The sequence below is a fragment of the Triturus cristatus genome, chromosome 11, assembly GCF_964204655.1.
Source record: "Triturus cristatus chromosome 11, aTriCri1.1, whole genome shotgun sequence".
In the NCBI taxonomy this organism is placed as follows: Eukaryota; Metazoa; Chordata; class Amphibia; order Caudata; family Salamandridae; genus Triturus; species Triturus cristatus.
This window is the reverse complement of record NC_140594.1, coordinates 498579607-498651695: the sequence shown is the minus strand read 5'-3', so window position 1 is coordinate 498651695 and position 72089 is coordinate 498579607.

The following is a 72089-nucleotide window of genomic DNA, read 5'->3' as shown; positions in this document are numbered from 1 at the left end:
AGCCCAAACACCAGAACATTTACTCTGGAACGTCACACACAAATGACCCAACAGAAAACATTGGACAGGTGTGGGACTCGCAGGGTCCTGATTTCTTTACACACCTCACATTTGTAGTTCTTTGGTTCCTATTCTTAACGAATACAAGTACCAGAATGCAATAGGAAAAAAACACCTGCGCTACCTATGGGACAAGTTATCTGGTTGAAGTTAGCACCTGTTCTGAAATTCTAAAGAGAGATTAAAAAAGCTACCCAATCGTTTTGAGATCGGAGCGGGAGGGGCTGGGCGAGCGAAGGGGGTAGAAGTTGACAGCCTGAGACACTGTCACCCCCATCAGTCTCTTCACAAGGCACGGGGCACGACCCCTGCAGAGTAATACGATAAAGATTTGTATTTCCTGTGGTTGGGGGTGGTTGAAGTGAGGGCGGGGCCTCACAGCGGCATTCTGTTTGTTCACAAACATGCTTCTTGCCTCTAATGAAAATTATCACCACAGTGTTATTAGGGGCTAGAGAGATCCGAAGCTCCTCCTGCAAATGTGTGAGGGCATGCTGTGTGAGAGGCATTCCAAGGGGTGTAATTATTCCTCCCCCACCCCGCGACGGGGGAAGTGAAGGGGGGCTGGTTGAGCCAGGACCTCGCAGCTTGTAATTACAATGCACGGGGGCAGCGGCCCGGGCCCTGGTGTCATAATTGCAGAAACAGCAGCGCTGTAATTACCGTTCTGTAAGTGCCTGCCCGTACTTTGGTGCATTTCTAGCCTTCCCTCCTTCCTCCCCTTTTAAATGGAGCGCATTTTCATGCCGGCGGCCCATGTGTGAAGGCGAGACAGCTAAAGCCATTTCTGTACCAGATCTAACAAGGCAAGTCGCTGTGATGGTTAACACACAGACTGCGCACTCCCTAAAGAAGGCATTGACGCAAATCTAATAACAACAAGCAGGAAGGGGGTGGCAAATGGTGTGCACTTTCGCGGCCTCTTTGATGTCCTCAGTGGCCGCGCGGCTGACTGAGGACATCAAAGCGGCCGCGAAAGTGATCAGGCAGTGCTTTTCAGGCTGCCAAATGGTGCGCGCGCCCGGCGCACATGCACTGTATTTGGAGGCCTGAAAAGCACTAGTTTGCACTTCCAGATCCCCCTTTTACAAAAGCTCTCGCGAGAGCAGCGCTAAAGCGCTGGCTAAGGCGAGACCTAAAAAGGGAGAGGAACAATCACAATTAATAGAAAAAGCAAATAAATATTGCAAAAACGAGGGAAACAATGGATGTTTACAGGATTGAAAAAGAACGCGAGAGAAAGCATGAGAGGAAAATGGAGAAAGAAAAAGTTTGGCTTTTTAATAATAAAACATATTCAACTTTTTAGCTATGCTATAGGGACAGAAGCAGCAATGATCTTCCATATTTGCATGTCGATGTGCCTTCCTGTGATATCTCATATGACTGACTCCCTATTGAACTAAGAGCTGATGCCACTCGTACAACAAACATTATGTAAAATATGATAAGGTTTGATCAAAATTAATTGACGTGTATTTCTTTAACAAGTGGAAGCTTTGGCATTATGACATAACATTATAGAGATGCACTGAGAAGTACTCTGTAAACGTGATACTTTATAAACATGGCTAGAGAACCATTCCTGCCCCTGCCTCCACACTGGTGACAGTGCCATTAGTGAACTAAGAGGCAAAACAGTTGTCATGTGAACCCTGTATGCGCCCCAGATCATTATTGAGCAACATTATAGTCCATTAAATCAAACACAGTAGGTTTTTGTAGAGCTGGTATTCTGAACTCATGATTTTGAAAGTACTTTAATATGTAATCACGAAGAAAATGGAGTTTAAGTGTAATAAAATATATACTTAAGATGACACGATTTGTCTAGGATTTTTGGTTTCACTCTGTAATAAGCATCCACTAAATGAGTATGTATTTCTCTTCTTTTATGTTAAGGTTTTGTTTTTACCTCTCTGCATTTTTCTGCAGTTTTTATATAGCGCAACCCGACCTGAAGGCATTTGAGGACTTTACATCAGCATCAGTTAAATTACAAAAGGTCATGTATTTTTGGCATGGGTAGGTTAAGTGATTTTCCCAGAATCACAGAATGGTGAACCAATGTTAAACCTAGTTACCCAGATCCAAATTCGACAGCTCTAGCCATAATGCCACATCCTGAGCTGAGCAGAGGACAGCAGGCAGAACCATATGAAAACGCAGCTTGTTATGGGTTCAAAGTTCCAACAGGACCCTGAGCTGAGCCAGAGCCAGGCTTCAGGCTTGAGCCTTCCTCGAGCGTTCTGTGACTTACCCACGTCTAATTCAACCTGCAACAAATTGCTTTGTGGCACTTGTAGGCTTTTCTTTTAACCAGTGCTGGATGTGGAAAAAAATTACTAAAAGATTCAATAAATTGGAGCTGACATTGTAGCAGATGATAGGCTGGAGGAGCCCTGCCACCTTTCCCATTTCCCCAGTCCAGGCTTTTTCTTTGAATTCTGGGACTTGTTGTCTTTTTCATTTCATTATAAAACTGGACTACAAATCTGATAATTCAAAGAAAAACTTGGGCTGGAGCCGCACATTATGCAAGGATCTGGGAAACTTGGCAGAAATGATTGAGTCAATAGGGCAAAGATAAGAGGAATAGGGATTGATTTTCAACACTCATATATTTCTTTGTAAAATCAGATCCAAAGAAATTGACATATTCCAGAAAATGTGTACTTGAGTACTTTTTTAGTGACAAGCAGTCAACATTTTAAATTACCTCACAATAAGGCACTTGTTGTGGAAATCACTGTTTAAGTAGATTCCCAGGTATAACATTGGTGAGATAACTTTGAAGGTTAATGACTTTGTGAACAGATCTTTGTACAATCTAGTTACAGGTTTCATTGATCATAAAATAGCATCAACTGCTCACTAGGACTTGCTCCAACACACAATGTGTTTACATCTTGATAAGTATGTTGCATTGTACACGGAATTGTGAACCAAACGCATATTGTGTATTCATTGTATTTTTTATGTTAAATAATAAAATAATTTAAAAGGAATAGCATTACAGGTTAATATGCCTGTTTCAAAGCCCAGCATGTAACATGCAAATATGTATTCTTGTGTGGCAGATTTTGTATTTTACGTAGACAACTCAGTGGGTTACTACTTTTTTTAATGAGCCTTGTAATAGTAAGTGTATTTTAATAAAGACTCAAACAGATGCATCTGACATTCTTATAAAGCATACATTTGTATTGTTTGGAAACAACAAACATTTACTCCAAATGGTAGGTGGGTCAACCATCTACCATCAAACATCTACCCTAGTTTATCTCTTTTGTACTTATGAAGAGACAAGCTCTGTTAAACCTGTAAGCCGTCAGGTAGTGTTCTCCCAAACATTTTGCCTTCCTCCTCCATTTTTGCTGATCTCGTTTTTACCGGCCTTAGTAATCTGCACAGTTTACTAGTGCTAATCAGTGCCAAAGTGCTTATGCTCACTCCTTAAAACAAGGTCATATTGGCTTATCCCCAATTAGCATATTTAATTTACTTATAAATCCATAGTAAAGTAGTACTGCCTGTGTCCAGGGTCTGTAAATTAAATGCTACTAGTAGGCCTGCAGCAGTGACTGTGTCACCCACATATATAGCCCTTTGAACATGTCTAAGGCCTGGCATCACAGCCTGTGTGTGCTGATTTAAACTGACATTTTGATCTGTCAAAATAAATCTTTTTTCCAGGCCCAAACCTGATTTTTAAATAAATATAAGACTAGGGTGGGCCCTGGACAGCCCAGAGAGCAGAGTGTAGTGTATATAAAAAAAAAATATGGACATTTATTTTTAGGTTTTACATTTCCTGGTAGTGAAAAACTCTCAAATTCATTTTTCACTACTGCAAGGCATACATCTCCCACAGGATAAAATTGGAGTTACTTTTTAAACTTAATAAGCTGTAATTTCCAAATGGGAGCAGGTAACAAGTTCTTGTTTGGTGTCTTTGGAACTGTAATGAAAAATCCTAACTTATGATAAAGTCAGATTTTAAGTTACAAATTTGAAAAGAGCAACTTTTAGAAAGCTGTTAGGTAACTGGGCAACCCAATCTACCCTTATGGGCTTGGGCAATACAGTAATAAAGGTAGAAATGCCTACAAGGGATTTGTTTGAATAACAAGTAATTTGAAATAATTATTTTCTTATATCTATGGAGAGTAATTTCATAAAACTCAGAAACAATTTCTTTTACATCGATTATGATAAAAAGATTTTTTCTTTTCTCTAATGGCAAATTAATTGCGACAACCAGGTGATCAAATGTAAAAAATATATATATTTCAAATAACATACAATAAAGAAATCAGTTGTTAAAGAGCAATATATAGGGTTACAGAAAAAACAACAAATAACTGAAACAAACATTGACTACCGAAGAACATACAAGGTTGGATATAAGACACTATCTTAGTTATCAATGTATATATCCATCTTCCACCAAAAGAACAATGAGTCTGTTCTAAACATAGCATCCAGCACTCAAATGTTAGTTAATTTAGCAATCACTGTGTAGAAGAATGGACTATTCATTGACGTTTCGGTCTTCATTGTGTCACATCATTGAGACCATCTTCAGGAAAAACATAACTTTTATGTAATTTCTTGACCCTAGACAAAGAAACATCTGAGATTCTCAGATGAAGTATCTCCAATATCAGGAGCGAGCAATAAAATGGGCTCAGTTGGTCACGGGAGACATCCATTACAACACGGGCATTGCATCGCAATGCCTTTACATCACGGTCATTACAACGCAAGTCGTTACAACGACTTGCGCTGGATGGTGCTCTAACCTAACGAATAGTATGATTTACTATTCCAACACCTTCCCTACTTTATGTAGACTGGAGTTGGAATAGTAAATCATACTATTCCTAAGTCCAGCACCCTCCAGCGCAAGTCGTTGTAACGACTTGCATTGTAACGAACGCAATGTAAAGTACCGCTTTGTGAATGTATACAATGTAACCTCATACATTCGTTGGTCACTGATAACGAGCAAAGAAAATTAATTTCTTGCTTGACTATGCCGTGGCGTCTGTCCTACGGTCACGTCGAACGTTCAGACTGAATTCGAACATCGATGTTCCCTAGACATTTCCTTGTCTAGGGTCAAGAAATTACATTAAAGTTACGTTTGTCCTGAAGATGGTCTTGATGATGTGACACAATGAAGACCAAAACTTTAAGTTGCTGCATGAAAGAAAACACCTGGACGACCTCGCTAAAGTGCCTCATGACTTAAATACACACCACTTGCAGGTGTGATCTACTGAGGGTGGTTGGCAGCACTTTCAGCTGGCCAGTTGCACAACTAAATGTTTTTTTAATGGACATGCTGTAATGGCTTGTTTTGGTGCCCGCGCTGGACTAGAGCCAGTTGCTCTAGTATGTACTCTATCATGTGCCTGGCAGGCTTTGAAGCGCGACACTTTTTTTGTAGCTTTATAAGCCACAAAAATAGGCTAACTTTAATCTAAAGTTAAAAATGGGTAGTAACATTGCAAAAATGAATATTCAAAGGTGTGTTAAAAGAGAATAAATAAAAACATACCGAATAAAGTAGCTGACAGACACTACCAAGGGGAAATGCACTTTGCTAATGTTAGACTATGGTGAGGATACAAACATAGCTGCCTGTCCCACAGAATCTGCAAAACACACGCTCACACAATCTGTGAATAACACACACACACAATCATACACACACAGAATCAGCAAGGGCCCATCCACCTCCACTTACCTGCTCAGTGAGGAGGGGGTGATGAAATGATGGCTGGTAACAGCAGTGCGAAAGTATCAAAGAAGCCCGTGCACACCAAATGTCCTCCATTTTATCAATGTATCATCCTTTTGTATTCAATCATGTTTAATCCTTTGGTAACAGCAGTGACCATCATGCTCTAATCATTGTAGGCCAGGCAGCCGGGTGCCAGTGTCTACAATTCTGATTGGCCTGCTGTGCTTGCTCCCCATAATGCTGCCACTGCCAGGCTCATGCAGTACAGCAATTAGAGTGCTGGCAGTTTTTATAAAGTGGCAGTGCAGAGCAGCATGTGCACACCGAATTCTGACAGTGACTGCAGTTTATGGTGGGCCCAGGCCATGAGCACATAAAGGCAGTATTATGGCCAGCTTCCTGGGTGCAGCACAAGTCAGTGTCAAGGCATCTTTGCATTAAGCTGTAAGGTGTGTGTCAAATTCAGTGAAGAAATGTATAAAGAATAATACACAGACTTCTACTGGGTTACAGGGTTCAATAACACAATATTGATGCATAGAATATTGATACACAAAATTATTGGAAATAAAAAATTGTTACTAAAAAAATAGGGTCTGATTTAGATCTTGGTGAACCAGGTCCCGCTGTCGCTTTTCCAGCCGTCTTTCCACCCGCTTCCTTGACCGCCAACTCTGCTGAGACTCCTGCTCTCGCCTTGATGGCGGGAGAGCCAGAGGTGGGTCTTTGAATCAGTCTGGCCAAGGTTCCCGCCAGTGTAAAAACATCTAAAAACATGGTATATGTAAAATTATGCTATAAAAATTAAAAATGCTCTATAAGTCCACTAAAAAGTCAATATATGATCAGGCTGACTGAGCACACCAAAAGCCGTGGTGCTCAGTGAAGACAGGAGAGGGAAGAAAAAAACAAAGCAATGTTTAGCATTCTAATTTGGTTATTTTGGAAAAAAGGCTGAATTCCTCCCATCACTCGGAGAGCCAAATGTTTATGTGTCCTGTGTGGGAGATGCAAAATTACTGTCGCTTGCATTACCAGAAGACGGTCCTTGTAACACCTATTGTATCAGGTCAGTGGAGCAAAGGTGGTCATCTTCAGTTCCCACAGCAGCCGCTGAGGAAACACTCAAAACCTGTGTGCTTTTTGTAGAGCTGCTGTCCGTTCTGACAGGAGCTGAAGCATCCTGTTAAGGTCTCTAAGAATGCCGTCATCAACATGGGAATATGCTGAGGACACTCTAATACGTGGGCCTTGGTCCAGTAGTACGTCTATGTCCGACGGCGCAACCGATGGATGAGTCAGACATATGTCCAACATGCATTCGTATCCGCAGAATAGGCAGTGGAGCACAGGCAAGATGCAGTCAACCCAGACTGGTCTGAACAATAGGACCCAATGCTCACTTAGCTCCGGAAGTCATGGTGTGCCCAGATGGAGTACCATGAATTCACGGCAACGTTGCACCAGGAGTGCCTTTTACATCTCTTGGGGAACTGGGCCGTCCTATGCGTAGCAGGAAAATAAAAACTGGGATACCCACTACAAGTAGGAGGGCCAGTGGAAGCCCTCCAAAAATGCTTCCCAATACAGAGTGTATAAATGCCCGAATAACTCTAAGGATTGTCTGAAAGGTGCTCAATAGTCCAGAATCTATGCTCTTAAATAGGTGCACAATCCCCCTCATATCAGACATGTTAAAGATACGCTGTACTATTTCCCCGAAATGGAGCGGGAAGTTCGTTCCAACTAGTGCCAGTATCTCAGCTGAAGACCTTGCAACCTAAAGATCAAAAGTCTCTCGGGCTGAGGTTAAGGTCACTCTGCTCAGAGAATCAAAATGTAAAAAGGAAACATTCAACGAAGGCCATAGCATTGCCTCCCTAACAGTGTGGGTCGGTGGAAACATTACTTGCATACAACAATTAACCCTGGAACTTACTGTGACTGGATATGCAGTGCCTGGTACCATCCTACAACAGCCTTGATCATTCAAAATCAAGTAGCTCTAATTCAAAAGCTATTCAAACACCTGATGAATCACGGAAGCCAGGGAACCCTTCAAGTGACACGATAAATTTGCAACCGAAGCAATATAGGCTCCGTAAAGCAAAATGTATTTACAAACCAAAGAACCACTTAAGGCTCTTTGGCAGTCTAAACCGCTGAGAAAAACATAATTTTCCCCATTCCTGAATCTAAATCTGTACAGTAGTTCCCAGTACTCACATATGTATCCGTCTCCCAACGCTTCATATCTGCCTACCTAGTGATATTGTATGTAAAACAGTAAGGTCCCACTGGTACGCGACCAAGAAAGCAAAAATCAAACAATAAATGAATCACAATGCTGAATGTAACAGTCACATTGAATTTTATGCATCATAAGGTCATTAACAGTGTATTAACCAGATGTCATATGTCAACATTGTATTAACCAAAGGAACTCATCCAATTGACTTCACATTGGTTGCTCCAAATAGAGTGAAGAGAAAAATATATATATGGTAGTGCTCATGTGCGGAGTGATCAGAAAGGAAAAATAAGGAAGAAATTTTGTAACTGTGACATTTGAAAGATCAAATAGCCCGTCTGAGGGATTTACAGAATTTCTATTTTCCTCATTCAAAACAGGTGTGGGGTCTCAATAGGACCAACGCCCCTCAGAGATATTGACAATCCATCCAGGCTGGGTTGTTTAACATTGTTGACGTTTCGACCTGAATTTCGCTTGAGGTAAATTGAATCCTAGCATGCGGGTCTTCATCAGGACAGTAAAAAGCGATATGTAGGGCAGCCAAACAACGATGCAGGAGCATCGTGTGTAGGGGGAGGTGTAGCAGCAATGTACAGACTCCCCTCAGGATCATTAGTTAGTGTACTGGAATCTTTAGCGCCTCAATGTCAAAATGTAGATGTTCCGTGACATGTAATGCAGTCAATGGGCCAAAAGTTGAGGGTAATCACCATCAGTTTAGGCCACTTCGTGGATAAAATAAAATCAACTGCAAGCGGCTACTTCCTAATCTGGAAACAAATTCCTAAGCAGATACCTTCTTGACAAACAAATCGTGCCGAGAGCTCTTATGCCGGTCTCTGCGAAGTGTCAATGCAAGCATGGCAGCTGGGGAACCATTCAAGTGACACGATAAGTTTGCAACCGAAACATTACAGGCTCCGTAAAGTGAAATATCTTTACATACTAAAGATCCACTTAAGGTTCTTTCGCAGTCTAGACTACAGAGAAAAACTTCAGTGTCCTCATTCCTGCATCTACATCTGTACGGGAGTTCCCGGTACTCACATATGTATCCGTCTCCCAATGCTTCATATCTGCCTACCAGGTGATATTGGAAACAGTACTGAAATTGGAATGTCGTGACTGGCAATGTAATAAATCAATGGATTAAACATTCTGTGGAAGGTGACTCAGCCATGGTGAAAGGTAATTCGTCTAATTTTTCAATGTGCAACATAGCATATTTTGCATCTTTTTGTGCCATCATTGTCTGTCTTTCTGTTATATAGTATGCAAAAAAAAGAGTCATACTGTTGGTATACCACCAGGGGACATGACCAGAAGGCAATGAGTGTAGCGTCCAGTTTAGTAATAGAATGGATCACAATTGTGATTATCCATGTTGTAAAAAAGAAAAATCCTGTTTTTTTATATCAATTGCAAAAGACACAATGTTGCCCAGTGAATAAATCCTGGATGACAGTGTGGTCATTTCATTGCCGACCACTGCCAAAGCCCTTTCTAGGTTAACCCTTTCAATCTCACTCAATCTCTCAGCAGCCTCCTGTTGAAATATTTTCCATACTTCATTGTAAATAGAGTATAAGAAGCACTTCAGACGTGGCTTCTGGGGACCTAACAAAAAATCCCTAAGATCCATGTCATATGAGAGACAGGATAAGTGTTGTTTCAACTGGGACAGTGTTGAGGTTCTTAGCCACACTAGGCATAACATGGCAACACTGTAGGATGTCACCACATCCATGTGTTCTGTTTGTACGTGGCGATGGTCAGCACTATGGACATTAAACCCTTCGGTGGTACCCCTGAATCTTGAACGACACCTATTTGTGTCGATAGACCAAACCAACCATCCCTTCCAATTGGGGACTGATGAATTGTACAAACCCTTATGTAGCATGGCTTCAAATGTATCCTCACTGTATTGTGTGTAATTTTGCCAACCCTCAAAGTGTGTAAGCGAGGAAATCTGAGGTGTGTTCAAGTCCTTGATCTTGACTGAACCAAGACAGGAAGTCTGCTGCACTGTATCGCTCAGAAAATCTATCTGATGTGTCATGCTCTAAATAAGGCCTCAGTTCCCTGAACTTGCCAATCTTTAGTCCCTCAGACAGATTTTGTGTCTATAGTGTCATTCCAAAAGTCAAAACCCTGTACAGACAGTTGGGAAATAAAGTAAGCAAAATATATCAGTTTGGTGTTAGTGAGCATATTTTTCTTTGCAGGCGTAGGTGCAACCTTATAATAAAAGGAGGTCGGATCTGAATTGTTAAACCTAGATAAATAAGCAAACGTTTGTGCAAACGTCTGTGAACTACTTTTTGGTAGTTTTGGACAATGCTCCCATTGATGGTAAGACAAAACATTAAGTGAGATACTTACTTTATGCAAAAAATGATGACCATGGTGTTGATAACAAAACATGGTGTCAAAATTAGATGTATCATCATACAATTCATCATTTGAAATGCAGCAAGTTGTTCTAAATCAGACAGCATAGTATTTACAGTTTCATAGTCCTAATCATCAGAGAAACCACTGGAGGTGATGAAATCACTTATAGAAATTTTAAACAAGTGTGGTATTTTAAAAAGTTCAGTAGGACCATAAACATCCTATGAAACTCTGTCCCAAACTATTCTTTCAGGAACTAGAACTGCTCTAATGTTCACGAAGGACAGGTCTCTCGGTTCACGGTGAGATGACGCATGCAGATTTAGGACCAGGTTCACATGTTGTACTGCAGAGTATTCTGTGAGGAAATGTCCATTCAGGAGCAGGAAAAGATAGTCACTGCACCTATCCAGAGGACTAGGATCAGTAGACCAATTACAATCCAGAGCTGTAGCCAAGGAAAATCAAGGTAAGTCTTTTTCAGCCAAAGATAGAAATCACAAATTCTTTGTTTGTGGGACACAGGCGGTGGCAGTAACCTGGGTTCACTTGGATCCAAAGAGAAAGTATCAAAATCTATGAAGTAGCCAGACGCAGTTCGATCTATCTTTGGTAGCTCAGCAGGTTTTGTAGAGCTGGTAGATGCCTCCTGAATTGAGATCTGTGTGTCATTTCTAGTATTTTATTGTTCAATTTCAACAGGCACAAGTTAAATTCCATTGTTGGTAACTCCTTAACTTCATAGAGTAGAATCTTCAAAGGTTATTAATCTTTCAGTCTGAACTTCCTGTATGGTGGTAAGAGGAGATCGGTGACTACCCAGGAGCCCACGTGGCCTGCTATTGAGTATCGACCACATAGTGTGGTTTGATCAGATCAATTTAGATGAATCTCTTTTCTTTTTTGCCAAAAGGGGCAAAAGAAGTACTGTTATTGTTCCTTCGACAGCCAGGACAGGTGTAAGATGGCCCAAATTCTTTTTTGTCCACAATCTTTTTTTCTGACCAGGTCCCCAATCCTCGGGACCTAGGCAGGTCTTGCTGGAGCAGCTTTCAGTTCCCCAGTGGTGGTGCGTTTTAGTTGGATGTTGCTTTGTAATGACCGGAATTTGTTGAGTTCCTATAAAACAGCCAAATGATCATTAATGTCAAATGTTTTTTTATCCGCCACTGTGCTGTCACAGTCGAGGTCAGTTACTCACATACTAATCCCGAACAGGACTTTGTATGGAGTATGGCCTCCCAGGGAACATCTTGGCATGTTATTAAGTTCCCTCTGGACCCCATATAGGTGAATGACCCAGCTGCCATCCGAGCCTAATACCCTTCCTGTTAAGGATTGCCTAAAGTCCCGGTTATTCCTCTCCACAATCAAATTTCCCTCTGGATGATACAGAGAGGAGTACTACAACACCACACCCAAACTTCCCATGGCTTCTTTGTAAGCTCATGAGCTAAACGCAGGGAAATGGTCGGAACGTAAGGTGCCAATTGTGTATGTCCCTATGAAGACTCGCAAATCCTATATAACAATTTCGGGCGTCAGCCGAGCGCTGGGGCCAATCCTACAGGAATCTAGACCATGAATCCACTGTCACCAGGATGTACCTGTAAACCCCATCAGATTGTAAGTGGCCACAGTGGTACAAAAACACACATGCGAGTGGTATGTCTGATATCAGTAGTGGTATTCGTGGTGGACATGCTAGGCTGGAACCTTTCATCTGCTAACAGATGTATCACTTAAGGACAAAACCCTTGGTCTGTTTAGTAAGACCTGGCCACCAATAACTCTGCTGCAGTAATGAAATAGTTGCAGCGCTACCTGCTTGTGCTGAACCCAGACCCTCATGTGCAGCTAAAATTAATCCCCAATCTGCGATCCATGCTTGGTATTACTCTATCTGCCACTCCTGGAATTGGAGCATACGGAATGTTTTGCGCATCTAACTTGTAGGAGTACTTGAGTGGAAATCCTTTTGGCAAGGCCGAGCTGTTTTTGCATGTAGAGTTCACACTTATCATTATCTGTCCGTCTATTCTCGTGCTAGAACGAGTAATCACAGCAAAGGCAGCAGTTCTCACTGTTGCCTATGGCGGCTTCATCAGCCAATTAATTCCCTTCAACATGCATGCCAACATGCCGATGACTCAATGTGTGAATTACATGGGCCTGTGGCAAGCATTCTTTCTGCTCTGCCACTTATTTCACCAGCAACTTGTGCTCTTTTGTGCATCATTTGGAATCTCTAAACCCATTCTGTCCCCAGTACTGAAGATATTCATTGTACGACTGGACACAGTAAAACGAATTGCACACAATGAGTGTTGGAAATTCCCGATCTGTATTTTTTAGTGCCAGTATTAGGCTTTTCAGTTCTGCCAGCTGTGCCGTGCAATCACCTAGAGACTGCGTCTGTGTATTGCTAGGACAGAACTTGCCCCCCGCATACTTCATTTCACAATCGCACATGCTGCGCTGTATTGCTGTTTACTTCCTACGGCAGGCTGGGCAGATCCATCAGTGTAAGTGATATATTCATACTGATCTAGAGGCATTATTTGATTCAGGAGAGGATATTCTTGTTCGTACTTCAGGAATGCTTGTGTTTGTAATGTAGAATCAAATTGCAATGAGAGAATTAGCCCATTATTTCCATTGTGGATGCAGTGCTTTTACGTTTGGAATGCGTGCTCTGGTAACAACCTCTAAGGTTGGTACTGGGGTCACGACAATTATGCGGTTCCTGTGAGCTAGTGCTCTTTCTCTCACTACAGCAGTTTGTACAGCTATCGGCATTTTTTCTGTGGATGCAAAACGCATGTCAGCATTTGTATACAAATGTCATTTGTATGCAATGGGTACAGTTTCACCTTCATTGAAAGTGAGGTGAGTGTACCCAGATTGACCAGTGACAACACGGATCACCAAATTCGTAGGGCCCGATTCACAGAACAAACTTAAGACTAAATCCTAAACTTAGTACCAATCTGGTATTCACAGAATGCACCTAGTACTTCTGGTATTCACAGAATGAATTTACTACTTTTGCTATTCACAAAATGAACTTAGGACTTTTGCTATTCACAGAATCCATTTACGACCACTAAACTTACGTCCGCACTCGGGCCGGAATTTCCGCACCCGGAGCGGAATTTCCGGGCCCGGAGCGGAAAGTCCGCATACGGGCCGGAAAGTCCGCTTACGAGCCGGAAAGTCCGGCTACGGGTGGAAAGTCCGGCTCCGGGCCGGAAGTTCCGATTACGGGCCGGAAAATCCGGTTTGGTGGCCATTGATCATGTGAGCCAAGGGTGAACCTGTCCAAGTCCCTACCATCCCCCACCATCCATCAGCTGACACACTCCAGCCAATCCTAGCTCGGCAGCACGTATAACTGCAGAGCAGACACACACAAACCCTTTCAACATGTCACTGAATGTGTTTGTTGCACTGCCCCTTGCCATGCAGCAAAACCACTTGAGGAGGAGGAGGAGGAGGATAGCTAGAGCAGAGAGGATCTTCAGACAGAGGATCAACTTATTTGTAATGTCCAGTCAAGATATAAGGGCCAGGTACCGTTTCCCTCCAGAAATCATCTTGGATATGGTATGTGAGTGGGAGCAGGAACTTGACTCCGTGACCTGCTGCTCACATGCAATACCAGCATACCTAAAGATACTATCAGCGCTCCATTTCTTCGCCACTGGCTCATTCCAAAGGGTCTCCAGTGACCATGTGGGCATATCCCAGGCGAGCCAGTCGCGGTGCCTGCATCAGGTACTGCGATGCATCACTGCAAGATCCCACCACCACATACATATGCCACCGACACTGGCCCTGAGACAAAGGGCAGCATGAGATTTCTTTCGCATTGCACAATTTCCACGTGTGCTGGGTGCAATTGACTGTACCCATGTGGCCCTTCAGCCACCCCGCCACATTGCACACATCTTCTGCAACAGACACCAATGGCATTCCATCAACGTGCAAGCTGTCTGTGATGCCAGAGGGAGGTTCATTGATGTGCATGCGGTGTTCCCCGGCAGTACCCATGACAGCTTCATATTCCGCATGTCACCTCTTGCCCGGCGGATGGCTGCGGAAGAATTTGGCAACATGTGGCTACTGGGTAAGTACCAAGCGTTAGAAAGGAGGAATATGTGTTTTTGAAATGTCTGAATGCCCCCCAAAATTAACCATTGTACTATAAGAATCATAAAGCTAGATACAGGGCCCACCTGACAATGCATGTAATACAGTATAGATCATGTCCTGTGCAAGTCAAAGAGGGAAATCTAACCAACTGCCCTTTCCCCTCTACTCAGGTGACGCTGGGTATGCACTCACCCCACATCTCCTCACCCCTTACAGGCGTGCAGACACTGTACCACAGCGTAGGTACAATAGGGCACACATACGGACTCGAGCCATCATAGAGCGCACTTTTGGTCTGTTGAAGTCGCGATTCAGATGTCTCGACCGTACAGGGGGGGTGCTGCAGTACTCCCCAGAAGTAGTGTGCAAGATCATTTTATCCTGTTGTGTCTTGCACAACATTGCCTAACGCATGGCTTACAGATACCGCTGGAACCTCGGCTACCTATGAATCTGGGAAACCGGGCCATGGCACATAACCGAGGTCAGGGCATGCAAGTCCGTGAGCAGCTTGTTGCCACGTTTTTCACATGAGCAACCTGTAGTGGAATGGACTAAATGTGGATTGCTGTCTGTTGCCAATGATGAAACTTGGATATACACGACTGTGTCAATAAATTCCTTCCTGAGGCAACTTTGCAAGCCACACTAACTGCATGTTAATCACAGCTCTTGACAGTAGTCAAAAGGTTGAGCCTGCATCAGCACATGTGCCCATGTCAGCGATCAGTGTATTGGATGTCCCGAAAGAATCTATAGCCGCAGATGCAAGATGATACATGTACTGAGAGACACAGCCGGACCTCATGAGGATGGGTCTCTTAATCAGAAAAGGCCATAACCATAGCATTGTCCGCCCTGTGCCATCAACAGATGTGACTCCCCCACAAATGATGCGCCCACAACGTGAGTGATGCAATGGGTCAATCAGACACCATGGGGCGGATTAATGTGGGTCTTGCGGCCCTTTCACGCTGCCGTTGCGTCACTTTTGTGACGCAGCGGCGGTGCAAAGCCAGCGCCATGCTGCGGGGTATGTACTATATGACGCATCTGGGAGATGCGTCACTTTGTAAAGGCCTGCGCCACATGTAGGCGTTCTGGCGCAGGGGGGGGGCTTCCGGCGCAGGAACGCCTCATAAAAGTGGCTGGCTGAAATCTACAATATTTCACTCAGTCACTTTTAAGGCCATGCTGCATCAAAACCCTGAGCCTGCTTGAAGCAGGCGTAAGGATTGACGCAGCATCATAGGGATAGGGCACCCCCGAGCCTTGCTGGAGCTGCGTTGTGCATGCGACGCAACTCCAGCAATGCGCCGCCTTTCCAACGGGGGATGCGTCACGCATCTGCACATCCGAGCAGCACGGTGCACCGAATTGTCAATGCGGCGCATCTGTGTTGGCGCACGGGTGGGCAGATGCATCGCAACTCTTCTGACGCATCTCTGCTGATTAGCAGAAATGCGCCAGAAGCCGTAAATCTGCCCCATGTGTCTGTGATATATCCACACTTCTCAAACACAATGTTCCGGAACATATCACACAACTCTGCAAATGAGCACCTAATATGGACTACATGTACCATAATGCAAAGCATGAGAAACTGAAACAGAAACTGCAGAAATGTCTTGAAATGGTCTCTTCACCCTCTTGTCACATTTAAATAATTCTCACATGCACTGTCTTTTCTTTTTTATCCACAACAGAACAGCAGGATGGCAGTAGATGTGATTCCAGATTGTGGATGGATCTGGATGAATACAAAATGGCAGGCAACTATTTCCTGTGATGTATTTGCTGCCTCCCACTCCCTGTCAAACATTTCCTGTATGGAATTATATGTTCCGGGTCATTTTCGGAATTTGCGGCCAAAAAGCGGAAGCTCCGATTACGGAGCGTACGGCCCATGTGCGGACGCTCCGATTACGGAGCATACGGCCCGTGTGCGGACCCCCCGCTCCGGAACCGGAAACTGCGCTCACGGGCCGTAAAATCCGAAAATGACCCGGAACACATAATTTCATTCAGGAAATGTTTTACAGGAAGTGGGAGGCAGGAAATACATCACAGGAAATAGTTGGCAGCCATTTTGTGTTCATTCTGAGTCATCCTCTATCACAGACAGATCCTCTGACATCCTGCTGCTCTCATCCTTCTTATTATCCCCATAATGGCTGAGGGTTACGAAGAGAAGGCACCCCCTTTCACTGAAAGTAAGTTGGACATCTTGGCTGAGGGGGTGCTGGCCAAATTTTCTCAGCTATATGGGGACCCTGAACACCAGCTGAGCAATGCAGCCCGGGCCAGGCTGTGGGCCAACATCGCCGAGCGCTGCAGTGCAGTGGGAGTCCACACCAGGAGTGCGAGGGCATGCCGCAAGCGCTGGGAGGACCTAAAACGGTGGGCCCGGCACAAGGCTGATGAGCTGGTGGTCCAGTCTTCCCAGCACCATGTGCATCGTCCTCGCCTATCCCCACTGTACAGGAGGGTCCTGCGATCTGCTTGGCCGACCCTCCATGCTCAGCTGGAGGAGCATGAGCAGCAGGGACATGGTAAGTGCATCATATGCTAAATGTGTCTGGGAGTATGATGTGAGTGAAACAGTGCTGTACCATTGTGTGTCCGATGCCTCCATTCACAGATTCCGTGTCCATGCAGCAGTAACCAAGCTTAAAAAGGCACACTGTGGCATATGGACTGTACAGGGCAGAGTGCATTTTGGGAGTTGGAGTCTCGTCATGACAACTGGCTAAATGAGCCATAATTGTGCATTTGTACTGAAATCAGCTCTTCCCGCACCACTACAATTGGCACTAGGAAATCATGTGTGCATTGGATGAGCAATGGTACAGACACTGTCCAGTGTGCGCATGGCAGGCCAAAGGGTATTGGATGCTATGACTTGCATTGCATTTTTAGAGTTTGGGTTCCAATTGTGACAAAACATCATGTGCCATGGAGTCAAGACAGACTTTGACATCCTTGCATCACTCTTAAGCGCTTCTAAATTTGCAAGGGGTGTCCACTGACAGACGTCTCAGCCTCAGTGGCCTGTTTCACATTTCACATGTACAGGTAGCTGTCACTAAATTCCCCCAGTGTTCAGCGGTGTACTGCATTACCATATCAACACAATAATAATCCTTGAGGATTTTTTAATGCTATTAATTACTTAAACAGTCACGTGGTGAACTTGATTTATCAGAAAACTCAGATATGAACAACAAAATACAAAAAAGACATAGTTCATTCTTTTGTATTGTTTTTTTATCTGAAATTAATCTTTTCTAGAGCATTTCATTGATTTCATGCACAAACGTGCGTAATCTACAAAACAAATTTGAACATTGGCAACACAAACTACTGTCTAAATGAGAAACCTCAGCAGTAGTTATTGACACTTTTCTTCTAAGATATGTACCATCCACAGTTGGTCATATAACACAAACCATTGGTTTCGATAATAATGTGTATAAACATTCAATGGCTTTTCCTTGTATCAAAACAGTGTCAGAGCGTCGACGTTTCGGTCTCCTTATCAGCAAGATTATTCCTCGAGACCATCATCAGGACAAAAGTTGCACCATGTATTTCCTTATTCTAATTCTAAGTCTCGTTCTCCTGTCTCGTATTTCATAGAAACATAAGAAGCAGCCGCTTACATCAGTGTTTCTATACTTTCGTTACACACCAAGTCAACTTCTCCAGTTCAACTCGCCCACACAAGTCCGAGCGAGTTGAACTGGAGAAGTTGACTTGGTGTGTAACGAAAGTATAGAAACACTGATGTAAGCGGCTGCTTCTTATGTTTCTATGAAATACGAGACAGGAGAACGAGACTTAGAATTAGAATAAGGAAATACATGGTGCAACTTTTGTCCTGATGATGGTCTCGAGGAATAATCTTGCTGATAAGGAGACCGAAACATCGACGCTCTGACACTGTTTTGATACAAGGAAAAGCCATTGAATGTTTATACACATTATTATCGAAACCAATGGTTTGTGTTATATGACCAACTGTGGATGGTACATATCTTAGAAGAAAAGTGTCAATAACTACTGCTGAGGTTTCTCATTTAGACAGTAGTTTGTGTTGCCAATGTTCAAATTTGTTTTGTAGATTACGCACGTTTGTGCATGAAATCAATGAAATGCTCTAGAAAAGATTAATTTCAGATAAAAAAACAATACAAAACAATGAACTATGTCTTTTTTGTATTTTGTTGTTCATATCTGAGTTTTCTGATAAATCAAGTTCACCACGGTGACTGTTTAAGTAATTAATAGCATTAAAAAATCCTCAAGGATTATTATTGTGTTCATACATTATACCCAATTCCTTGGGGTTGAATGGGTTGCCCTATTGTTTAGTATTGCATTACCATATCAGTCACCAAAGCCAATATGTGCCACTGGATTGTCAGTACATGTGTGGGGACAGCCAAAGGCTAGACTCACAATTTAGCTACAGAAATAGGCCAGAGCCTCAGTGCATGTGTGACCCACATTCGCCACTTGTCGTGTCCCATACAATGCTACAAAGCAGATGACACTTGTCCAGACCTTCAATAGCTGCGACTCCCTATGAATGGCCATAATCTGAGATTCGGGACTTCATGTTCTCCATTGGTGGACTGCTTTTGGAACCTGCACATGTAGCTGTGGCAGGACACACAGATCACCAGAATGCCAGGTTGAGGGTTGGCCAATACAGTTGTGTAAGCCACACACATCCACGTGAGATGGCCATGTCAGACTCTATCCAGTAAATGACGGTGAACATACACGTATTGTCAGCTCATAGACACTGACAACTATTGAGTGTGATCAGAGGAAAATAAGTCTGACCTTGGCTCCTATGAATGTGTCTCGTCCTGCATGACACAAACATAACATTCGGATTTTGCTTACATTTCAGCAGGCACAGCTGGCGAAACAGAAGGGCAGCAGGACCAGGTCCGGAGCAAGAGGCCACCAGTGCGGCGGCGGCTACACCCTCTTTCCACCAGCGAGGAAGAGGAGGATGAGGAGGGACCCTCAACATCAAGAGGCAAGGGGATTGCGCCCACCCGGACTGACAAGGGACACCCTGATGCTGGTGCCACATCCCGGGTGGAGGCTGCAAACATTGAATCGGGGGGGGGGGTGAACATGACACCTCGGACCATGAGGTATTGGAGAGCTACTCTCCTCAGGAATCTTCACCTGTGGTCCCTGAAAAGGTGTCCTCGGGGCAGGCCAACAAACAATCTGGGCCTGCCATCAGCCCCTCCCTACCTCTAGAGTTCCCCATTCCATCGGGGGACCCAGCTGCATCCCCTGCAACCAGTCCCCCTCATCGTAGCCGCCAGCTCCCCAACATCATTGACTCCGGACCTCAGCCACCACATCCCTCCTTTTCCCCCCAGGCCCCTCCCGGTGTTGTTCCTCCTGTGGCTGTGCCAGTGGACTTGATGTGGATGTGTGAGGGTCAGCCAGACATGTCCGCTCGCATCCAGCTACAAGTGTGTATGGAGGTACGCATGATGCGAGAGGACATGCTCCGAACAATGGCCACCCTCACCACCAGCATCAATTCACTGTCCGCAGCCATCTCGTCTGTTGTCTCCCCAATCCCTTCCCATACCACTGTCAATGTCTCCCCCTGTCCGTTGGCCCACACTGTTTCCCCCCGTATTCCTCGTGTGGCACGAACCCAAGTGGTGCCTGTTCCTGCACCCGCCAGACGTGTGCCTGCATCGGACTCTGAGGATCTGGACATTGTGGTCCTAGAGGATGACCAGAAGGACACTTGACTTTTGACGTGAACAATTATTTCATTTTCCCCTTGTAAATAGACTGTTTTCCCTGACGCTCCCTGACGTGTTATATTTTTTTTGCCCCACCCCAATCCAGGTTCCCATCTCCCTCTGCATTAAGATCATCATTTGTTTTCCTTTCTCCCTTCCAAACGGACGGTTGTTCTTTTGTACCTTCTTAAAATACAATTCGGAATACTAATAACTTCCACTTGTTTTACTTCATTCTGAATGTCTGGTTCTGAATATGGACACATATTTGGTGAGTCATCTGCTATGCACATAATGGCTGGTTGCAATGATGGGTTACACTTGTAACTGTGTCACACACACACATACCTTCTCACATCTCGAGGCCACCTGCAACGTTACACAGGACATGATACACAACAGATTTTTATTTTTGGTAGGTGTTTATTTGGTGCACACACAATCACGTGATCACATTGTCCTGGGTTCCTGTCACTGGTGAGTGCGATGCTGCAATTTGGGGGGGGATGACCGCTCCGAGTGCTCAGGTCTGGCTCACCGCCTACGTGGAGGTGGGTACTGTCCAAGGGACTGTCCAGGGTCAGCCACATGTGCTGGGGCAGATGGTGTATGCACACTTGATGGTTGTGCCTGGACAAGGGCAGGTTGTGCACGTGGTGGGAGTGCCTGTACAGGTGGTGGTGGTGGTTGTGCAGGTGGCAGGAGTGACTGTACAGGTGGTGGTGGTGGTTGTGCAGGTGGCGGGAGTGACTGTACAGGTGGTGGTGGTTGTGCAGGTGGCGGGAGTGACTGTACAGGTGGTGGTGGTTGTGCAGGTGGCGGGAGTGACTGTACAGGTGGTGGTGGTTGTGCAGGTGGCGGGAGTGACTGTACAGGTGGTGGTGGTTGTACAGGTGGCGGGAGTGACTGTACAGGTGGTGGTGGTGGTTGTGCAGGTGGTGGGAGTGCCTGTACAGGGGTGGTGTTGGGAGTGCCAGTTCAGGCCGCTGGTGTGGATGTCTCCCTTTGCTGTGTTGGTGTGCAGTTGGTACAGGTGTGGGGATGTGCTGTCCTGTGGGCAGATATGATGGCTCCCCTCCCTGCGTTGACCGTGAAGGGAAAGGTTGGCTCACTCTCAATATGCCCTTCATCATCTTCATGGCCAAGGCATGGTGTCTTGCACTCTCTTCCCTCTGGATGGATAGCATGTCTCGCATATTTCTGGACATGTCCTGCCAAGTCCTATCCATCCTATCCAACACTTGGCTCTGCCTCTCCACCGCCTGAGGGAAGTGGACCATGTCCTGCAGGGAGTCCGACATGGCGGACAGGGTAGCCCCTATGGCACTAATGTCCTGCCTCACATCGCTCTGCTGTTGGAAGAAGTCCTGCTCCCACTGGTCATCATAGCCAGGTGCATGCCCTCTCTGCAGCTGTCTGCCATGGATGGGATGTGCAGGTCCTACGGCAGGGGGTGGGGTGGGAGGTGGGAGCCTGTGGGCAGGTGAATGGTGCCCAGGGGATTCCAGCAGCACAACAGGGCTGGTACTACCCCCAGATGGTGGAGAGGATGGCAGGGATACACTGTCTAGGGAAGAGTGGGTAGGGGAACCACCATGTTACTCCTGGACGTGAGGACTGTGAGGGAGTGATGTCTGTGTTGTGATGCGTGTGTGCTGTGGCTGGTTTGCTCGAGTCTGGGGACAGGCCATGGTATGCCTGGGAGGAGGCGGAGGGACGTTGCTTGGCAGAGGAGTTGATGCCCTGACCGATTTAGCCAATCTGGCACGATATCGCGCATTGGCATCTTCATCGTCAGACATGTAGTCCTCATCATCCACCAAGTAGAGGTCCTCAGGAAATTCTTCCTCCTCCTCCTGAGCAGTGCTTGCTGCCGACATCACAGCTTGGAGGATCAGGGGATTCTCCCCTCTGATTCCACGTCGGCCCGCACTGGTCATAGGCCTGTCATCCTCGTCATCAGCATCCCCTGGAACAGAAGTTGCAACCGTATTAGGGATTGACCTGGTATGACATGTGGTGCAACACAAGGGTTTGTATCAACTGTACTTTGCATCAACAGATGAGGATCATGTGACCTGTGTAGGGTACCACCACAAATGACAGCTCACACCATAGCACTGAGGTGTTACACAGATACAGGCAAACTCACCAGCTCCAGCCACAACTCTCTGTCCCTTGGTGTTCCCCCCTAGTGTCACCTGCTGGACCTGTCTCCGTACGGGCCTAGCTGTCCCTGAACCAGCAGCTGTAGAGGGAAGTGACAACATTCTCAATTATCTGCATCACCAATTGTCAGACAGGCACATGACACTCCTGATTAGTATTTCACTTTGTACACAACAACTGCTGATTACATGCAGAGGGGAATCAGGATCTCTGTCATGGCTTTGGAGTCGAAGCCAGTGACACACCTCATGCTAGAATTACCTGAAGGACGGCTGCGCGAGGGTTGGATGTCATTCAGTCCCCAGGATGGTGCATGCTGCTGGGGTGTAATCCGGTCAGCAGCTGTGATAAGACATACAGGTCTATATTTTGCAACCACAGATGGTAGCTCTGAGCCAACATGTCATTCACAATGACTATTTGTGGGTAATCCAGAACTATGTGCAGCATGTTTAGCTCCTGAACATTACATTTGGGCACCTGCTCACATGCAGCAGTTGCCAGCCGTTCCCTCCACACAGCAGTGACATCAATAAGATGACACATCAACAGACACCTCATGCTAGAATTACCTGAAGGACGGCTGCGCGAGGGTTGGATGTCATTCAGTCCCCGGGATGGTGCATGCTGCTGGGGTGTAATCCGGTCAGCAGCTGTGATAAGACATACAGATCCATATTTTGCAACCACAGATGGTAGCTCTGAGCCAATATGTCATTCTCAATGACCATTTGTGGGTAATCCAGAACTATGTGCAGCATGTTTAGCTCCTGAACTTTACATTTGGGCACCTGCTCACATGCAGCAGTTGCCAGCCGTTCCCTCCACACAGCAGTGACATCAATCAGATGACACATCAACAGACACCTCATGCTAGAATTACCTGAAGGGCGGCTGCGCGAGGGTTGGATGTCATTCAGTCCCCGGGATGGTGCATGCTGCTGGGGTGTAATCCGGTCAGCAGCTGTGATAAGACATACAGGTCTATATTTTGCAACAACAGATGGTAGCTCTGAGCCAACATGTCATTCTCAATGACCATTTGTGGGTAATCCAGAACTATGTGCAGCATGTTTAGCTCCTGAACTTTACATTTGGGCACCTGCTCACATGCAGCAGTTGCCAGCCGTTCCCTCCACACAGCAGTGACATCAATCAGATGACACATCAACAGACACCTCATGCTAGAATTACCTTAAGGACGGCAGCGCGAGGGTTGAACAGCTGCAGCCAGGATGTCATTCAGTGCCCGGGATGGTGCACGCTGCTGGGGTGTAATCCGGTCAGCAGCTGTGATAAGACATACAGGTCTATATTTTGCAACAACAGATGATAGCTCTGAGCCAACATGTCATTCTCAATGACCATTTGTGGGTAATCCAGAACTATGTGCAGCATGTTTAGCTCCTGAACTTTACATTTGGGCACCTGCTCACATGCAGCAGTTGCCAGCCGTTCCCTCCACACAGCAGTGACATCAATAAGATGACACATCAACAGACACCTCATGCTAGAATTACCTGAAGGACGGCTGCGCGAGGGTTGGATGTCATTCAGTCCCCGGGATGGTGCATGCTGCTGGGGTGTAATCCGGTCAGCAGCTGTGATAAGACATACAGGTCTATATTTTGCAAGCACAGATGGTAGCTCTGAGCCAACATGTCATTCTCAATGACCATTTGTGGGTAATCCAGAACTATGTGCAGCATGTTTAGCTCCTGAACTTTACATTTGGGCACCTGCTCACATGCAGCAGTTGCCAGCCGTTCCCTCCACACAGCAGTGACATCAATCAGATGACACATCAACAGACAAACATGTATGAGAAGATTACTGATAGGAAGGGATAAATGACCCGGATTCCTCCCCATTACACTGCTATCACCTTTGCCATTCAGACTTACATATTTCCAGAGTCTCATGTTGTTTGTTGTCAAGTCAGAAAGGGTTTCATGTGTGAGATTTACAATAGTCAGGGACATGATGTTGCTCATTTGTGCTTCCCCACGCATGAAGTCACACATATTTGTATGAGAGAACACAGATGTCTTATGTCCATCCTTTGAGTGTCCTCTCTTTGCGTACTCCATTTCCCAGATCATGGTACTACTTAGCTGACGACGATTGGTGTCTTGTACAGCAGACATCCAAACCTCTTTTGTCAAACACTCACCTATACATGTGAATACAGTAGGAGAGGAGGCAAGCAGAATGTACCATTTGGTTTATACTCACACATTGCGGATAGGCTGAGAGGCTTTGATGCCTTCTGCCTGCACTGGATTAGCGTGTTGCACTTCTGCCTAGTCATTAAGCAGGTGTAACTGCATGAAGATTCACCTTAGCAGCTCCTACATTAATCTCAAAGGTACACTACTGGCATCAGTGTTGGCCTCAGCCATGCTATTTTCATCATGGTGTTTCCTATCATTGAATTGCAAGCCGGTTGTGTTTTGGTCACTTCATATGACTCATGGTACTATTGAATGTCCATTCTGCACTCACTTGGCATACATTTTGTGTCATCCTTTCATTAGCCACCAGGGTCTGATCTTGCATGGGTTCAAATGCCATATGTGAGCATATTGTGATGCAGAACAACAGTGTTGTAATACACATGCAACATACGGCGGACGTGAAAGGCACATTTCATGAGCAGTCAGCCTGATATTTTCTTGGGTTCCCCTCCCTTGGCCCAGCACGGGAACAGTGTGTGGGCCCTGAACAGATGTCACAGCCAACCTTGTAGCAGAAGTCAGTGTGTGTCTTTGATTCTGGGAGGACCTTGTTGTACCTACAATGATAAGTGTGTTTTGCTACTTAACATTCCGGCAGCCACATGTGATGCACTAGATTTCTGGCACAAAGGATGAGCACAAGCAGTTGTGGGCACCAGCGTTGCATTAGTGTGTTATACGTAATATCATGATTGCTCCCACATAACTTCGAATGGGCCCACTACCTGGATGCAACCTATATCACAATGACATGTCTACGGATCCTGATGTGAGGTCCACTATCGTGTTTTGTTGATGGGCAACACAAAAGCCAGACAATGTAAGTGGTACATGACCAGCTGTGTGGACTGGGAATTTGATCTATATTGGAAACATTCAAAGTTGGACAGTGTATGCATTGTCAATACTAATGACCCTGGGATCTCACTTGTTCATCAATGCCATATTTCAGTCAATTTCTTTGATTGATTACGTCTACAGACACCATTACAACATAGTGGGGGCACCCTTTTGAGTAGTTGTGGCACTCGATAACAGGATTGGATTCCCAGGTCTGGGCCTGTTGCTGTAAAACATGTCATGTTCCGCAATTACGAAGGTTTGATGAGCCAAGACATGTAATATATTGTCTTCAGCTGTTCACAATTATAATTAGCTAAAGGTGGATGTCCATTGACTACTCCAATAGTAATGCAGCTATTTGTACATCTCTGGTTGACTTTCATATGTGGGCACCACATGTCCCTCGGTCACTCCTGGCAATGTATGCATTTTGACCATCTCCTGGCCACTTTCACTTACCAGTCGGTGAGGGTGTACGGTGGCGATGCCTCCCAGTCGATGCAGGGACCTCTGCTGCGGCAGTTGTCTGTGCTCTGGCTGAATGTGTCAATGGGTGAGAAGAGAGAAAACTAAACATCTGGAATATGTGCTTGTGGAACATTTCTGTGATTTCCCCATTTCTTCTGCATGCTAACAGTGTTATGCAGTACTGCTGCTGACTGGGCAGGTAGGAGCAGTGGTGCATTGGGGTCGTAGTGGCGTGGCAGGGTGGGAAATGTACAACAGAATAGGTGTCTGACTTTTGGACCAGATGGTTCTCTCACCTTCTGCTTTGTGCTTTAAGCTTGCACGGGGTGATTTACTTCTTAGAGATTTAGTGGCATGTTTCCACGCCCCTTGTAATACATTTACACCGCAGTTGCGTCACTTCTGTGACACAGCGGTGGGGTAATACAGGTGACACATTTAGACTTATTCACAATGTTATGCATCTATGGGGATGCCTCACGGTGTGCGGTCCTGCGCAACATTAAACATGCATCAGCTGTGATGTAGGCAGGGTGTGTGTTTATTTGGTTATGCCTCGTACAAGTGATGCATTGTAATTGACGGCATTTCACGTAGTCACTTTTCATAGGGTGTTGCCATGCAAACTTAAACCAGCTTGAGGCACCTGTAATGAGTTGCCCTGAACGTTAGGTGTAGGCGGTCCATGGACATAGTTGGAGTTGCGTCACACTTGCAACACTACTCCAGCAGAGCATCCCCCTAATGCCATCAGTTGCGACACCCATCTGTCTATCCCAGCGCCACAGTGCACCGCATTGTAAATGTGACGCATCCGCGGTTGCACAAGAGTTGGATTGGGTGTGGCATTGTTACTGGCGCATCTCTGCTGTTATTTGTCAATTGCTACTTAGCGGGCTGGTGTATTAATGCAACTGGACAGTGGCCATGTTTTCAGAAGTGGGGGAGGGATTTGCCATTTCCATCACTAAGGATTGTGGGACTTGTAGTGCTACATACAGAGGGTGACACAGGAGTCTCTGACTGACGGATTAATTTATACACTTTGGACTACTTCCTTATTCACACTGATAGTGCAACACAGACATTCTATTCATGCACTTTATCTTTTCATCCCACTTACCTGGTACCACGTAGCGGACGTCACTGACAGGCAGCCCATGGACCAAGTGGGGGTGTATGGTTGTCAGGATGTCCTCCTCCTGTGTGGTGAGGCGGATGCGTGGTCCAGAGTGTGCGGCTGGGAGGATCCGTTGTAATTCCATCCTGGAGTATTTCTCCTTTACCCTCAGCCGCTCATCCTGACATTTTTTTTAAGGTCCTGGACAGTGCGCCTCTCCTCCCCCAATGCTGTGACAGCAGTGGCTAATTGCTGCCACAGGGCTGCCTTCTGGGTCCCACTGGTGCAGTAGGGTGGGAGTCCATAGAGGCGTTTGTGGTGCCTGACAATGAACTCCACAAGCATGGTGGTCTCCTCTGCTGTATAGTTCCTCTTTCTCTTCAGGAGCTCCATTTTTCTTAGCCGGTCTCTGCTTGCAAATACAAACTGTGTGTGGCCAAACCTGTTCCTTCACTGTGTGCTGCTTTTAAATGTTTTTTGCTGCTGGTCAATGAGTGTTAATTGGCTTCAGCTGGATCATGGTGGGGGATGGTAGGCACTAGCAACATGATGGCTAACTGGAGCTGTTGGCTGGGATTGGCTGGAGTGCGTCAGCTGATGCATGGTGGGGGATGGTAGGGACTTGAACAGGTGTTTCCCCTTGGCTCAAATGATCAATGGCAACAGTTAATGTAGTCTGGTCCCAATTCTGATGTTCCGGCCCGGGAGCGGGATTTCCGGCCCGAGGCCGGAGTTTCCGGCCCGGGAGCGGATATTCCGCGTCCGGAGCGGACGTTCCGGCCCGCGTGCGGACTTTCCGCTCCGGGCCCGGAAATTCCACTCCGGGTGCGGAAATTCCGGCCCGAGTGCGGACGTAAGTTTAGTGGTCGTAAATGGATTCTGTGAATAGCAAAAGTCCTAAGTTCATTTTGTGAATAGCAAAAGTAGTAAGTTCATTCTGTGAATACCAGAAGTACTAGGTGCATTCTGTGAATACCAGATTGGTACTAAGTTTAGGATTTAGTCTTAAGTTTGTTCTGTGAATCGGGCCCGTAGTGTTTACATTTGTGTAAGTGTTTCGAAGCTATCATGTCAGCTTGTATGAAAAGGAGAATCTCTGTGTGTTCCTGTGTCCAATGTTGAACTGAAAAATCAGGTCTGATTAGGTCGTAAAAAGTTTTAACTCTTTCTGCGTAATCCAAAATGTATGTTCTCACAAAATTTAGGAATCCCAAAATGGATTGTAAGCCCTTCAAAGTCTTTGGAGGTTGGAGCAGCGCACATTTTTCTAAAAAATGTTCCTGCCAGTCTTTTAACTTCACTTGTCAACTCATATCCCAAAAATATGACATTGAGGTGGGCAATTTTTGAGTTTTTAAAGTTACATTTGTAGCCCACACTGGCGAACCCCAAAATGATGTTGCTCACCCAGTGCAAGTGATCCAATAACTCATCGTCCATCAAATAAAGGTCATCTACATTGAACATTGCCTCCTTTTTTAATTTTTTTTTTAAAATAAATGTTATTGATTTAATGCAAGCCAGTTACAATACAAACAAAAATACATGTAGGTCGGAAAACAAATGCCAGCAAACAGTAAAATAATAAAGGTGAGTATACATACAGCTTATATTTAGCAACCAATTTGAAACCGAAGTATAAAAATACCAAACCAAACAGAGACATATTGGAGCACAAAAGAATATGGTAAGCATAAATGGGTAAAGGAGAAAAGGATGACCAGAAATTATCCCACTTCACCCTCAATCCATTGCAGGATTGGCGCCCAAATGTTCATTCCTATAGCCTTTTTTTTAATCCCTTTTGTTCTATAGATAGCATATTCCAAATTATATATTGCTAATACCCGTGCCCTCCAGGTACGAAAGGATTGTGGTTCTCGACTAATCCACTCTTGAGTAATACATCCCTGGAGAATTGCCATAAAAATAACTACAAGGTTTCTGTTATACTCATTCTGTATCTCAGAAAAAACTAACAATACTAGTTCTGGTGTTATTGCTATTACAAATCCGAGTACTACAGTGAGAAAAGATTGAATTTCATTTAACAGCGGTGTTAAAAGTGGACAACTACAGAACATATGAACTGCGTCAGCAGCAAATAACCCACATCTACTGCATGCAGTGCCAGCTGTTGAGCCCCATTTTGAGATTTTTGCAGGGGTATAATATAATTCAAAGATAGCCATGAAATGCTGAGCACGCATTCTACCCGTCAACAAAACAGAATTAGCAAGCAAAATAGATGTCTGAATCAGATCGTTGTTGGACATCTAACATATCATCAGAGCAAGCTGATAATAGTAAATTGTAATAGACGCCTATCTTTTTTTAGTATATAAAGCGTCAATAATAGGGATTTCAGCAAGCCCAGAACGATCCAGAGAGGTCATATTCTTGAGAAACCTATGCACCTGGAGGTACTTAAAATAATCCACATTAGAACATTGCCTCCTTATCACAATTTTGACGTAACTATGTTACCCTTGGTGAAAACAACCCCTAGCTATTCTTATACCCTTGGGGCAGTCTACAGAATTGGCGATGAGCGCCGAGCGCTGAAAATTGATGTCAAATATCTGCTTTCAGGCACTATATTTTGGCAGAAGAAACCATTTGAGATATTTAGTGTTGTTTTGTATTTCTTCCGCACAATGTTATTTATTAATGCGACACTGTCTGCATTTTGTACTGTAAATATCTTTGTGTATGTGTTCAAATGCCTGTAGTCTAAAACTAGACGTATGAATTGTCAGCTTTCATTACGGGAAACAAATGATTATTCATGGAAGAGGTGCAATTCTCAATCACACCTTGGTATTCAAGTTGATCTAAGATCTCCGTGACTTGTTTCTTTTTTTTGTGTCGTAATTCTTTATTATTTAAGTTTTCACATCATGTGCACTGAAGTGGTGTATACATACATAATAATCGGTTTCAGCCATCAGTGCATTATCTCCAATCTGCATTAGTTAGGGGAAGCCTCAGATGTTTGGTGACCAGCTCATATGAGCAACAAGGAGAGCTAACCTGGTATGGGGGGGTGAGGGGGGAGGAGAGAGGTGGGGAGAGTCATTAGTGTACCCAGGGAGTATGCCAAGGGTGTTTGTGTACTTTCCACGCTGCCCTTTGTGGATCTTTCATCTGTGGGGCTGGTCTCTGCAGGTGTAGGGTCAAGTGTCAAAGTCGTTGAGTGCTTCTTGGTGCCTTTGTAGTCCTGGTATATAAAATCAGGCGGGTTATGCGCATTAGTCCCATCTAGGCTGTTAGCATCTTGTTGGGGTCCTATGGGGATCCAAGAAGAGAGGGGACAACATCCTAGAGGGGGTGAGTATGGTAGGGGAAGCTTGCTTGGGTATTGAATCTTGCAAATATTACAGGGGCTGCAATAAGCAAATCTGAGATGTGGCTGTCGCAGGAAAGGCTATATGCCGTGAGACTGGGTTGAGTTGGATTTCGCCCACCGGGAAGAAGGGTCGTTGAAAGAGGATGGGGAAGGAGAGTGTGCCCCCTGACTCTGCCACTGTTCCCCTATTATCCCTAGATGTGAACGTCCCCCGTATTGCCATAGTAATCTCTGTACCCTAAGTCGTCTCCCTCAGTGTTTGGAGGTGGGTGAGAGCCAACTGTTCAACATCCAAAGTAGAGGGACTGTGAGTGGGGGGAGGCAGAAGCCCGCATGGTCTTGTCGGTGTGCCAGGGGGAGGGGGTGAGGTGGGTCTATGGGGGGGTGGAGAGGGGCGGGAGGGTAGGGGGTGGGAATAGGAAAGAGGAAGGAAGGGAAGGGAGAGATAGTAAATAGGTGGAGGGATAGGAGTCCGCTATTATCATGTCTCCCGGTGTTATCGGTTACTCTGGAGGGGAGAGATGGGTGCGTGTGAAGGAGTTGCAGAGTCCGTATGCATGAAGAGTGAGGGCTGTGAATTGGAGAGGGTGCAGAAGTGGAGACCATGATTCCACAGTTGTGCAGCAATGTTGTGGTGGTGGGGTTTTGTGTGGGGGTCTGAAGGGGTAGTGGGGCTGCAGCGAGGTAAATGCCTAATTGACTGAGGTGTTACTTGGCAGATAGTGGCAATAGGAGGTTGCTATGGTGCAGGCCCTGAGTCTGAGGTAGGAGGAGTCTCTGCCCACTCTGCGTGGTGTTGGGGGTCTTCCTCAGACACCTCTGTGTGCAAAAAGGGAGTCCAGGTCTGTAGGAATAGGTCAGGTTGGTCCTGCAGGATGTAGATGAACTGTTTGTTGGAGACGGTTTGGATCATGGCTACCAGCCAAGACTCCTGTGTTGGCGGGGCCGCAGGCCTCCATCGGCGCAATATGCAGAGTTTGGCCGTGGCCATTGCCGTATGGAAAAGGCGGAGTTGAGGTCTCGATAATTCTGGAGATTGACGCATATCATGCAGGAGGATCTCAGGGGGAGGGGTAAGCTGCAAGTGAAGAGGCTTGGAGGTGCTCAAGGTCTTGCCCACGTACTCCCAGAAGGGCTGTAATGAGGGGCATTTGCATATGACATGCGTCGTATCGCAGTGGGAGTTCATGCGTCTCCAGCAGTTGGCGTCCGCTAGAAGACCCGCTCTTTGGAGTTTCATTGGAGTCCAGTACCAGTCCTGTAGGACTTTGAAAAGGCAAAATGTCATCCTCGCCTCCCTGGTGCCCTTCTCTAGAGCTTCTAAAATGTCCGCCCATTCGTCTACCCCATCGGTGACCAATAACCATGATTGCCACCTGGTACATTGCGTCTGCAACAGAGGTTTCGAGAAGAGATGGGACAAGAGTATTCCATACAGGCCAGACATTACCCCTTTGTGCTTCCCACATGTAGAGAGATATTTTACCACCAGCGACGTGGGTAAAGACCATGGGTGGAGCACCAGGCATTGCCTCAGGAAGTGCTGCAGTTAGGTATTTTTCCAGTACTGTACTGCAGGGAGACCATTCTCCTCCCCCAGTTGCACCATTGTTTTCAGGGAGCCATTTCCGATAAGCTGATTAAGCCTATGGATGCCCGCCGCCTGCCATGCAGGCCACGATAGGTTTCTTCCACCTATGCGTATGGTGGCGTTTCCCTATAGGGGAGCTATCTCGTGTAGCCAGGGGTGTGAGCCCAGTAGTCGGTGCGCTCGATACGAGGCCTTGCACATAGCGGATACTATCGGGTGGTTAGTGCGTCGTGTCTGGGGCTCCGTCTCATATAGGGCGGATAGCCCCATCTCGGCTGACAGCAAGTGGCGCTTCATTGGCAACCATTGTTGCGTGTCCGGGGTATCTGGCAGTAAGTATGCTAGCTGAGAGAGGTGCAGAGCCAGAGCGTAAAGTTCTACTGAGGGGCATGCTATTGAGAAACCCCATACAAATGATCAAATCCTGGAGTCCATCTGTCTCTGGGTGGTGAGGGGTATCTGCCTAGGGAGCATCCCCAGTGTGTAGTTGAAGCAGGGAAGTGTTACCATGTATATGGTCTGCACTCTGCCCCACATAGAGAATCCCAATGTCTTCCATTTCTTAAAATCACGTTGCATGTGAGTGATCTGTGGATTGATGTTGTCCTGAACCATTTCTGCTAGGCCTTTCTTCACTAGGATGCCCAGATATTTTAGGCGCGAGTGTTGCCAGTGGAATGGGAAAACTTGGATAGTAATCTTTGTGGTCCCATCTGAAATGGGAAGTGCTTCACTCATACCCCAATTGAAGTCATCTAAGATTTTGAGCAGAGACAGTAGAGAGTGGTACAGGTCTGTGGGGGTGAGTAGGATGTCGTCCATGTACAGGTACAGTCTGGATTCACCAACCAGAAGACATACACCAGTGATGTTGGCTGAGTTACGCATAGTGGCAGACAGGGGCTGCATGGCCAACAGAAAGAGGAGTGGCGAGTGGGGGCAACCCTGACACATTCCTCTGCGAATTGGGAAAGGATCGGACAAGAATCCCCCTCAGTTCACCTGTGCAGTGAGATTTCTGTATAGTAGGTATAGTAGGTGCACCTTAGCGATACATTTGGTCGCTGAAACCAAAGTGTTCCATCACTCTGAATAGGTAGTCCCACTCAATACGGTCGAATGCCTTTTCCGCGTTGAGCGAAAGGGCAAGTGCGTCCGATGGGAGGTCTTAAGCCGTCCATAGTGTGTGTGCGAGAGTGTGTAAATGGTTTATAGAGAATCGGCCCTGCACAAAACCCACTTGCGAGGCGTGCCCCAGAGAGGGGAGGACTTTTTGGAGGCGAGATGCCAGGATGCTGGCCAAGATTTTAATGTCTCAATTTAACAGCAAGATGGGCCGGTAACTGCCACACAACAGGGGGTCTCTGTCCCGGGTTTAGGCAGGACAGCTATTACCACGCTGTTGGAAAGTAAGCCCAGTGAGGTTGTCTGTTCTGCTTCAGAGAATGCTGCCAGTAGTGTGTTAACCACCTCCTCCCCTGCCAGCGATAGAATTCCACCAGTAAGCCATCCTCTCCAGGGGTCTTATGATAGGGTACTTTAACTATTGCCGAAGCTATCTCTTCTTTGCTGAACTCCCAGTCCAGTTATTCTCTACCTTTATCTAAGAGGCAGGGGATTTTTGCCTCCTGTAGGAAGGTGTCCAGTTTTTCCGCTTCAGCAGGCTGCCTTGGAGTATATAGGGCCTTGTAAAAATGAAGCAAATTAATTTGTAATGTCCTGGGGGTGTGTGAGGGTCTCACCCGATGCCAACTCTATGGCCCGTATGGGCATGGCCGCTTCGTGCTGGCGGATTTGTGCTGCTAGTAGTCTCCCTGCCTTCTTTCCTTGCCCACAATGACTCTCGTCATCCTCTGCAAAGCATACTCTGCTTTGGTTGTGCAGAGACTATTTAGAGGCAACTTGTCCTCCTTGAGTGATTTGCGGTGTTGTGGGGAAGGGTGTGCAAAATATAAGCGAGTATATGCCCTTATGTCAGCTTCCAGCACCTTTTGCTTATCTATATTCTGCTTGTGAGCTTGTGCCACGTCTCGCATGAGTCAGCCGCGTAAGGTGGCCTTTGCGGCAGCCCATAGGGTCGTAACAGATTTAACAGAACCACGGTAAGAGATATTCATTAACATGAGTCTGCAATTGAGAATTGCCGGTAGGAGTACAGTATCACCAGATGTTCATCCTCCAGGGCTGGCGACCAGGACTGGTCAGTCCCGGTCACAGGGAGAGGAGAACCGGGGAGTGATCGGAGAGGGCCACCTCCTGGATTTGGGGTTCCTGGGTGAGCTGCTCCACTCGGTGGGAAATGAGGAAATAGTCCAACCGAGAGAGCGTGCCATGTGTCGGGATGTAAAGGTGTTGTCTGTATCTGTGGGGTGGCTCAGACGCCAGTGGTCCACCAGACCGTTATCATGCATCACGTCCGCCATCAGAACCCTTTCTGCTGCATTGTTCTTATCCAATGGCCCTGTCCTGTCCAAAACCGGATCCCTTGCTAGGTTCCAGTCCCCTCCTATGAGAAATTGTGAGGCCCCTATTTCCGTCAGAACCCTGTTGAGGTGCAATAATAAAAAATGTTTTGATCCTGTCAGAGCATAGACCTACCGCACACATCTTTGGAGACCACCTAGTTTTAGTTTTGCGAATACATATCGTCCATCGGGGTCCGCCCAATTGCTACTCCACATTTGCGAGTAGGTCCCACTTCCCCAGCTCTCCCGTTCTGTACACTACTGTGTATCACCCTCCACACCCAATCCCTGTGCAGCTTGTCCGACTCCATGGTGTCAAGGTGGGTTACCTGCAGTAGTGCCACGTCCGCACGTTTGGATTGTAGATAGGAAGTATTTTCTTCCGTTTTATGTAATGTGTGAGGCCATGAACGTTCCAAATTACAGCACACAGTGGGTGTGAGCTGCTCATGATATGGAGTTGCAGCAAGTGAGGGGCGGAGGGGTCCGGTGCTGTGTAATGAGGGCTCTTGAGGGGGACAGGTGTGATATGAGGGTCCCAAGGGAGACCCTGATTCTACAAGAAAAAGGGGGGCTGCCTGGAGTAATATGTCAGGACCGATGGAGAGGAGTGCACAGGTAAGAGGATAGGTTGTCCTAATAGAAGGTTTGTGAGTCCACAGGGGTGGAGGGAGAGGGAGAATAGAAAGAACCTATGCCGGGGGGAGGTGGAGGGTTGAGGGGCACTGGGTCAGGGAAAGGCACAGGATCTTGGAGGAAAGGTACAGGGGAAGGGCGAGGGAGGGGGTGCTGATATAAGGTTACCCACTGGCACTTCCCAGGTGGGGTGTAGCTCTATTAAGTCATCAAGCTCTCCGGTGGTCAGAGGCGGGCCTTGTTATGATATAAGTACTGTGTTGCCAAATAAAGCAGTAGAAAGGAAAGGAAGGGGGGGAGTGAGTGTACTGAGTCGGTGCGGTGAAAATGCACAGTGTTCAAATGAAATAGGCTGAGGTGAGGGAGGGAGGTAATGGAGGGGAAAAAACGAATAGGATGCGGGATGCGGGAGAGGTCTTCTGGGCGCTAAAGAACGCAGGGAACACTAAACTTTCTACTGTGGGTCTAAACTCAGCAGGGCACCGCCCGAGGGTGTGTCTAGCCTACCAAGGGGGGAGGCAGGCATTGTTTTGGATAACACTGGAAAGTGGGGGGAGACGAGACGGTCCGGAGGGGGAAGAAGGAACGGCAGCCCGCAGAGGAGCAGAGCACAGACGCACCCTGCTGAATTGCTGATTTGTGTACATGGTGGCATACGGGGTGCCCTCTGTGGTAAAAGTGTTAGTGTCAGGTTCAATGCCAGCGGCATGGTCAGAGCACAGGAGGGGGGTGGGGAGGAGGGAGACACATGTGAGTGTTACAGCTGGTTAGGAATGGCAGACAGGTAGTAAAACAGGTAACATTTCTGGAGCAAAAGAAAAATCACCTATAAGTGTTGTATACAACAAATGTAACTTAAGACTTGCACAACACTTTATTGGTCAATACTGGGTAGATTATACTCAGCTGCCCGTCGACTGATAGTCGTTTCTCTGGTCTTACAGGTATGTGTCCAGCTTCATGCGGGGGCCATCAGCCCGGACAGTCCCCTACAGCCCCCCTCCGCCCCTCCATTGTGGGCTTCAGGGGTGAACGGAATTTGCCTCTCTACTGATCGTGTATCAAAGCAGACGCCCTTTGGACGGCAGAGTCTTTGTCCTCATGGATGTGAGTTATCCTGTCTTGGTCCTTGCCCCGGTGCCAAGTCCAGCCAATGGTCGGTATCCTGCCGTCCGATGACTGGGGGGGGGGGGGGGGGGGGGGGGTGAGTGGGGAAGTTTAGGGTCTCCATGTTGAGTGTCCATTTCTGTTGCCCCATGTCATCCAAGAACTGGCGCAGGTCCTCCAGAACATAAAAATCCTTGGAATTGCCGTCCCTGGTTATGCGAAGCCTCAAGGGTTTGAAAAGGCCGCACTTGATGTTAAGCTGGCGTAGCCTGGGCCTGAGGGAGAGAAAGGCCTTACGGCGCTCGTTAGTCTCTTTAGAGACTTCTGCAGCCATCTGTATGCTGTGGCCATAATGGGAGATTGACCCATGGGTGCGAGAATTTGCCTCGTCTGTTCGTGGCGCAGAAAGCAGGCAATGAGTTGGCGCGGACCTGTGTTGGAATACTTGCACAGGGGGCCTATACGATGAGCACGATGTATTTCCAGAGGAGGGCAAAGGTGTGAAGTGAGCGGCGGAGCTGCATGACGTGCCTGGTGAGCACCCGGCCCAAAACAAGAGGCTGCGGGGATCCTGCGGAGCGGAGGCAGAGTGTGGACACTCAATATCAGCGGAGAAGATGGATGTGGACTACCGCTTCACGAGTGGCGTCTGGTGCTGACTGTGGTAAGTGGGAGCGCGGTCGGGCCCAGTTCTGCAGCTGCGCCGGCGGGTGCGGGCCTAGGTGCCGGGCTGTGTCCTGTGAGCCGCAGCCGGCTACAGAGCGTGCACATTGCTGCGGTCTACCTGTGACCTCAGCCCGCCCTGTGGGGACCCGGTGCGCTGACACAACTTCTGTGAATTCCCCCGCATCCACTGCCTGAATGACATCTACTGGATCGTGATTGCTGAGGTGCGGTTCCCCTTGCACATTTCCACCTCTCGCTGGCAATATCACGGGAAGAGGCCTGCTTGGGGGGACTGTGCCAAGAGGATTGGCTGCTCAGGGAGCCCCTACATTATCCCTGCCTGCCTCAGGGAGCCCAAGCGGCAATGTGAATCTGTGTCTATCCCAAACCCAGCAGCACGGTAAATTAAGATACTGCCAGCCTGCTCACTGGGCCATAGCCAATTCCTTAGGCCAAGTTGTAGGGACTTCAGCACACACCCCTCGCCTACGCCTGCCTGTCCAGTGTACCTTTAAACCAGTGCTGTGTGGGCCACGCAGCAAGACGCACATGACAACCTATTGTGGACCGACCTGGAGTCGCTGGTCCCTTTCAGATTGCGCACTGTCCTAGAAGCAGCGACCCTTGAACAATATTTGCCAACAGACGCCCAACGTCAAGCAGGTCGGGCTGCCCCTTGGACGCACATCGGAAGAGATCCTGGCATTGCAGAGGCTGTGCGCAGGAAGCTTCTATTGCTTTGTGAACACAGCTTGACTGTAGCCTTCGGCCCCACTTGAACACGTGTCTGATTAGTACCAGTGCTTGGCGGTGGTGGTGTCCTCAGTGCTCCTGCCACGTTCAACCACCCTGTACCTCAGTCACCTCCACCTACATTGCCTAGCATCCATCATGGGGAAGACAGATGAAACCCAGCCTCTCCTCACATTTGAGGCGCAAAAATCTAGCAAGTCGCAAAAGGCGGCCTCCGACTCCAAGGCCGATGCCCAGGGTGATGGCCCATCCACGAAAGAAGTGATGCTGCTGGCCATGCAGAAAAGCCTCCAATCCATAGAACGCAATATGTCTGCCATAAACCATAGACTTGACCATATGTCTTCCCAACTTGAGAAACAAAACATGAGAATGGGGGAGGTCGAGCAACGGGTCGCTACTGCTGAGGAGGGCCTAAGTGAGGTGGCTAATAAAGCCCTCAACATGGAGAAAGTGTTGGTGCTTATCCAAGCAAAGAACGAGGATTTAGAGGCCCATTCTCACCGCAACAACATCCAAATCACGGGCTTGCCAGAGTCTACAAACACTGGGAAGATGGAAACCTTTAATTGAGGATCTACTCAAAGACATTTTTGGCCATGAGAGCTTCTCTCCCATGTTCATAATAGAGCGGGCCCTATAATTGCCCGCTTATTCAATTACAGGGACTGCGATACTATTTTAAGGCTGGCCAGAGAAAAGGGCGACATCAACCACCAAGGGAACTCACTATCCTTTTTTCCAAACTTTACTGTCGCAGTCCAGGCAGCAAGGCGAGAGTTTGGCCCTGTAAAGAAACTCCTTAATTCCGAGGGCATTCCCTACGCCATGCTGTACTACACCCAACCCCGCGTGGGCCGGCGATGGAGCATGAGAACAAATTGAAGCGACGGGGACGAGAGGCCCCGACTGATTGTGACGAGGAAGAACAGTAACAGATAGTGCAATTACGAACTCTAGTTCTGATTGCCGCTTTATACATGTGCTATGCTTTTATAGTCTTGGGGTGTTACTGTTTACAGCAACAGAAATAATGCAGTAACGCAGGTTAATTTTGGATGGTTGTCTTTGATGCAGTCTATATTTTGCTATGACCTTCGTTTTCAAGCACAGGTACCAAGACCTGCTCAGCCACCTCCTACTCAGTGGGAGGCAAGTAGCTCTCTGGAGGCCCCTACATGGGAGTACCCCACATGTTAACAACTGTTATATTTGATTGTTGGGGAATGTTTAAACAGAGTGGGGATGGCTTTGGCAAGTTGGGTTCGCTGAAGTGGGTGGGGGGATGGAGGGGGATTGAGGGGGGGAACTGGTTGGCACCACGCTCTTGCACTGATTACGAACCTGGGCGACACACTACTCTAACTATTCATCACACGATTATGTATATAATTTCCGCTGCATGGTACTGGTCGTAATATAAAATTCTTTACATGGAACGTGCGCGGCTTAAACAGGTACTGGCCTATATAGACAGGCTTGATGTCCAAGTAGCATTCCTACAAGAGACACATCTTACACCGCATTCTGAGAGGAATGTGGGCACACACTGGGCAAGGACTAATATTGCTTCCTCTTACTCCTCCTATTCCTGTGGAGTGCTTCTTAGTTAAGAAGGTAGTCCCCTTCACTGTTCTCAGCTCGGAGACAGACGACCAAGGCAGGCTTGCATTTGTGCATGGCTAGCTTGGAGGTGTGGGTGTGCTACTGGTTAATGTGTGCGGCCCAAATGTGGATGATCACTCCTTCTTTGCTGATGTATGGTGACGCATTTCCACGTTTCCTCCTGTTGAGATCCTTTGGGGGGGCCACTTCAATACCTGCATAGATGTAACTATTGACAGATTTGGGAGTGGGGCCCCACGACACAGGCTAGTGACAGACACTCTGCTGAGTTAGTTAGAGGCAGGGAACATACACAACGTTTGGTGGATGCGACAACCTGAGGCAAGAGAAAGCACCTTCATAGCTACTGAGCATGGTACGTGGTCCCGCCTGGACTATTGGCTTGTCTCGGAGGCTGTCTGCACATGGGTGACCAATGTCAGACATCTGGCAAAGACGCTGACAGGTCACTCCCAGGTATTGATTGAAATGTGTGTCCCTGAGTGTGACAGGCCCCCGTTCACCTGTCGACTGCAACCGGCCTCATTGACAGATCAGGTTCCACCAACTGTTCAGAATCAAGTACTACTACTGAAGTTGGTTGGTACCTTGGAGATTGTCACTTTGTAAATGTTTTTTGCCCTGATGAAGTTCCCAATATGGGAATGAAACGCGTTGGCTGGAGTGTCTATATCTGATGGCCCTAAAAAATTTGGAATAAAGAAGTTATTTTTCTATTAATATCTGCCTATTGGAGTTCTTGAGCTGCGTACCCCTATTTGGCAAAATCTTACCTGGAAGATATTGCATTGGGCTGGATGTCAGAGGGCCAGAGAGAATACCTCATGCAGCCATTTGACGTTGAAGACACAGTAATGTCTCTCTTGACACGTAAGGCTGCGGGCCTTGATGGGCTCCCGAGTGAGTTCTACAAAGCCTATGTTGGGGACCTAGCCCCTAGGCTATTAGATGTTTTTGCGGAGGCGTACGAGACTGACAACCTCCCACCCACACTTAGAGAGGTACTCATTGTAATGCTCTTGAAATCGGGTAAAAAAGCCAATGCATGTGATTCCTATAGGCCTCGTTCTATGATTAATATTGATGCCAAAATTCTGGCGAAAATGATCGCCAGCAGATTACAGCCCCTGGTTCCAAACCTAGTGCTCCCAGATCAGTCGGGGTTTGTGCCCACCAGATTGACTATGCACATCTACGTACTGTTTGCTACACTACATTATTTTGAGCCGGAATTTCAAGCAGTAGCGGTACTACTTGATGCCGCAAAGGCGTTTGGCTCTCTGCAATGGGAGTACATGTTCACAGTACTGCTGCGCATGGGCCTGCCGCCTTTCTTTCTCAAATGGGTCCATCTACTATACTATACACCAATGGTGCATATACGAGTGAACGGCTGGGTGTCTGAAGCTTTCTCAATACAAAAAAAGCATGTGACAGGGCTGCCCCCTGTCGCCCATAGTTTTTGCCCTCGCACTAGTGCTTTTGGCATGTAAACTGCGCCAACGGCATGCTAAGGCGGCGTTGCAGTTTCGTCAGCGCCCATTGGTGCTTTCGCTGTACACGGATGATATGCTCCTGTACGTCCGTGAGCCGGCAACTTATTTATCGGAACTGCTCCGTGAATACGTGAAGTTTGAAAGGTCTTCAGGCCTGAGTATCAATTGGGCAAAATCGACAGTGCTCCCGCTGATGGTCGGTACCCGTGAGGTGGAATTGGACTTACCGCTTACTTGGTCCACTGACCCGGTTCGATACCTAGGTGTATGGCTGCACAGAGACCCTGATGTGGTGATATCCTCGAATTATGGCTGTGTCATCACTAAAATTACAGACCAGGCAACGAGATGGGCTAAACTACCGCTTTCTCTAGCGGATCGAATAGCAGTAGTTAAAATGACGATTCTCCCTAAGCTACCCTATTTATTCATCAACATTCCGATCTGTCTGAATATTGCACTGTTTAATACACTACAATCCGCTTTTCTCACCTTTGTATGGGGAGGTAGGAAACCCCGTTGTGGTTGGGAGGTGTTGGTGCAGCCATTTGAGCGTGGAGGCTTCGAAGCCCCTGATATGAGGCTATACTATTTATGTGCCCAAGCGCAGATTGCGCATTTCTGGTATTACCCGCAAAGGTTCCAGCCGCACATTGCCGTTGAGGCAGACTCGGTGCTGCCTGTGCCACTGGAGGCGGCCGCATTGCTGGATGGGCATGGTGGACCATGGTCTGAAATCAATCCGGTTCACTGCACTGCATGGGCATGGAGGGCCCTGGCAAGAAGGGTGCAACTAGACTACATCTATGCCCCGACGCTACCACTTGCTGCACATCCGGGTATTTCTGCTGCACAAGAGCAGGCTGCGTTGCACACACTGAAAAACGTGGGGATTGCACAGCTGGCAGGCCTCTATCAGCAGGGCCAGTTTCGAACACACTCATATATACAGGATGGGCGGGGTCAGAACCTGATGCTGGGATTCACATATGTGCCTGTACGGCAAGCTGTACATGCAATATACCCTGACTACCCAGCTGAGCCGAGAACGCTTCTGGCACTGCAGGTGGTGTTAGCAAGCGACTCACGCAGGGGACTGATAACAAGACTGTATAATGCTTCCCTGAGGGAGCGGGATCCACTTGACAACCCCTCTTATAATGAATGGAACACAGCACTAGGGGCTGCTCTGTCCATGGAGGCTTGGAAATTTTGCTGTACACTAACGGGTCGCTTGACGGTGAACTGCAACCTGCGCATCATACATTTCAAATACCTGCATCAACGATAATACATGCCGGTACAACTGTGTAGATTCGGTCTGCGGGAGAGCGCTTGTTGTGTGCGGTGTGGACTGGAAGAAGCGGACTTTCTGCATCTTGCATGGAGATGTGCTGGCATACAGGACTTTTGGATTAAAGTCACAAGTGTGCCTCCGGAGGTGGCGCTGGAAACTGTGGTGTGTGCGCCTGATGTCTGTCTCCTCGGATGGGTTAAAAACCCCAAGCCATGCAATCGACGACTGGTAGCTATTTCCACTTTGTTTGCCAAGCCGGCAGTTTCGAAATGCTAGGGGACGAGAACTCGCCCGACAGTGAAAGGATGGATCCGTGACCTGCTGTATTGCAGGGACCAGTTGGAGATTTATGCAGAGGAACTGCCCGCAGCCTCGCGGCCTAAGGATTTTGGGGCCCTATTAACAGGGTACCTGATGGGCAATCCTGATCTGCATTAGAGAGTTGTAATACTGTATTAATTGTTACAGGTGGTGGGATTGTGATCACTATTGAGATCTGTTCAATGTCTACAATTGTTTATAAAAATGGGTTCAACAACAGTATTCAGTGCCAGGAATAGGGGCGGGATTGGGGTTCTGGTTCCAATAATGTAAAATACTTATATTGCTTTGGTATTGCAACTGCTTGCTGGGTCCTGGGGCTTGTTAACACTTGTTATAAGCTGAACAATAAAAAAATAAAAATAAAAAATAAGCCCCTTAACCTTACCAAGGAGCAAATAGTTTCTGGCAACTATCGAACATGACAACCCTTGATCTTTCAGGGATCTTGGAAACATTACAGCACTTTTCGCTTAGTCAAACATGCTCTCTTAATCTCGAAGGGTACGTTTTCAATATGTTTTTATTGAACCAGCGTCATTCGAGTATAAAACATGTTTACTGCGACAATCATTAGACAGAAACAGATGTATAAGCTTACAAGCACAAGCAGAGTAAACAAAAGGCAGAATTCTACCATGGTGCTAAAACAGTGAATATATGTAGGTATATAGATACATGGCAGTAATCAAGCGTACTCCTCCGAAGCAAACCCTACCTAAGTGTATTTAAGTGCATGTGGGTGTAAGGGCAAGAATCCCCTAAAAAGAACCAACCCCATTATCTGATGGGAAAGAACGAAGGACCCCGTCTTGGTCTCGAGTTGGACACCCCGCAAGGGTTGTCATACCACTGTGTATTGTAGCTGCTGCAGGCTGGGACCCCATCATCTTGTGTCAGCGTGGAGGCTTCTCCTCTTCTTCCTAGTGTTGGTAGGGATCTTTTATACCATAAAGATAGCCTCTGGGTTCCTTACATAATCAATATGTTGTGAGTACGATTATGCAAATGAGCCTAGAACAATACTTGCGATAATGCAAAGTAGTTCTTTCACCCTAGGATGAAAATGACCAAGACTTTTACACACAGTATGTTCATGCTGTTACGTACATCATGTGCAGGGACATTTCTAAGAATCCTCATGCATAATAAATGAGGCTAGTTTCAAGGAAATCGATCGACATTTATTCAGCACATAACGGGGTAAAAGGTCAGTGCTTGAACTGTGATGCAGAGCAAGGTAGGACAAATGTAAGTAAAAGGTCATGTACCTACCTAGGCCTAGATTGGGGTACATTGGGATACATAACACCAAATTATGATGTGCCTTTCCGTTTAGCTTTTCTGGCAGGGTCACCATAAGTGAGTTGGCAAAAAAGCAGGAAAAGAGGTGAAAACTGACCATTTTTCAGAGTCCTACTTCGGAATCCATGTCGAACTCCATTGTCCAGGTCCTTCCTGTGCTGCTGCCCCCTGACCACGATATTCAGCAATCCTGTTGCCGCCAGAATTGAAGGTAGGCTTCAGTCACTTCTTCTATGTAGAGTATGGTAACAGTAACATTCAACTCATGTTATTTCACATGCAACAAAACAGAAAGCACACATCACCCACATTTATATTACATCACATACACAACATATATATGTATTTTCTGATAGTAACGCATAGTACTTACCTGTACATACAGCAGCAAAACATCACTGCTTCAGGACTCTGCCGCCAAGAGACTGCCAGATCATCGAGAACATCTAAATCGGCTCGGCGGTATAGTACCAGCCCGACGGCAGTAGAGTAGTCTGAGCCATCAGACAAGACAGCAGCACCAGCAGGCTTCTGTCTTTAACCGCAACATCTAACTATGGTGGGTGGAATGCCGTTAGTTCAGGGGAGAATTTGGGCTTACCTCTGCGGCTGGGCTGTGATAAGACCAACAAGATCTAAGAACCTAATTACAAGTTTGCTGGACCATCGGACTGTCGAACCCTTGGTGGAGGTGCGGTGGCAGTCGGGGACCGCTGCACCAGTGGCCTAACCACCGTAGTACAAGTACGGCAGTTGGACTATTCTGGCACTGCCACAACCACCAGGGAACTGCATTTCCTGGTGGTGGCGCAGCAGTCTGGGGCAGCAATATGCTTGGCAGTGCTGTTAAGGCACCGCCAAACATATTTTGAGTTTCCTCACTACCAGCCTTTTCATGGTGGTGAGCCCGCCATGAACAGGCTGCTGGTGGGGAAATAAACGGGGCCCTACAGGGCCCCCTATTGCACCTGTACATTTGTATGCATGCAGGGGGGCGCATGGTGTGATCCCCTGTGTGCATGATCACCCAGTTCCTGCACGGCATGGACTAAACAGTCCATGCTATGCAAGAACTTGCTTTGCCATTCCCATTGCGGTGCCTTTGCACCGCAGTGGGAATGCCAAACGACCACCGCCAGACCAGGAGAAAACCCTGAATATGGCCAGTGGTTGACTTTAGTGGTGCGGGAGCAGGGCGGTGGCATGCCGCTTTGCTCCCGCACCGCCAAAGGCTTAATCAGCCCCTTACTCAGTCCCATAGCCTTGCTATAATTATCTAATAAAACACCAATTATAAAAAACAAAAATATTGTTTTTTACTAATATCGAATAAAAAAAATTCAGTTACAAAAATATTGTACCCTTTAAACAAACATATAAATTGTCAAAAATATCGCCTCACGCAATAATAATAACAGCAATATCACCAAAATAAGTACATTTTTAATTACTCATCATAAAAATAACAACATTATACAGTAGCCAATGAAATCACACAATTATGCAAACAATATAGAAGGTACACAAACTTTATAAACTTACTACTCTAAAAACTACAAAAGCAGCAAGAAGAGGAATTGCTGCTGGACTATCTGACCAGAACCTGAAAACAGAAGTACCTTGGAAACGAATTAAAAGTAAAATAAAACATGAAACATGTAACAGACACATACATGTAGGAATAAAAAAGAAAACAAGTTGCATAATTTAATATGTACAAAACAAACCTATTAAAAGTTTCAAAATTGTAAAAGAAGCAAAATAGATCACATCACAAAAGGAAAGCAATTATTATGTAGCACAGGCTTCCCTGAAAACCAAGAAAGTACATCAATGGAAACTATGAATTGGAAATGTGCTAAATGGTATTCTAATGCATGATATGGGGGGTAATACAAAAGATGATGTCATTAATGAAAGGGAATACAACTACCCCCAAATACAATAGAAATTGAAGGAAGGGAAGTATTACAGAATATAAGAGAGACAAGCACTAGCTCCTAAAAGCCCAAAACAAAACATGTAAAAGGTAATCTCTCTATAGTCACAGGTCAACTATCAACTATAGGCACCGTAAAATGCTTAATTGTACAAACTTAGAAAGCAACCGGTGACACACTTTCAGCCTCAAGAAATGCCAAGATATTGAAACACCTGAACGCTTAAAAATAACGCATATGAGGAACCCTTCCTCCTACATGACTAACTAAACAATGACAAATTAATCTTAATATTTTCTACAGTGGGTGACTTACTAAAACTAAGCCATTGTCAAACCTGGATGATGGATGTGACCTTCAAAATTTGACCCAAACAATTCACTGAGATATACACCATACATAGAGAATATCAGAACTCAAATATACCTTTTGTATATGCCCTACTCCTAAATAAACAAAGTAGCACTTACTACAAACTCTAGAATCACATTGAGCATAAAAAAACAACTTCTACCCACAGAAAACAATATTAGAATTTGAACAAGCCATATTTCAAACCATTTTAAAAGTCTACCCATGCACAGCCATACATAGCTGTTGCTACAATGTTAGTCAAAGCTTATGGAGACATCACCAATAGTGTGCAGTAAGTTTAGAATACGCTACTGTCAATTTGCCTTTAAAATAATGAAAAAAACAAGAGGGCACAACCCTGTGTCCCTATCTCAGAGGTAGCTAACTACTGCAATTTTCTTATAGAAAGTCCTTTCTTTCAACAAAACAGTCACAGGTACCAGCCAAAATTCCAAATAACATGGTGAAATGTCTATGACAGCACCTTGCCACAGGAAGCCAAATAAAACAATAGAATCTGTACAAAAAGAAAGAAGCCACCAACAACTACGAATGGAGCAATTAGTAACATAAATTAAACCTAAGATTAGTAAACAAATCAATAGAATGTACAACATGGTACAATGTAAAGTAAAACACTTCATAAACAACAAAGGAGTGGATGACTTAGAAGCAATATCCTATAGCCTACTGTAAAATAAATCGTAGAGAACAAAACTCCCAAAAAAAGGAAAAGCAGAAGCCTAACCAACATAATTGTTTTAAATATAAATAAATATCTTATTTCATTAGTCAAAAAATGTAATACAACTCCTATTTTTAATAAGAGCGACAAAGTAAAATAATATGTATAATATATTACACCAAAATAACAATCATATAAACTGACATAAACAATAACATATGACATTTCCGACCAATACCAAATAAATAAAATATTACTTACTATTCTGCAGCTGCAGATCATGCTCCGAATTCTAATAGTCAAAAAGGAAATCATAGTAAAAATAAAATTACTAGAAAACTGATTTTCTTGAAAAAAAAATGAAATCCAGTTGTCCATAGGACACATTGATAAAAAAAAACACCACCCATCAAAAACACGCAAATAAAAATCAACATATATATTCCACATTACATTAAAAAACAACAAAAATAAAATAACATAATAACTAACAGAACACAATATAACTGTCACAACGTACTTGAGGATGCCGCTATAGAGGGAGAAGGTGAGGACATATTCCCCCTTACATCTCTCCTCTCCTCTATCTTCCATCTTCACAGGATCCAGATTGGAGGGATCGGGACGGTGCCTTTCACTACAGGGACTCCCTTGGTTCCGAGATTCCTCACGTTACTTCGTCACGAAAACCAATCGCAGACGAGGAGAACACCGAGACTGCCTTGATAGGCAGCGTTCCCCATGACGAATGCGGAATTGTATGGAAAGTGAAGAAGGACTCCACGCCCAAGGTGGTGAGAAGCCCTGAAGTAGACAGAAGAAGAGAGAGCCTCGTCGCGTCCCGAACAGATGCCCGACCAGCAGAAGCCAATTCCCTGAGATTCGAGAGAGAGAGGAAGCCGGACCATATCTGGCACCATCTCCCCATAGAAATCAATGGGAATATAACTTAAAAATATTTTTAAAAACTACGAAGTTGTAAATTTTTTTTCAATATGTTAAAAAGTTGTAAAATATTTAAAAAAAACTGTAAAGTATAAAATAAAATATAGTCTAAATAACGAACAATAAGTATATCTTGAAAAAAATTATATATATGGGATGTCAAAAAATGTATATGATATAAATGGTAAATAATGGACATTTTTAACAATGTAAGAATATTTTTCATCTTTAAAAAAATATGTATAACCTAAAATATTAAAACAAATTTGGACACAAACCATTTATTAAATAAAAAATGTTATTTTGTTAAATTTGCATACATATATACATTAAACAATTTCAAATTTGAAATAATTATTTATTTTCAAAATGTTATTTTTTTAAATAATGTAATATTTATATGAAGTGTGTCAATATCCTACATTATTTTTATTTAGCAAAGCATTCAATTTATTTATGAAGATTTAGCAAATAAATACTGTAATTTTTAGTTATTAATTTGCATAGCATCAACAAATTAAAATTACATTAATAACAAAATATTAACTTGTTAATGATCGCCCTATCTCTATCCTCTAAAAACCCTACATCCTGCTACTAAAAAACAATATGATACCCATTAATGTTACATTGAAACTTAAAATAAAAATTTCACAAATTGTAATAAATTATTTTATTAGACACAATAATTACACAAAAAATTAAATCAAACACTACAATAAAATACTTATCAAATAAGATTTATTAACAATATTCTATACAACAATATTTTCTAAAACTATATTTTTTACAGCAATGTTAAAAACACAAAACTGTATTATTACCTTCAATACTCTTGTCACCAATATTTTTGACATACCAATATTCTTGACACAATATTTTGGGATCACAATATTTTGTATTCGCTCCAAACACATGGTTACAGAATTTTAGGGGGATATTCACAAGAAACAGTTGGAGCGCGGTGTTAAGCCAAAATTGCTAACACCACACTCCGACGGTTTCAAAACACAGGGATACGCTGTATTTACAAGAATGCAGTGCACCCTTGCATTTGCCCTAGCGCTAAATTTAGCTGCTTAGCGCCAACGAAGGCACCATAGTGCAAGTGTGCCTGCGTTGCAGGGAATGATTGTTCATGTGCAGGAAGTTATCCCTTCCTGCACATAAACAAAAACTAATGGCTATTTGTAACTTCTTTGTGTGCTGCAGAATGCAACACATGTAGAAGTTGCAAAACCTCATTTATTTATGATTGTTTATGTGCAGGAAGGGACACAGTCCTGCACATGAACAATCACTAATGGCGATTTGCTGTTTCAATGTGTGCTGCAGAATGCAACACACATAGAAACAGCAAAATCGAGGAGTAATTAAACAATTCTCCTAATTGCGTTTGGTCTTATTTTTGGCACTGCCCCATATTTACACCACCCTTGTAAACAGGGGTCAGCGTCAAAAGGCAATAGGTGTTGTGGTGGAACACCCACACCAACACCCATTGCCCGCCACTTTGCCGTAGAGGGCTGCTGCGGTAAGGGGCATATTTACAAGGTGGCGTCAAGCCACATTAAGTGGCTTAATGTAACGTTTTAAATATGGTACAGGGCACTGCGCTAAAGGAACATCATTAACAGTGATGTTCCTGTGGCGTAATGCCCCTTGGTTTGCAAACAGTAGAACCTCCATCCCTCTATTACCTGTTTTTGCAGATCAGTATTCCATTTGTCCTCGCTATAATGATTGGGGCAGTTAACAACAGCAAGAGGGTTGGAAGTGTTTGCGATATGTGGTAAACGCTATCTTGCATGTCCTTCAGAGCCAATAATAGGTAAATATCTCTAGCACCGTAGGGACATTTCTCTCCAAAAGGTTCTCTAACATTGCAGAAATGCCACTCAGAAAGATGTCACCAGAAGCTCACAATCCACAATTGTGTCAAACATCCAGCATTCTTCTCTCACTTTTGAGAAACATATTGGGATGGTGCTTGAAGGGTATGTTTGGCAAGAACAGTGCTGTCAACTCACCTCTGTTGGCTAATTTCATCCATGCTGCCATAGTGCACACCGCTGCATATATCTCTTTTGGCGAACAGGCTGCTGTGTGATACAGCATAGCTTGTGGAAGCACAGGGCTCGCATTGTCCTTTTCAACAGCCAGGTCAGGGATCCATGTTGTTAGGTGGTACCAGTGATAAACATGATGCGCCAGTGCACAAATATAATAAAGCCGTAGTTCCAGTGCTACAAACCACCCATACTTGCATGGTAGTGTCAGTACTGCCCATATGATACTGCGACTCTGAAAAGACAAACATTGAAAATAAAAATATTGTAACCTTTGAATACCTATATACAATAACAAAAAATATAGAAACATCAGGAGATATACGTATAGTTTATTAAATTAGCACAGTTAATTAAAACCATTGCAATAAAATGTCATCATAGCACTGTTATCACGTTAAAAGCAAAAACGAAGCAAACCATCAAATTTAAACTCATACACATATTACTGACGAGGCAGTCTTGTAGTTAATATTGTAATCACGTGACAGGTTTCCAAAACCAAGGATAAAATATTTTGGTACAGAGACGGTAGGGCAAAGTGCAAAAAAAGTCTGTGATAAGTTTTTTGGGGGGAGGAACTGGTAGGGCGGGGGCAGGAGAGGTTCCAGCAAATACCATCCGTAATCTTGGCGTCTTGTTCGACAATAATCTCCAACTGAACTCGCAGGCGAACAAGACAGCCAGCGTGTGCTTTGGACTATTACGAGTACTTCGCAGGATTCTTCCGTTCCTGCCAGGCGATATGCGTGCCTTGATTGTAAGGAGCACAGTACTCAGTAGAATGGACTACTGTAACTCTCTGTATCTGGGTGCCCCCCAGTATATTTTGCAGGGATTACAGAGAGTTCAGTCGGCCGCAGCGAAGCTGACTCTAAACCGCAGATGCGACTCCTCCTCCACTCAGGCGCTGCGAGAGCTCCACTGGCTGCCAGTCAGAGAAAGGATCCTATTTAAATCTCTCTGTCTGATCCAAAAATCAACACATGGGGTGGGCCCAATTCCCCTGCAGGAAAGATTTTCACGCTATCTCCCCCCGAGACAGCTGCGCTCCTCCAACGCTAACCTGCTGGCACAACCCAGATTCAAACGTGTCAGGTTGGGTGGGAGGGCATTTAGTGTGGCAGGTGCTTGGATGTGGAACGAGCTCCCTCTGAGGATCAGACAGCTTGATTCCTTAATGGAATTTAGAAAGAGTCTCAAGACCTGGCTCTTCCCAGTAGCCTGATCGCCGCCATCGCTGCCTACTCCTCTCAGCATAAGTCACCAACTGTTCTGTCAGAGCGCCAGGATACCCGTAGGGTGATAGTGCGCTATACAAGCTCATATACAATACAATACAGGGTGAAAGCAGACCGTCCAAGAGTCTCACATATTTTCCAGACCTTGCAAGCACTTGAATATCTGGGGAAGTAAAGCAGAGAGCAGATGCCTCACAACATGTACTGATGCCCCTTTTCAAATATAAGGGTTTTAAAAGAAGTCTTCTGGGAGCGTGAAGGGCGGGACAACAACTCAGAAGATGCAACCATGTTTCAGACCTGTAAATACAAAGAAAGGTAGTAGTGTTCCCAATGGGGAAAAACTGCACATCAAAGAAACAAATATCATATAAATCCAATATTGGCGTAATACATGTATTGATGATATCAATGTAGCGGGGTGCTGGACAGCTGTAAGCACTTACTACCCAAAAGTGCCACTGGCAGGTTGACAAGTCAACCTGTCAATATAATAACCAAGAAGATGCCATCTAGTTACGCACACCCAATGAATGTATAATATATCTATACAAGAATCCTCTAAGAATGCAAGGTGTTCCACAATTCCGTCGGAAAAGATGAAAGTCTGTCAAAACTTCTGTATTGAAAGTTCTCTTTATTGGTTTGTAAATTAAAATCCAATGTTCAGAAACAGTACTGTGACTTTCCCAAGCATATTTCGAGTTTCCTCTCCACCACGGTTTTCATGGCAGTTCCTCCTCCATGAAAACTGAGGAGAGAGGACACAAAGGAAACCCTGTTGCCTCTGGGCCATGGAGTGCGTGCAGGGGGCCACATGCTGTGCACCCCTGTGTGCATGCAGCCCGGTACCTGCACGGCATGTACTGCACCAGGGCTTGCCATGCAGGTACTGCCTTTTACGTTCCCATTGTGGTGCCTATTTGTTAGGCACTGCAGTGAAAACATCAAAGAACGCCCGCCAATGACTAAATCAGTGCGCACACGGGTTTGGCGGTCCAGGAGCTGGTCGGTAGCGTGGCGGCCCACTCCAGGACAGCGAAGCTTGTAATTGGACCCATAGCATTTATCTGTCTTTTCAACAGCAGAACCTCACTCCATCAGGACTCCGCTGTCAGCAAACCGCCAGCCCATCGGAAACATATAAATCGGCTTGTGGGAGTACTGTCAGCCAGCAGAGAAGACTGCTGTGTCTGGCAGAAGCTAGCTATAGCCGCAATATCTAACTATAGCGGGTGGGATGCCATCTGCTCTTCGGAGTACTCAGGCCAGCCGCCACAGTGGTAAGACCGTCAAGATCTAACTCATGCCCTAAGGCCTGAATTAGAGATGTGTCTCACTGTCGGTTTTTAGGCGATCTTCCGTCCTGCTGCCATGGCGGTCCGCCTGCCCAACTTACATCTTGGTGGGATCTCAGACAGAAGACCGCCTCAATCCAGCCAGCTCCGCCGAGACTCTTGCTCCGGCGGTAGAGCCAGAAGCGGCTCTCGGAGGGAGTCCAATTCAGCTTCCCCCGTACAGATTACGAGGTGTCTATCAGTCGATCCTTTTCTGGCAGTCAGCGAATGGCAGAAAAAGAGGTGAAAATGTATATTTTTTCAGGGTCTCAGTTCGGAATCTGTCCTGCACGCCATTGTCCAGATCCTTCCTGTGCAGCTGCTCCCAGACAACGATGTTCAGCAACCCCTTTGTCGCCAGAATTAAAGTTAGGCTTGCGTGTCACTTTCCGTATGCAGTATATGGTAACAGTTACTTTCACCTTGTGTTACTTCTCATGCAACAAAATGGACAGTACACATGACCTACGTATACATTATGACACATACACAGCATATATATGTATTTTACGATAACAACACGTAGTACTTACCTGATTTTACAGCAGCAGAACCTCACTCCATCAGGACTCCCTCCTAGCCCATCTGGAACATCTAAATTGACTCAGCGAGATACCGTCAGCCCAAGGGTGGCGGAGTACTGTCAGCCAGCAGAGAACACCGCAGCTGTGGCGGGAAGTTGGCTATAGCCGCAACATCTAAATACGGCGGGTGAAACACCATCAGCTTGTCAGAGTATACTTAGGCCTGCTGCCACGGTGGGACAGTTGTAAGACTGTCCAGATCTAAATCAGGCCCTTAGTATAGAATATGCAACAAACAGCCAGTTTGACTTTGAAATAAAAAAAATATATTTGCACTAGTATATGTCCCGAAACAGCTAGCTAACCACTTTCTTATAAAAACCCAATTCTATCAACAAAATGAATAGAAATTAACTCCCCTAATGGACTATTTTGAAGACCCCACTTTGGACACTGATGCCAACCCAAATTCCAAATTCTGCGGTGGAATGTCACACGAGGTAGATCTCAACCAACACTCAACAAATTCCTAGAACCCGTCCAAATAGAACAAAGCCACCAACAACTAATGATATAGCAATCAGTTAAACAAATCCAACCTAAATTAAGTAAACAAACAAGTAAAATGTACGAAATGCTAAAATGTAGAACACCGCTGCTGCGGCACGAAGTTGGATATGTCCGCAACATCTAAATATGGCGGATGAGACGCCATCAGCTCTTCAGAGTATACATAGGCCAGCTGCCGCGGCGGAACGGTTGTAAGACCGTTCAGATCTAAATCAGGCCTTTAGTATAGAATATGCAACAAACAGCCAGTTTGACTTTGAAATTAAAAAAAAAATATTTGCACTAGCATATGTCCCAGAAACAGAGCTAGCTAACCACTTTCTTACTGAAACCTAATTTTATCAACAAAATGAATAGAAATTAACTCCCCTAATGGACTATTTTGTAGACACCACTTTAGACACTTATGCCAACTCAAATTCAACAACTAATGAGATAGCAATCAGTGAAACAAATCCAACCTACATTGATTAAACAAACAAGTAAAATGTACGAAATGCTACAATGTAAAGTGAGAATGTTTATTATTAATAAATAAGTAAACTTCTTAGAAGTCTTAGCACAATCCCTTTTATAAAGCACCTACTTACTTACTAACCAGTAAAGCTCATCAAAATAAAACACCATCATCACATAACCATTTTAAAATGAATATTAAACAATGTATTTTTATAAATCAGGCAAAAAATAAAGTAATAAAATAGAAAAGACTGATAAATAAAAATACATTATTTCAATAAGTAAATAATCTATACATCTTACAACCACAATACAAAAAATAAAAAAAAACAATGTCAAATCAATTAAATCACGCATGTAGAAAATTACACTTTTACATTGAAATGAGATCAAAATACATTTACATAATGCAATGCAATATTAAATTTCCACCCAAAAATAAATAGAAATCTCATACTTATTATTGTAGCTGCTACAATGGGCATACAATGTGATATATCTGACCCTCAAAGATATCAGCCACCCAATGGTTTTAGAGCACAATGAGCTTGTGGTAGCCCTGACCGAAAAAGATGTGTATAAACAACTTTGTGTGGGTAAAAAAATCCTAGCTCAGATTAAACAACAGCAGAACCTCACTCCATCAGGACTCCCTCCTAGCCCATCTGGAACATCTAAATTGACTCAGCGAGATACCGTCAGCCCAAGGGTGGCGGAGTACTGTCAGCCAGCAGAGAACACCGCAGCTGTGGCGGGAAGTTGGCTATAGCCGCAACATCTAAATACGGCGGGTGAAACACCATCAGCTTGTCAGAGTATACTTAGGCCTGCTGCCACGGTGGGACAGTTGTAAGACTGTCCAGATCTAAATCAGGCCCTTAGTATAGAATATGCAACAAACAGCCAGTTTGACTTTGAAATAAAAAAAATATATTTGCACTAGTATATGTCCCGAAACAGCTAGCTAACCACTTTCTTATAAAAACCCAATTCTATCAACAAAATGAATAGAAATTAACTCCCCTAATGGACTATTTTGAAGACCCCACTTTGGACACTGATGCCAACCCAAATTCCAAATTCTGCGGTGGAATGTCACACGAGGTAGATCTCAACCAACACTCAACAAATTCCTAGAACCCGTCCAAATAGAACAAAGCCACCAACAACTAATGATATAGCAATCAGTTAAACAAATCCAACCTAAATTAAGTAAACAAACAAGTAAAATGTACGAAATGCTAAAATGTAGAACACCGCTGCTGCGGCACGAAGTTGGATATGTCCGCAACATCTAAATATGGCGGATGAGACGCCATCAGCTCTTCAGAGTATACATAGGCCAGCTGCCGCGGCGGAACGGTTGTAAGACCGTTCAGATCTAAATCAGGCCTTTAGTATAGAATATGCAACAAACAGCCAGTTTGACTTTGAAATTAAAAAAAAAATATTTGCACTAGCATATGTCCCAGAAACAGAGCTAGCTAACCACTTTCTTACTGAAACCTAATTTTATCAACAAAATGAATAGAAATTAACTCCCCTAATGGACTATTTTGTAGACACCACTTTAGACACTTATGCCAACTCAAATTCAACAACTAATGAGATAGCAATCAGTGAAACAAATCCAACCTACATTGATTAAACAAACAAGTAAAATGTACGAAATGCTACAATGTAAAGTGAGAATGTTTATTATTAATAAATAAGTAAACTTCTTAGAAGTCTTAGCACAATCCCTTTTATAAAGCACCTACTTACTTACTAACCAGTAAAGCTCATCAAAATAAAACACCATCATCACATAACCATTTTAAAATGAATATTAAACAATGTATTTTTATAAATCAGGCAAAAAATAAAGTAATAAAATAGAAAAGACTGATAAATAAAAATACATTATTTCAATAAGTAAATAATCTATACATCTTACAACCACAATACAAAAAATAAAAAAAAACAATGTCAAATCAATTAAATCACGCATGTAGAAAATTACACTTTTACATTGAAATGAGATCAAAATACATTTACATAATGCAATGCAATATTAAATTTCCACCCAAAAATAAATAGAAATCTCATACTTATTATTGTAGCTGCTACAATGGGCATACAATGTGATATATCTGACCCTCAAAGATATCAGCCACCCAATGGTTTTAGAGCACAATGAGCTTGTGGTAGCCCTGACCGAAAAAGATGTGTATAAACAACTTTGTGTGGGTAAAAAAATCCTAGCTCAGATTAAACAACTTGATTCCTTCTAAAAAAAAAATATCAACTAGGTGACTTCAAAATGGAAGACATATTTCTAACTGCTCCAGTCTGGTAAAATATTTATGATTTCAATTTCTCAATCCTGAAGGGAGCAATTTTGTTCGGATGTAATTTTATGCAAATGGCTGCTAAATTACATACATACCATGTGCTTAAATTCACCCAGGATATTCGAACGTGTGCTTTAGATGCCAAGCATCAGACTCTGGTAACTGATCTCATATAATTGAGCAGTATCCTGAATTAAATATATTTTGGAATTAGATTTTCTGTTATTTATAAAATATTCCAAGTGTACCAATCAAACAAGAACTACTAGGTTATTAGGAATGTTTTCTAGCCAAGAGACATTGGGTAGACACCAAAAGCTTATTTATATTTCTATGCTGCTGGTACGTTCCCTTATTGTCCATGAATGGCAGACCAGTTTAACTTCACGACTTTCTGAATGGTTATGCGAAGTATTAAGAGTTGGTAAACAAGAAGAATTGTATGCAAAAGGAATTGGAAACACCAAATTAATCCACAGTCAGTAAGTACTATAAAAAAAAACTGGAAAAAATAGGAATTGATCCAGGAACCCCTGAAATGTAAAGGATATTTATAAAAGTAATATTGGTTTCCAAGAAAGCAAAATCAATTTCCTTTATAAAAAAACAATGCATTAAAAACAGGTCGATACAGTGCCCTCCAATCTGTAAACCTGTAAGAAAGTATGACATACCCACAATCACAAAACCCTCCCAAATACAACATAATATTGGGAATTATACAAACACAAGAAGTAATTTCATAATATGTAAAATAACACACTGGTAGTACAAAGCTATGGCTAGGCCTAACGTATAACACTACAGGATAACGTAACCCAAACTACCACACAACAACCTTCAAAAACACAGTAGACATTAACCCACAATAACTACCTCTACCCACATCACTCCTGCCCTAAAAACCTTAAAGAAAAACTTTAAAAGGGCTTAGTTTGTCTCTTATACAGCAGCAGGTAACTGCAACTCGCTCCCACAAACTTCACCTCAAATTCCACTATTTGTAACTCTGGGGAAAGCTTGTTTGGTGCTCTGAGACCCTAAGTGCCAGATTATGAGTTTTGGCGGTGCGGAGGTGAGCAGTACTCCACCGCAGCAGTCCTGCACTGCTGAGACTCGCTGCTGCCCGCGCACCAGATTACAAGTTAATTGTAATCTGGCAGGTGGGCAGTGTGACATTCCCAGGGTGGTGCCTATTTTAAAGACCATGGTGCCTGTTAAAAAGGCACTGCAATGCAATGTTCCCTCTAATTGTTTTCCTCTGTGTGCTGCAGTATAAGGTCTCTGTGTGCTGCAGCTAGGGCTATGTGCACGTGTGGGTGCAGCACCAAATACCACTCCAAACTTTTGCTTAAAAAAGTGAAAAGATGGTGCATTTCCACACATGCAGGGGTCTTAAGGCAGGTTTTCAATTTAGATACACACCTATGACATGAATTAGTTACACAGGCAAGTACACTTCTGGTTTAGAAAAGCACAGGGCTCCAATGGTGGTACCATAATAATATTTTACTAAAGATCCTCAACTCGAGCACTGTTCATAGTGTAGGGAAATGTTGGGAGCCTATACAAGATCACACATATACAATAAGCTACACAATTACATAACATTTACAATTTGATGTGCAAGCTACAGAGTAATGTCTGGATATCCAGTCACAGACAGTTTATGAAATGTGTGACATCCAGGCAAACATGGACTGTGGTAGAAGGCCGTTCACACAATTGAAGTGCTATCACTAGATGGGTGACATGGTTGCTTCTCACATCGATCCTTGCATTTTTCTAGTGCTGATGAACTCTATCGAGGTCAACTTTCCCATACAGGAGGTAGGCCTTTTTCCTCATCAGCATATCCAAATGCTTTTCCTCTAGCCTATTTCTCAATTAACTCTTTATAGTATTCATGAGGCTGAATCCTCGTTCACACTCTGCACTAGATGCTTGAAATGTGGAGCAGTCATCAAAAAGCTGAGACACCAAACTATAGTGAGCAGTATTGTATACAGTAAAATTAACCATGTCTTGAAAGGTCGTAAATAACCCACCCTTTCCATGTTCTGCCATCACATATTTATATTCGCTGTATTGTCGAACAACATCTTCTGATGTTTCACAAGCACCCAAGACTTTTTTCAAAAAGTCTTTGTACATTTTCAGTCCCAAAATCAAAATATGATTGCGTTGCTATTGCCTGGAATTCAAAACGTGCCCATTCTTTCAGTTCATCTTCAGGGAACCTTTTTAGAATGTGCTCACAAAGAAGGGAAACAAAGGACAAAATAGGCCCACTGTCAAACTCCTGTCCTTCCCTGTACAACAAAATCAGATCCCTTACCATGCTGTTCCAAAAGACACTGTCTCCCAAGTACTGTTCCTTAATTTGGCCAATCTTTGCTCTTGCATACTGTACAGCTTCAACAGTAGTCAAATAACTTTTTGGGAATAGTTTGTACAAAGATGCAATTTCACCAAGAATGTCATTAAGTACTGCAAGGGAAATATGGTAGTTTGAGTCAGATAGCTTTTTGTAACAATATTTAGCAATGGGATCATTCTCTTCAACTTTCTCATACTCAAGGTACTTCAGAACAGCTTTGTAATTTATGAATTAGTGCACAAACTGCAAAATGCCTTGAAAGCCATCGGACTTCATTCAATGGTCGAAAGGAGACCACCTCACATTCAGTGACCGATACGATTTCATCCAGCTTCGACTTCCTTGCAGGAGATCTGGGGAACACAGTGTATACAGTCCTCATTAATGTCTCCATCTCTTTAATCTTCAGAACCCTCTTCCAGGCATCATCAACTTCCAAATCTTCCCGATGGGCGACTAAATGCTGCTCAACTAGACGAGGAAAGGATTGTTTAAGGCGAGTAGCAACACCATTATTCTTGCCCAGCATCACAGATGCTACATCGGATGTCAACATGACCATTTTCCTAAGGTCCAGTTCACTGGCAGTGTAGAGTTCTTTCATAGCAGTAGTGATAGCTTCAGCATTATAACTAGTCAGCTTCACTATGCCCCCAAACAATGTTTTGTGCTCTGCTGATGTTACAGGTTTGAACTTAAAGTACAGGTTGAACATTTTAGTAACAGAAATATCTGTGCTCTCATCAATTAGCAAAGCGTGATACAGAGTGTTGTAAAGTTCTGCCATAGCTTCACAGTGTATCATGCTATTGATGGCCTCAAGGAACTCAAAGGCATAGTTATTGCTTCTCCAGCTGTCTGGTATCTTCACATGCAAAGCAAGGTGGTCATGGATGCCTTGAACAGACAACATTGAAGTATTCATCTTGACCACCAACAACACGTCGTTGATGAGAATTTTTATCTCCTCAGGCAGGGATCTTTGTCATTCAACTACTTCTATTCTGTTTGCTTTGTCGGTTGCAGTTTCTGTCAGCATTGCCCGCACTCCATAACCAAACCTAGCAGCAGCACTTTTGTTTCTCAGTAGCACCAGAGCAGACTCGTGAACTTTGCTAATTAGATGGATTTCATGTAATCCAGTTTCCAGCCATCACTCCATTTCTTCCCTATAGAAAGGTCGCCAACAGTCATGGCTTCGGCACATGCTTTTCAGATCAAGCCCACATCTGGACTGTCTTTAAATAGTTCCCCAAGCTGCTTGTGAATCTTGCTTCATGATTTCTGTGTCTCAGCCTCCACAATTTCATTCATCAACTATTCCTTGAATACAAGGCAACATTTCTTCCTTTGTGGTGAAGCACCTCACTCTGCAGAAGTTAAAGCTTTGCTCTTGAACATTTTTGTGCTAATCAGTTTTAGCATGCTATGCCACAAAGCCTGCAAAATAAAGGAACATGGTTAAGGTGCCTATGCTCATAAATGCAATCTGTCACACAGTATTGAGGCATTGCTAGTAAAACGTAGAGTATAATTAACTAGATTTTTCTGTTCTCTGCCCTGCCCTTCCAAACTTATATGTAGCACTGTCCGAACATCCTGCAACAGAAGTAAAGATTGTTATGGCACATTGTGGGTAAGGTATGTTGTTACACTGCAATTTACAAGATGCACCACAGTTTAACTCTTCCAAACAATTACCTGTTCTGCTTGTACTCACGTATGCCTGTTCAGATGTGTGTGGTACTGTCTGCCAGACCTGCAATAGAAGAAAACATGGGTAAGGTATGTTGTTATACTACAATGTACAAGATGAACCACAGTTTAACTCTACCAAACAATTACCTCTTCTGCTTGTACTCACGTATGCCTGTTCAAATGTGTGTGGTACTGTCTACGAAACCTGCACAGAATAAAACATGGGTAAAGTACGTTGGTATGCTATGATGTACAAGATGCACTCATGTCTGCCTGTGCAGTTGTATTCGTAGTACAATCTCACAAACCTACAAAAGAAAAGTGTGCAAATTGTGAATCTTTTTACCCAGTAATCCCCAAATCCAACCAGGAGCATAAATAGAATTACCTTGTCTTTGTGGGTACTCATGCATGAGCATTCAAATCCAAATACCTTACAGACTGCAAACCTGCAATTGAAGACACGATCTTTAGAAAACGCTCTAAAAGCTACAAACAATGTATGTGACTCTTCCAGAGACAACAATAGGAAAAGCGACCAAATACTGGGGTTCAAGTTTAGGCCAAACAGGCATGTGAACCTGTGCCTCATTATTAGCATTCATTACGCTAAACTGGTTTATAAATCTTTATTGTGTGTTACACCTTCTGTGATGCAGCTTTTCCCTAGCATTCAAACTCAGAGTCAGGCTGCAATCAAAGTCTGGCCGTGGCACCACAGGGGCCAGTCCTGCTGCCAGAGTGGGGACTTTGTAAGGTAGGTGGCTGTGCTGGGCACTAGTTTACTGTGTGCTGCCACGACTTTCTGCATCTGGCTGCCTTCCAGGCAGTTCACATTGCAATAACCTGGGAGTTGGGCTGGTGTAGCTCACTCGGATGTTGATATGGTGACCTGGGACCCGTTCAATCTCAGACTCACTTCTTGGGTACATTTCTGTGCTGCCCAGTAAAAACAAGTTGTCAGGCATGGGCTCGGAGTGCCTCGCAAACACACATGGATATGGCACTAGATGAATCTAGCTGCGGGCAGCTTGGAGCAGCTTTTTTTAAAGACACAAAGTGCAAGCACCGGGTCTAGCCTCACAATGACCCCAGTGCCTTTTCTTGTTTGCCGGCTCCTGAAAATACTGAGCTTAAACATGGAGTTGCCATTAGCCATACTGAACCTTCATGTACTCCTGTGCCCATCAAACCAGGATCTAGTGTTTCAATATACTTCTGCAGTGCAGGTAATACCATCCACAAGGCTGAATTTGTGCCGTGGTTGCTATTGGGCGTCAGCGGCACATATTCTTGGGGACGGTAACTCTTACCACACTTTATTTTACTGTTTTTAAAGTCTTTCTGCCAGGCACCATATCGTTTGTTACGTCATTACATGCCCTCAGCGTTCTGAGTGTCATTACGAGTCATTCCCTTCTTTACCTCCGCGCGTCCTGCCTAGAATGGATGTCTGTAATTCCGGCACGGCCCACCTGTGAAGAATGACTGCTCACTTATACAGCTACATTGTCATTTCTCACTCTTCCCGCCCTCCTCCCCTCCCCCCTTTATAGCTCGCAGTCATTTCGATCCACAGTGTGCAGTCAGTCCATCTGGGAGGTTGGAGGCCCCATACGAGAGTGAGGCATCAGGACGACATTGGTGACATCGGGCATGATTTCCTGAGAGCACATGGCACTGTGAAACCATGTTCCAATACTGCCCCGCGCATTGGCTTGTAATGCTGAAGGAGTGTGTAGTGATTACATGGAGACTGACTCAGCACCGTCCAGCTTGTAAATGAGGTGCCTTACAGAGTGTTTGGTTAAAGTTAAAACACCCTTTCAAGTAAAAATACAGTAAATTACCTTTGACACAATTCTGTCTCGAGCCACTATCAGGAAAGAGTATTTGTGGTGCTTGATCACATTATAATGGAAAAGGTTGAAAGAGTGGTGGATTTCAGAAAGAAAGAGTCTATTGTAATTTATTATAGTTCTCTGTTCACATCAGTTTGTTTTGCTTAATTTTGATTCTTCTTGAATCTGTACATTTGTGAGCAATAAAAGGTTCACACCTTTTAATTGCTGCCTAGTACTAGTGATCACTCACGTTCAAGTATTATTAGTTGAACGGTGGTTATTGAAGGTGGATGTGAGGACGTATTTTCTGAAGAAAATCCTGCAACACCTTGTATTGCAAAGGAATTGGTCACTATTCTGTATGCTTGAAGTGTTATATAGATGCCTTTTTTTAATTTCATAATAATATTATCAGATGTGAAAGCACAAGTTCCACAGTATATGGTGCAGCGCTAACAGGGATTAAAGAATATGTTGATTAGTTCACTGCTATATTGATTATGGATCAACTGTTGTTGGAAAGCAATATATTGCGAGGCATCAGACATAACAATTTAAATTTCACACAAACACAAGGAAAATATGAAAATGTCACAAAAAAGGAAAATTAAACTTGGCAGCTATATTTTGCTCAAAGGAAAGCGTTACTCATAGTTGTTGAAATGTCACTCATGTTACACTGAAATTAGGAAAAAGGTCACACATGGCAATCTGAAACCTTGGCAGTTATGAAGCACACATGTGCTTTAGATTTGATGCATTTCTTTTGTTAATAGTGCACAGCTATGGGGCTGATTGTGGGCCTTTGAGATAGTATTCATGTTATTTGCAGCGCCCATGTGCGCTGCAATTAACATGAATACTATCTCAAAGGCCCACAATCAGCCCCGTAGCAGCACACTATTAACAAAACAAATCCCCTGCTCACCACTTACCTGGGAAGGGATCAGATAGATGGAAAATCTGATCATCACAGTCTTTTATATGCCAAGCTGAAAGAGCAGGGTCATCTTAAGGATTTTGCGGGCACTGGGCTAAACATATTTTGGGGGCCCCTGTTCAGAACAGCTTTGAATTTACGATCCAATTTCAGCTCTTTCAAGCCCTCAGTGGCCAGGTCACTGAGGGCTTGCACAGGCACCCTCGTCCAAATTGTAATTGTGTTTACATCTTATATTCAGGGATAGTGATATGTGTTTTCAATATTGTAACACAGTAGCAGCTCACTAACGCTCCTACAAATAATCTCTTTGACCCCCTCCCATTGCTCATATGTGAGGTTCCGTTTTGATCTGAAAGAAACCTTTTTTTATAGATGTTGCATGAAACATAAACCAACATTTCTCTGCAAAATGTTTGTAAAAGACTTTCAGACATCACCCACATTAAAAATAAAAGAAAGAAAAACAGTATTTAAAATAATCTGTTTAAGAATTATTCAAGGTCATCAGGGAAATATTCTCTGCAGAACAGAGCTGGCTCTATCAGGGGGCCCTCTGAAAGTTTGGGGCCCTGGGCCAGAGCCCACTTTGCCCATGCATTAAAACGCCTCTGTGAAAGAGGTTCCCATGTTACACTTCTTCCTCTCATGTCTCTTTTCTGACTTTTTCCCTCAGCCTGCACTGTCACATTCACTCGTTGAAAGGGCATTTAATCCTTTTCTCAGATACACAAAATTACAGACATCAACCTGTACTTCACCTCCAAGCAGTCTTGAAAAGAAGCATTTTTCGATTGGCTCCTGTCCTTTCCAGTGGCTCACCACCTGTGAATCTGGCATTCACAAGAACATAAAAGTATCACTCTCCTTCAGAAATTCTCAGCCCTACATGCCACTACCACCAGAAAATGTGCATTTTTATGGTTACTCAAACTAAAGAAGCAGGTTCTAGATTTGCCTTTTCTGATTAGCCATTGCTGCAAAAACAAACAAGCATTTGCAATGCAATAGGTCTCGCATTTACGAGGGTTTAAGTTGTTGGCATTGTAAGTGACAATACCTTTTATTTACCTGTTTTGATAATTAACACATAAATAAAAGGCATTGTCATTTACAATGCCAATACCACAAACTCTTTTAAATGCGAGACCTATTTAATTTGAAAGAAGCGGTGTCATATTCCATATAGGTACCCTGATATAGGCCCAGGTAACTTCATACCCCTTCACCTATGTTCTTCCCTACATTACACTTATAATGGTTTACAGGGACTGACATTTTACCTAGATACGACACTGCATTTGGAACGCGGGTTTTCCCTAGTTCGAAATCTCATACATTATGCATGAGGGTTCTTGGAAGCACAGCAGGACTACCATCTCCTGTATAATATCTATGTACAAAGTTCATGCCCGAAGTCATCTTTAGTCCGACACAGTGTTACAGTGAGGTAGGACCCCTGGGGAGACCTATGGGTATATATGCATCACATCTTGCTAAGATAGAAAGAGGAGATCATGACTTCCCGGCCGACACACTGACCAGAGACGCTGAGGTTCCTGCATGCAGACACTCCAGCTCGCAGTGGTCTAACTTCCCTCGCTGGGTGTCCAACTCGAGACCAAGACGGGGTCCCACAGTCTCTCACTTCAGGTAATGGGGTTGACTTTATCCTAGAGGGATTCTTGGCTTAACACCTATACACATGCTAGGTAAACTTAGGTCCATCTAGTTAGGGAGACATTGTAGCAGTATGCACCTTTTTATTATCATGTATTGTATGTACTTGTATGTATTCATGATTACTGCAAGATGGTAGAGCTTTACCATCCATTTACTTTCATAGTGCTTCTAATCCTATATATCTGCTACTGTTTAACGGTTGTTGCAGCTCATATATTTTACACCAGAATAACAACTGTTCATTAAATACTTATTGAAAACGCCCAGCCTGTTTATTCTGTGCACCTGTCTAAGCACGAGTGACTGAGCGAAAAGTAGTATATTCTTTCCATGGTCCTGAGGGATCAGGGTAGTCATGTTTGATGGTTGCCAAGAACTATTCTCTCCTTGGCAAGAGGAGATTCTAGTGGCGCTGTGAGCTAGCTGGTACAAAAGGCCAACATACTTGGTAGGGGTGTTCAGAATCAATCTGACACCAATCCCACAGTGCATGCTGTCCGAAAGCGCAGATCCTGGATAGGTTTTATAGGAACTACACGACAGCGGCCGCTATTGTCCCGGTCTGCTTCGAAAGTGAAAGCGCGCATGGTGTGCTGAATGTTGCAGGAAAGTATGTTGTGTAACAACAGAAGTAAAAGGGCCAGTCCTCATGGGAGGTTAGAAATAAATACAAGGCGGTACTAAGGAGGGACTAACTAACTAGCCTATTAGCAAATCAGAAACTAGCATTTACAAAGGACAATAACACAATCCAATAAAAATGTGTGTGGAGAGTGGGCGGAGATTCAAGTCCATACTCAAATACAGCATGCCTCGCAGAGCAGCGCATGCGCTGCCCAGGCTCAACCCAAAAAGACCTTGAGTCTGATTTAGCTGGCAACAACCATCAGTGGTTGCTAACCCTTTCGTATGCTTTGGGTATACCCCCAAGAAAAGGCTTCCCAGATAAGCCATTTGGTACCTCCAGCATACTCACAGATTGTAGAGCAGGGGCGTAACACAGGCCCCACAGCCCCTGTGGTGCGGGGGGAGACCTGGAGCTGCAGGTGGGCCCCTCAGCACAATACTCAGGTTTGAGAGCTTCGGATTAAATACGGAGCGGGGGCCCCTCCTTGTACATTGCAGGGGGGCCCCTCAACGTTCGTTACGCCACTGTTGTAGAGTCCACTGGAAAAAAATGCATGGCAGATCAGAGAATGTTGAAAACCTACGTGTCAAACAGAGCTCTCAAGTTTCTTAAGGCATGCATAAATAGTCCAGGTTTTAGCATTGCTTTCTGGGGCTTGTAGTCCAGTTTAGCCCATTATATAATCATAACTTGAAGCTCCAGATGCAAAGTAAAAACCTAGACTAAGTAACCTACTGATGGACGGACATAGACATCTTGGGGGCTCCTGTAAAATGCGTTTAGACTTGCAGTGTCTTCGCTTCTCACAGTAAAGTAGATGATCTTTGCGCTCAAAACTTAACGGGACAAAACCAAGACCTGTAAAAGGGGGTTCTGGGTTGGAAATAGGGCTTCCATACATACCACAAGAACAATTTGTTTCCAATTTTAGGTTTTCCTTTATCACACAAGTTCAAACCACACGAGTGCATTCTGAGTCTTGCAGTTATGGTTTAGTTGTTCAATTGAACACATTGACAGGACACACATGAGAAAAATGGTATGCAAAAGGAAAGTCCAGGACTGGAACATATGGTTCTCATGACTCGGAGTCATATGGTAACTCAAGTCGCAAAGAACAAACAAAACGAGCAACTCTGGGGTTAATGTCATATATACCCGAACTACTTACCATGGACCCTAATGCAAGCAAGAAAAATACCTCCGTCCTCCAACACACAAAATGTCATGCGGAATTTTAGAAGACAGTCATAGGTGACATGGAGGGGTCCCCTAACATCTTTTGGGCCCTTTGAATTGCACCTGCTGAGTGAGCTGTTGATAGCTACGCCCCGGCAAGTGTTTCACAGAAGCATGTTTTATGCCTGCATTTTTTTAAATGTTAAAATAAACAAATAACTGCTGAAGAATAAAAAAGGACACGACTCGTTTGTTGGAAATTGAAGCTATTTCAAGGGTAAAACAGAGTATATGCAAGAATACATCTCCTATAAACCCAGCGTGGTTTTAAAGAACAGCCTGCTCATGGGTTAATATCGTGCGAGCTGCCTGGAACGTGTGATGAAATGCCAGAGTTATTTTAACTTTTTTCGGCAGGAAAATGCCTCGAGGGAGGGGGCAGCGGGAGCATCTGGGCTGTGATTAGACTGCAAGACTTTGCTAGATTTTTATAAACGATTTTCAATGGAAATCCTTTCTAAAATATCCTCATACTGTTAAAAGTGTCATTGGAATTGTGTAACACAAGTTTAGTTTTAGCTTTTTAATGCTCCTAATGCTAGAAACTGGCAAAACGATGTTCTTAATTTCTCTGGTCTCACGTAAACATGCGTTGAGTACTGCCTTCGCTCTAAATTGCAAATCTTTGCAAAATTGCAGTGTTTTGTTACCTTTCGGTAGCTTCGAGGTGCTTAGTCAAGGCACATGTCCTAAAAAAAGAAGTAGGGGGACTAACCAGGTTAGGCAGTATGCAAGGGAAATCATGACGTGTGCCATCATAGCACATGATGTCACGACGAGTGACATTGCATGTGACATCATTGGAAGTGACCTCATTGGAGGTGACATCACAAGAAGTGACATCAGATATTAAGACCTCACACATATAATTATCAGTTATATCATGAGTACATTTAAGCACATAAAGAGATTTAACAAAGGAGATTTGGTGCTGGGATTGTGCCAAAAAAGTGGCGCAATCCAAATGCAAAATCTGGGCTTTAACTAATACATTTATTTTTTTAAGCCCTGCCACAAAGAAATTGGCAACAAGGAGAAGCATGACAGTAGAACTGTTATCCTTAATTGGTTGTGTAGTCTACATGTTTAAATATTTGATTGGGTTAAGGCATCTGCTGTAAAGGTGCCAGTAAATTTCAGGGAATAGTAATAATGGTGAGATAACTCTGGAGTTTAACTCATTTGTTGGAGAGATCTGTGTTTTGTGCCTTTGTGAAAGTATTCGTGTTAATCGCAGCGCCATCATGCACTGCAATTAACATGAATACTATCTCAAAGGCCCACAATCAGCCCCGCAGCCACGCACTATTAGGTAAAGGAATGCAGTATATCTAAAGCACGATGTGTGCTTTCAGATGATTCTGAAAGCACACGCCGTGCTTTAGATTTGCTGCATTCCTTTTCCTAATAGAGTGCAGCTGCGGAGCAGATTGTGCGCCTTGGTAAAAGTATTCATGTAATTGCAGCCCATGGCGGTGCTGCGATTAACATGAATATTTTCACAAAGGCCCACAATCTGGGACACAGCCGTGCACTATTAAGAAAAGAAATGCAGCAAGTGCAGGAACCACTTGCTGGTGAACGTGAGCCCTCCCTAACCCCACAGGCAATAAGGGAGACACTTACCTGCTGCTCCCTAGTGTTCTCCTCTTCACATGGTCCCTTCTGCTGCCTCCCGCAACCAGAAAATGACAGTTTTACTCTCCACTCATATTTTAAAAGCACAAATGGTCTAGTGGGATGTGATGTGTGTGTACGCGCTACATACAGGACACTGCGCGCTCGATGTGAATTTGGTGCAGACGCGCGTGCTCGCACCTTACAGGGAACAGTGCCACAAGGGGAACGCCTCACAAGGTTCCTGCGAAACATGGGCTTGAAAGTCCATGCAGTGCAGGAAATGTTGTGCCTGAATACCAGAAGGCACATGTTATGCCCCCTGTGTGCATGCACAAAGGGAGGAGGCATGGGGCCCTGTAGGCCCCCCTTTGTTTCCACTCCTCCAAGGCTTACATGGAGGAGGAACCTCCATGTAAGCCCTGGAGGAGAGGAAACTCGTAATATACTTCGCGGGACCACGGCAGTCCCGCCAAGCATATTGCGGCCTCTGTCTGCCACACCACCTACAGGGAAAGTCAATTCCCTGGTGACAGAGGCGGTCTGACTGCCCAACTCGTAATGGGTCAGGTGGACCTCCAGCGCAGCGGTTGCTGGGTAGCCACAGCCACACCACCCAGAGTCTGGCAGTCCTCGGACTGTCAGACACTTAATTGGGCCCTAAATAATCAAGCATTTAATTTGCCACCTGCCTTGCTCCTTTCGCTCCTGTTTGCCAAGTAAACTTTAGGTGTACATGCACGCTATAAGTTTTCCTATCATAACTTAACATTCATAGTAACACAAAATAAATGTACAGAAAATAATAAAAAGCAATTTAAAAATGTAACATAAAAACATAACTATATATTATATACTAACAACATACCAATAAATATTAAACAATTATAGATATTTTAACATAAACACTCAACATTTGAATTAAAGTTCTATACAAATATTAAATGAATAGAACAAAATAAATAATCAATCGTAAACCACACAATGAAAAATTATATATTAAAAATAATATTATAAAAGTAAAGTTTAATTGAACAAATGTGAATAACATTATACAGTAACACTCAAAAACAATAAAACAATAGCCTCAAATAATTCATAATCTTTATTTGTAAATTACATACTTTAAAATGTAATGATTTTGTTAAAGAAATTAAATATTACTAGTTCAAGACAAATATAACATTATATCCAAAAAATAAAAACGATAGGGTCCTAATTACAATGTGGGGCGGGCACAACCGTTGTGGTCTGGAACTGACCGACCATAGTTTGGCGGTTCTGACCACTGTATTTGGATGCGACCGCCCTATGGGCAGATGGGAACATCCATTTCCTAATTGCAGCTTGTGTGGAGAAGGAAAAGTCCCACAACACAAGCTGCCATTTGGAAATGGATGTTTTCAAACATCCCTGCACCAAATGGCAGGCACCATGTGGTGCCTGCCACACAGAGCACGTATGTTTAGGGGGGGACCACGAACAGAAGGCCAGGTGGGGAAGGGGGCCCTGCTAGTGGTCCCCAAAGACATTCTCCGACACTCTCAGACAGCCTTTCCATGTCGGAAAGACCGACATGAAAAGGCTGTCGGAAAGTGGCATCATAATCCTGATGGCAGAGCGAAGCCTGGCTCCGCCATCATTAAGGGGTTATGTTGGCTTCTGACGCACCGACGGGCTCCTTGAGCCTGTGGGAAGTACATCGGAATTCCCCTGCAGGTTTCACTCTGACCACCGTCATCCTAATATGGCAGTTGGACTAAAACCTTTGACGTTGGCTGGAAAGCCTCCTACAGCTGATCAGAGACTTTCAACATAATCGGGCCCATAGTAATTTGAAAATGAATAAGCTTTAAATTGTCATTACATTATAGTAATTTTTTTTTAATCAATTACATACTTTTCAAACATATATTTGAAATAATAACACAAAATTGCAAAATGTAACACCATTATAAAAACATTGTTAATTCTCAAAATACAAATTTATAATTGTATTTAACTTTTAATAATTATTTTAAATAATAGCAGTCCTGTTCCCTTATAAACCCCCAACATTTTTAAAATCTGAATTATTTTATAAAAAAGTATAAATCAAACACCAAAAACTATATAGAAATCCAAAGTAAGAAAATAGTTATTCAAACAATCTATTAATATTTTTTTATAGAAACAAAAATGAATTAAAAATGAATGCATAGTCTTTTTATTAACATAAAAAAATATATTTAGTTTAACAAAACAAATATATCAATGCATAATCAATATTTAAAATATCACAATTGAACATTTTAAGCTCAATTTTACAGAAATATTTTTTGTACAATTTTAAAATGTAAAAAATAAAATTTAAAAACGTATACATTTTTTTAAGTATTCAATTATTCAAAAGAATTATAAACACAAACATACCTTAAAAATCTTCCAACCCTTTTGCCTCTGTAAAGCAGACATCCCGCTATTAGAACATATACTTACTATATAAAACTACTAAGCTTAAAAAACATAACACAAATATCATACAAAATTGACCTACCAAACAACAATATTTTACAATATTATTAGAAACAAAGCTCAAAATGATATTCATGCCTTCGATATTTATGTCGGCAATAATTTGGACATCTTGAGAGTCCTGCAGTTATATTTCTGTAGCACAATATTTATGTTAGAAAATTTTGACCAAACACCGGGCCATTGCATACTAATTAATACAGGTGAGTTGTCCAATAATGTTCTAGCAATATGTTGAATTGAGTGTAACCAGGAGAAGGTGTCTCTTGTGGTCATGCAGAATTCCAGTATAGACCACAAATTATGCACATATTATGTGTAAATGCCCTCCCTTCTGTCAGGGTACCTTTCCTTTCAGATATATATGAGACCGTGTTCTTATACCAACATTTTTAGTGCTGTTGCAGTTGCACACAGAGGTTGATTTCCTATATCTGACCAATCCAGTGAGTAATCAAGTGCTACATTAAAATCTTCTCTTTCCCATATCTGCCCATGAGGCTGCTAATTTTCTAGTTGCCAATTACTCCATGTGTAAACTATGCTACTGACTCTACTCAACTAATGCATTCTAATTGTAATCCCCCAACAACCTTCCACACCAGCATCCCAAACATGGCAACAGAACCATCTCCTCCTTACTCATTACGGCAATACCAAAAACTAAGTTATGCTACCAGAGGATGTCAATGCAACTTTTGTAGTCACTTGTAGGATATTTTCCTGTGAATTAAACCTTAGTGTCGGACTCAACCCTCTGTAAGCTGGCATAGGTGGTCAGAAGAAGGTTATTTGTTTCCAAGCAGGTGTCACTATGTGTCCCATATCATATCAAGGAGTATACATCCATTAGGCATTTCTCTTACAGGGGGGGCAAGTGTACTCTCTCCACTGTTTTGCATCTCAGTTATTTGTGTACATGGGCGTGTCCACTGGGGGTCATGAAACCTGGGCTCCATATTAGCACTGCCACCACAGCATAGCTCATAGGATACAAACTGTGCACACGTTAAATTCAGTGTATAATGCGTAATAGCATATTATTTCAAAATCATTCAATAAACAAAGCAACTGAAGAAAGCGAGGGACCACAGGATAAAAGAGTAAATTCAGTCTTTCTGTTTATGTGGAGTTCAGATATTCCAGCCAGCCAACACGTGTTTCGTCAAGGGGCACAAAACCCCAGACTTCTTCAGGGCTGGTGAGAAAACATACATAAAGTACTTATCA